General features: G+C 38.9%; 1 protein-coding gene across 1 annotated transcript; it reads left to right on the top strand.

The window, feature by feature from the left end:
- The first annotated feature begins 16,508 nt into the window (after positions 1 to 16,508).
- LOC124162306 (DNA topoisomerase 3-beta-1) lies at positions 16,509 to 48,070 on the top strand. The gene is made up of 15 exons (XM_046538794.1): positions 16,509 to 16,703; positions 16,797 to 16,939; positions 17,380 to 17,577; positions 22,438 to 22,605; positions 24,960 to 25,088; positions 27,902 to 28,020; positions 30,286 to 30,486; positions 34,068 to 34,272; positions 36,648 to 36,830; positions 38,061 to 38,270; positions 39,119 to 39,336; positions 40,447 to 40,671; positions 43,612 to 43,767; positions 44,693 to 44,795; positions 47,314 to 48,070. The coding sequence occupies exons 1-15, from the start codon at positions 16,613 to 16,615 to the stop codon at positions 47,530 to 47,532; spliced, it is 2,568 nt and encodes an 855-aa protein (XP_046394750.1). The 5' UTR covers positions 16,509 to 16,612; the 3' UTR covers positions 47,533 to 48,070.
- Positions 48,071 to 72,089: the final 24,019 nt, after the last annotated feature.

Below are 72,089 nucleotides of genomic sequence, written 5' to 3'. Positions count from 1 at the left end.
CTAGCCAAGGCTTTCATATTTTTCAATTCAAAATGCAGAGGAAACATTAATCATTAATCGTTACATGAGTTCAGCGAAGAGAGTAGCTCTCCTAAAAACTAGGGGGGGAGGAAAAATTCAACTTCTTGACCCCTCCACCCCACACTCACCGTCGCTAAAGATTCTTAACAGCCCAAAGTGCTCCTTAGAAAAGAGAGTTCGTAATGTGATGTTGGGGGACATCGAAAAATTAAATTCAATGAAATAACCTTATCAGCAAAGAGTACGAAGAATGGCACCAGCTAAAACATAGGGCACAAATGTTGGCAGTAAAAGAGTTTTGGAAGAGGGGGTGAGTCGTCTGCTTTTGGGGGCATTTAATAATCAATTACTATGTACAATTTGAGTTTTTCCCGGCGTATGCTCTGCAGGAATGCCAATTATTGGGATCGAATTATCAAAGAAGCAATACATATCAACCTAGAAGAAAAGAACATCAACAGAGACAAAGGCTTCCAGTTAAGTAATACGTGGAAGGGTTTCATCAACCACCATAAAACACACCCATCGAGAACCGACCAATCACGGCACACTTAAACGACTCTCAAGGGCATATATACCAGCAAGAACTTCAACTCGACATTCAACCCCTGAAGACGACGGCGGACTTAGTCATCGAAACGTTGGGACCTATGACCCAAATCTACACCCGGTGGGAAACCCGAGAACTATTCCTGCAATCAATTACTATTACCACTGGGAAAACCTGTTGGGCTGCGGGGGGGGGGGGGGTAAACCTAGCGGCAAGAGCAAAGCATGCACCCATGTTCTACATCTACGTATTACCCAGCAAGTTACTTACAGAGGTGTTTGGCAGGGAGTGAACCATCACCAACGGGAAGCAGAGGATTAAAATTTACTTCCACTAACATGCACTACGCGTACGTATTACGAACGTCATGTGCGCTACATATGCGACACATAAGCTACATGTTTGGATACCACGAAGGTTTTTTCCCGCCCCTCCTCAAGAGCCTATAACAGAACAAATTTTTATGCTGCAAAAACTGTAAGCATTAAACTAGAAAACCAAAGCTTGAAACATTTTTACTTTAGAGTGGTTTCCTTCATCAAATAAAATAAAAGGCATTGATTGCGATTCGTTACCCACCATTAGTGTATTCATAATATACAAATTATTTGGTTTTAGAAATCCCAGTTTAGACGAATGGCAATGGTCAATTTTAACCGCATTTGAAAAAGGCCAGATTGGCGCCCATGCGATGCCACTCCAGGTGACATCACAGGGACCTAGTTTCTATGCGAGCAGATAGGAGTTTTACATCGTCTGAGATCACCAATGCATGCATGAGACACAGAGCTCAGGGAAACATGTCTTAATAATCACCTATTAAAACTGCCTAAGGTCGGAAGGTTTTCTTCGTTTTATAGGGTATTAATAATCCTTATTTAAGCCAAGCGCTAACTGCTAGCAGGGTACTCTGCTACCTGCTATAGAGCGTTCCACATTTAGTTGACAGTACGGGCCTTATGGATAACAGTGTTGCCAAGCTTCCGCTCCGCCGGCAGGCATCCTAACAGTGTATGCAACCATACATAATATGGCGCCAAAACGGTTTAGTTCAAAAAGGAGTTAGGGATCGCACGAAAGAATGCTTAAATTAAGGAATTTTTTAGCGTATATTACAATACCTTTACTGCAGTATAAAAGGAAAAGTCTTTTGTTATTTCATGTACGTACTTATTCAATGCACAAACTGAATAATGAATAATCTGTAATGTAAAAAATAACAATAAATTGAAGGATAATAAAAATTATAGCCGCTCCTGAATGAGACAAAATTTCTATTCCTTCCATATTATGCAATATTTTTTGGCTCTAGCTAGTATTACATGAAAGGCGACGTTGTATAAGACATCATCAATCTTTAATTTTTCAAAAATTTCCCGTACTTGGTTTATTGTAAATTAAAGATCTCTTTTCAAGCTGACATCTTCAAAGCTAATTTCATTAATGTTCTCTTTCCTTCACCTTGTAGTAGGCAAGGATTCCAATTTCCTTGAGTAATAAGAGGCATTATCTACCACTATAATTGATCCATCGGGTAAGTTTGCAAGAAGTGAGTGCTCAAACCATCTCTCGTAACACTCGCCACCCACTTCTTCATGCTCATCCATTGAGTTCTTTTTGTACAGAAACACATGCGATGCTCCTTTTATGAACCCATTTTCCGTTCCTGCGTGTATAATTGCAAATCTTCCTCCTCGGGAAGTGGGGGCCAAGCCCAGTATTTAGTCCAGCAAGGAAAGCTTGACGCGGATTTTCTAATTGTTTGTTTCGCAAACTAATGTTCACTATTTGTCCAACATTAATCCAACTTTCGCCTGTAAATATACTCGTCCTGTGTTCGCGACGATATTTTTTTAGCTACCTTAGATATTTAATTGTGCCACCAACTAATAATATCATCCCTTTCGATAAGGATGATTCTTTTCCCCCTGCGTTCGTACACGAAGCCTATGTCCAAAAGAAGACGATATAGTGTTGTCCTTTTGTAATCTGGGAGAATACTATCCATATTCACCGGGTTTCAGATGGATTTTAAAGTAGGAGGAATAATTTTCACGAAGGATTCATGTACCTTCCTTCTAATTCCCGATCTCACCAAACCGTCGGAAATCACTGCCCTCGAATTTTTGCAAGGCCGTCTAATTTCTTTAGTTTTTGAAGGAGTTACCAATGGACCACGGGAGCTTTCCTTTCTCACTCTGTAAATAGTGAACTCCTAGCACCCAGTAGCCTTCGAAGCTTCTCGACAGGCCTCACTAATGCTGAGAGATTTCCTTATGTACGAGAAGACTTTAGAGCACCAATCGTCTTTCGCGGCTATATGAGCTTCTCACCTTTTCTCCTCTTCTTTGTATCGGACATATTGATTGGGCGTGTTACAGCAAAGATAAGTGTAAAACACACTTCACAATTCTCAAGGTCAATACACCACATAACACTCACTTGTTCACTCCAAAAAAATGCAATGACAAACTGAACGCCTTCGTAAATTCTTCCCTCAGCCCCTTCGGCCTGGGTCGCTTTTGGGGCAGGTTTTATGTTACCCTATGAAAGGAACTCAGAAAAAACCCAAGCCCCCTTTTGTAAATGCGTGCACTGGATGGGGTAGTGTTTGGTATAGATTATGAGATATTCTTTTTCTTGGTTTCCCCGATGGGACCTAAACACCCAAGGCGAAAGAGTCTTACTTCCAAGCCGCTTGCTTACTTTCGTGTATCAATGTATTCAGATAAAAACACTGCTGTTACGACGTATGAGTAGGTATTCCCTGTTTAGGATATCAAAGGAATACATAAATACATTTCATAGTATGCATTGACAAAAAACTCCTTTTCCGCCCGAGAATTTTCCCTCTGCGCGCAAGAAAAAGCAAGAAGCCCGCCCAGCGGCACCGTAATATTTTTTCTTAAGATAAAAACCTTGTAACTCGCTTCAGAATTGATGTAAGTTAATGATTTTTTCACCAAAAATAACCTTGTAGTGTTCTTCACATTTGGTACGCAGCATATAGGGTCCTTTGACGTAAGAAACGTAAGTTAGTAAGCGACTACTTTTTACCTTGCAAAAATCAAAATTTTCTTGTCCTAAAGTGTGTTACGTCGGCATAACAACATTAAAACTCAATATTTGTACAATTGGTGAAGATCTTCAAGCAGAAAATAGTGTGAAGAAATTTTTGCAAAAAAATTCAATTCAATACAGACAACGGTCAGGCAGAAATTGCGAGAAGAAGATAAAGTAAAAAAATACACGTTTCTGACGGAAATTTACGGAAATGTTTTTTATAGCTTTTGTTATAATTTTTATCGAAAAACTATTGGCGCCAATGAATGCAGCACCTTTTTCTACATTAGAATAAAATTTTTAATTAGTGCATAACGCAACTTTAATTTTCGTGCTGTTGTTGACAACACCGCGCTCCTGGCCTTATGGAGATTAACATGGGAAACGATTCTCCATAAGAGCCCATACTGTCAACTAAATGTGGAACGCTCTATAGCAGCCTGCATAGTATCGGCGCTTAAAGCCTCACTCCAAGGTCACCTCACACGGCGACGGTTGGAACCAGAATGACGTCAAACGGGGTTTTCCCAGCATTCATACTTAGCCGTAGCGTTTTCGCGCGCTTGAAAATTTTCACTTTTCATTTAATCACGAAAAATAGAAATCGTCTTTTAAAAATCTAAAAGTGTGAAATACGTACTCCAGGAGCAATAATCTTTCGATTTAGGCAATAAATAATTATGGTAAACCACCCCTTTAGGAATCCGATTAACCATCAAAATAAGAATGAAATAGAGTGTTGCGTGGCATAGATGAAGGGGGCATTCTACAAAAAGTAGAATCTACATAGAGCAGAAAATACAATTATAGAAGCAAGGAAATAGTCAAATGCTACAAATGGAGCATGTTTCCCTATGGGAGCGAGCCTTTGACGTTGACAGGTGGAGAGTAGTCAAGAGGGTAAGCATTATAAGAGTGGTGCTACCGAAGAATGATGAAGATAAAATGGATGGACCAAGTACGTAGTGAGCTAATAATAAGAATACTGAGAGAAAGGAGAAGATTTTAAAACCCCTAAGTATTAGTATTATTATTACAGTATTCTACCGATTAAGGTAGGATTCCATGGAGTACTAAAGATGTGATTTGGGAGCCACCCTTTCCTTCCAGCGCTGCCTTCTTCAATTCGCTGTAGGTAAGGCATAATCTCTTTCAATCTATCTAAAAATCCTATTCTTTTCCGTCCCCTCCCTCATTTCCCTAACATTCTACCCTCTAACACCATTTTCAACATCCCCTCACCGCTAAGTATTCGCTCATTCCATACATTCCGTCTCCTCCGTATCTCATCTAAAAGCTGCCTCTCCTCACCCACCATGTCCAGCACTTCGTCGATCCTTTGCCTCTCCGTCCATTTCACCTTCTCCATTCTTCTCCATACCCACATCTCGAATGCCTCCATATTAAACGGGGAAATTCAAATGGCCACATTATGAGACATATGACCAGATGAAGGCCTTCGCAGGAGGAAAGGAAGGCGGGAAGAAGGGCATGGTACGGCCCCGGATAAATTTACATGGCACAAGTTATTATGGGTGCTAACGATGATAAATACGTCTCTATAAAAGGGCCAGTAGATAGGAGAGCGGAATTGAGAGTTTATTTCAAACCAATCGTACGATTGATGGCTTATAACGATGATGATGGTGATGTAAAAATTATGGTTATCGCACATGTATGTATACATATATAAAAGGTATTGATGATTGTGGCACGTAGATAAAAATTTTTACGGTAAAAATTAATTTAAATAAAAACTCGGATAGATTGACGTTTCCGTGAAGGGGAAAAGGGGACAAGACCCGGTGACCCCGTGACCCCATGCAGGAACTTTTGTTCCAGCCTGACCCAAAATTAACGACACGGATTTATTGCAAGAAATCCGGATGCTCGCGTTTGTTACCTGTCACATATTTTACCTGAATCTGTGCATAATTTAAACCCACAATAATCTTATTTAAAGATTAGGTGATTTAAGGCAGTGGGATAGCCAGGAATCTCGCTCGGGGGGGTCAAAAATCAGGAGGAAAAGTTTTGAAAAACAGGGTAAAAGAAGAGGTTTTTAAAATAATTTTAACAATTTTTATAAACAAAAAACTTCATTTGTTAAAGAAATATTTCGAATTTTCGAAGATTTTTCAATATGCTGTTTTCTTTAATGACGGAAAGTAATTGCGTTTTTAATTTCGGGGGGGGGGCGGACCCCCGGACCTCCTCCGTGGCTACGCCACTGAATTAAGGGGTTCAAACGGCTACTAAGTATTTTCAAAGACAAGGTGGAATGCGTGGTCATCTTCGCGCCTAAATGTACCCCCTCTCCTTATGAACCTACCACGAGAAAAGTTTCCACACTATGGCACCGGTTGAACCTCAGGGTGAACATAATATACAAGAGTTTTTGGATTCCCTAATGAGAACATGTTTAAAATGGCAAATTCTGAAAGCAAGTGATGGGTCTGATTGGCTGACTAGAGCAATAGAGATTGTTTTCATGCCTTTTATTTCGGTTGAGAATTTAACTTTCATTGAATTTTATCCTCAAAAAGGAGGAAAAATAAATGGATTTGAATAAAAATCAAATTAAAAGTGTTTTATTTGCTTTTTTCATTTCCCAGGGTAATAATAAAGCTTCAATATTGACACCTGCTTTTGATACAGCGCAGCCACTTTGGGAGTCCTCTTACAACATATTTACTGTATCCGTTGAAAAGTAACGAAAAATCCTTGCGAGAAAACAGGGCAATTACGATCGATGTTGCATTTGGTCATAGAAAATATAAAATTATAAGAATAAGACAGGTACTTGGGCAGTGGCGTAGCCAGTAATTTCGTTTGGGGGGGGGTCCAAAACCAGGGGGTAAATTTTTTGAAAAACCGGGCACTAATTAATGGGTTTTAAACTAATTTTAACACTTTTATAATCGAAAGAACTTAATTTTTAAAAGAAACTTTATGTAAATTCCAGATTTTTCAATATTTTGTTTTCTTTTATGAAGGACAATAATTGTGTTTTTATATTTCGGGGGGTGGCCGGACCCCATCCTGGCTACGAAAATAAGGGTACTTGGAGGAAAGACTATAGAGAAGTGAAGGAATAGGCGTGTGACATAAATATAAGGCAGCAGTATTCCAGTCTTTAGATTGCAATCGATCGTGATTCTCAAGCAAGATTCGTCAAGTGTGTTGTGGAAAGATTTTAGGATGAAAAAGTAAAAAGAAGCTGATATTTCGCGCTCGCCCAGCCACATCTTGAATATGCAGAGAGCATATGGAGTCTGGCGCAGAAAGACAATCTGTGGACTTAATTAAATACATAGGAAAACTGCGCTATTCGTCAAAAACTTCTACGGGCGTACAGAAGGCGTAACACAGATGCTAAGCGAATTAGGCTGGGAGCCGCTGGAGACTTGGAGGCTGCGCGCTAAGCTTATATTGCTTCAGCAAGTGAGAATAGATAAGTTTCAGAGCGACATGGAGAACATCATATTAGAACCCCGCTATATTTCCGGGTCTGACAGAAACGATAAATTAACTCTTTCTAAGGCAGAGCTACTTTTGGGAGAATTCAAATTTCAAGATTTTTCATTATGAAAACTTGAAAATTTTTCAGTCAATCATAATTATCGTGGCAGCTGAATATTTCTTCATTACAATTAACTACACAAAATAATGCGTAGTTTAGATATTTCCTAAACAGAGCATATACTATAAACATTTTTGATGTTGCTTAGAAGCAACATTGAGTTATAATGGGTTAAGAGAAATATTTTGCTGAAAGGATAGGTATGGGAATTCGTTTATTCCGCGAGCAATAAAGGCCTTAATAAATGATAGGCTGAGGTTTTGATCGTTAGAGTTTTTATTTGTAAACGGCTGGTATCCTAATACTCCTATTGAGGCGGCTTGCGGGGTAGAATGTCGATGTAGTTATATTTCTTTATATGCGATAGGATGAGTAAGCGCGGGTGTTTGGTTGATAACGGCAGCGGTTAAATGGTGGAATTTCAGATGGGATTTCACCACGACTCGAAACTCAGAATTGGAGGGACGAGATTTCGAGAAACCGGGCGAACAGCTGTCGTTAAAAAAAAGCGACGGAAGCGAAAGATCGTATGTTATTCGAATTCGAACTGAATCCGAAATTCGCGAGAGAAACTTGCTTTTTAGTGATTTTTTAAGAGGTCGCATCACGCAGAGAACGCATTTCGTCTTTTAATGACTTAATTCTCCTTTTATACAAGCGATAACATCTTGACATTTAGTAGGTACATTGAGTTTCCCTTATTCAATGTTTGCCTGCACCGCAAATATAATATTAAATCGGAGGAAATACTGAAGACAAATTCTCGCATTTGAAATGCAGACAAATTTTGATATGGACCTAATTTTTTTAAGGTGCCGTGAAAATTTCAAGATGGTAAAATTTTAAGTTTCCAGCGAATAATACGCTACGAATAAAGGCAGTTTGTTTGCTTCCTCTTACTTAAAAAAATACCTCTGAAAAAAGTCTGAATGAGCGGTAACTCTAGCGTTCACCAACATGCAATGAAAGGCACCCATTCCTAAGGCAGACGCTGGTGACCTATGATGCACCTTCATACAGCGTAAATCGTACGATCATATTTTTCTTCCAGTGAAAAATAATGAATACGGCAATTCCGTTCATTAAACTACCTCTACCTTCGCCAAAAAGTATAATGCAGTACCTTTGCTCACAAACTTATTACCACTCACAGACATTTTCATGCAAATTCTTCGCTTTTAGTCGATAATTACTGCCATGAACGCGGGTGGTCTTGTTAAAGTAAAACAAGGATTTCGTTTTTATCTGTATTTCAAGCGATATGGATATTATACGTGCGGAAACGTTTTATTAGTTGATAGATCACGAGGGTCGCACATTAACTCTTCAGAAAAAGGTATCGATATTAAAACAAAAAAAGTAAAATTTTGCGTCGGTTTTTTGGTATTTTTTCAACAGCTCTTTAATTTTTCAGGGACTTTAAACCGTGAAAAAAGAATTATTTCGGAATATCATAAAAATAATCATTTTTGGGCGATGTTCTCCTCGTTAGATGCAAACCTTTGCGCGCCAAGCCATTTCTTCATGCTTTGACTCCTGATACTTTTCCCTTTTTGTCCGAACGATAAATCCAGCATACGCTTCAAAGGTAGCGGAAAAATGACTGTTTCACGCAATTTTCCGCCATGACTTCAGGGATGAAATTCCGATCCCTTTTTCCATCACTCGATCCCTTTCTCCGTCGCTGAAACCAACGGTGTTGTACCGTCTTAAGGCCGTTTTACACGGTACACGGAATTGCGTAACCTGACGTACGTGCGAAGGCGCAATCAAAATTGTATCGTGCAAAGCCGTGAATTGCTAGAACATATGCGAGAATGCGTGGATGCGAGACGGCAAATAGCCCCTGTTCTAATTTCGTTCATCCATTAGCGCAATTCCACGCCATTTTAGAAATAAATGCAGCTTTAACCTGCGCAATGCCGTGCTCCGTGTAAAACGGCCTTTACAGGCAATCAGAACGCACAGTCGCTTGCAGCGGTTATCACGCCACGCTTGCCTTTTAATTGAACGATTCTCAATGCCTCATTCACATTACGATTGTTCCAGCGATTGTCAGAACGACAGATGTGAATACGCAAAATGACTGAATAAACGATGGAAAAGGACGGCGAAACGAACATGTGATTCCGAAAATGATTGGTGGAGCGAACAATTATTGGCCCCTGAAAACCTATCAGTTGAGCTATCACTCTGACAATGAGGGACAAAAAAAGTCTTGTGATTCAGGCTTAAGCTCAACTTTGCAACTTTACGAAAAGCAGGAGAAGAACATAGTCCTCCGTCACAAAGGTTGACTTTTCGACGCCCTTACCGAGGAAGACGCGCATTGAAATGCGATAAATCGATCTCAATAGCTTAAAATATTCCAAGTGCAAAATATATGTGTCGCATAAAGTATGATTTCCATATTTGTATGTATGTATGTGTCGCATAAAGTATGATTTCCATATTTATATGTATGTATGAGTCGCATAAAGTATATTTCCATATAAGTATGATTTGGGTATTCCATACCACCACACACCCCGGTATTAGTGCACCTAAACCCCCCCCCCCCCCAGCCTTAATTTCTGGTTGCGCCCCTGGTTAGCAAAGCTGTTGAGTAATGCAGGGATAAGATATTACTGTGTTCAACGTGTATTTATCGAATGATTTTTCTTCCGCCCATATTCTTCCTTCCTAGGACAAATCCATGAAAAAAATGGAGCGAAGAGAGCTTCACGAGCTTTTCGTCTTTCTCTTGTCGCTTCCTTTTCCGGTCTCCCAGCGCCTACCCATCGTAAAGTGGAACTACGTGAACTATTGCCAGGACATGCATTCACACGGCTAGTTCGGCCAACTATCGTTAAGAAGATCGCTCCGAAAATCGTAATGTGAACGAGGCATTAGGGCAGGGAGGGAAGGGTAGAGAGAAACCCAGCGTCGGAATTAGCCTTCTTCCAACAAAAGGCTCCAAGGGGACCAATGATTAACGTCCCCTCCGACGGACGGAGAGTTACTCTTGAAGTGCCCTCCACGAGGCACTGAAGCAGGGATCCTCTGAAAAATATCTGCCACCGCCGGGATTTGAACCTTGACCATCTGAGTGGGAAGCCAGCACTCTAGCCACCACACCAATCCGATACCCTCTTAGTCCTAATTTTAACATGCGGTCCACGCGGGGATCGGGTTGGTGTGGTGGCTAGAGTGTTGGCTTCCCACCCGGTGGACCCGCGTTCAATTCCCGGCGGCAGAATTTTCAGAGACTGCCCGATCCCTGCTTAAATGTTGTGTGGAGGACATTTCAAGCGCAACACTCCGTCTGTCGGATGGGGCGTTAAGCCGTGGTCCCCTTGACGCCTTTCATTAAGAGCAGGCTGATGCCAACGCCGGGTTTTTCTCCACCCTTCCTTACCTACCCTTCCCTCATGGCGCAAAGACCTCAGCTGTCGGTCGCCTCCTCCAGATACCATACGGTCCACGCATATCGACAAATACGCAAATAATGTTTTTCTAGTTAACTCGCAATTTGGAAATTTTTTCCTTCTATTGTAAATTCAAGTCCAGTATTTCATGTTTTAGAAAATCACATAGATATTATTAATAAAAGTAGTAGTAGTAAGATAGTAAGGCGTACTTTGATCAAAAAAGCTGTCGCTTTCCACGCTGCCCATTGCATATTTCAGAACTTCTTTCACTGAGCAAATATATAACAATCATATTATAAGTAATATGCACTATAAAACTGCGTTTCTAAAAAATTCTTATGCGATATCTGAGAGGAAGTTTTGCCTGTTTTCTCATTCAAATCATTGTTGCGGCCTTTTCAGTCAGACAAAATAATCACCTTTCTGCTTCTTAAATACATATTTTTACCTCCTACTTGCAGGGTGGGAGAAAAAGGCAAATTTCAAGGTACTAATTGTATTTAGGCAACTCTTTCATTCTTAAAGATAGATGAAATTTCAGTTGCTATTATTGTAAAATGCTTAGGTATTTGTCGCCACCTAAACATGAAATCGTAACCTAAAAAAACTCCTGCTCATGCACTGCAAATATTATTTGTTTTAATATTTTAAAAGTCGGTCTTCTAGCGACCTTAGGACGAAAGGGAAAAGCTACATTTGCTCTCTTCCTTGAGCAATGCTGAACTCCAAACTGTACCAAGAGGATTCATCTCTCCCGCTCAACCAGTTCTATTATTTTCTCTACCTTGACTAATTACTCTCTAAAATATGATTAATCATTTTAATTTAATTTGCGGTATGTCTTGAGTCAACCTTTATTAACACTAGCCAATATCTCAATATTAAAAAGTTTGGCCTGAAAACATGTTAAGGTATTTTTTTCAATTTGAGACACAAGCAATTGTTGATAAAGGTCTGCATTACAAAGTCTTAAGGCCTGTTTACGCGATACATTAACACGTACGAGTTAATTTACGTTTGCGTGAATGAATTTTGTGGACCGGAACGGAGCATGTACGAATGCATGAACCAAATTAGAACAGGTTCTATTTTCTGTGCATGCATTCGCACAAGTTGGGTGGTCACACGGTGCATTTTGGCGTTCATTCTCGCGTTCATACATTTAGACATTAACACATACGTGTTAATGTACTGTGTAAACAGGCCTTTATAACTTGTAAATGATGGCAAACTTTTAAACGAATTGTTCGCCTCAAAATAATGACAAATGGGTGGGAATGTTACCTACTGAATGCTTCTCGTTTTTCTTCGAATTTGGACGAGGATTTTCCATTGCTGATATCATATTTTAGCCTCTTGGCGCAAAGAAAACTATCGAGTTGATCCGGCTTTTCAGTTGACTCACGGCCGGCATGGAACGCACAAGCAGTACGCGAGGACCAATCTCGGAAAATTAATACAGGGACGACTCGCCTGCTTTGTGAACCGACTTTTGAGAGTGACAGTGCATCCACATGCCTCCCGACAATCCATCTTAATAGATAAGTGGCGGGGGTTGTTCGGACACCTTCGGCGCTAAACTGAAGAGGATATTAAGGCATGCCCCGGGAATGTTTTCATCGCGGCCTAATTTCTATGCCCTTTAATGTGAGCGGGAAAATATCACTGTATGAAACTTCTCGGTAAACTAACTCTATAGTTGTATTGTTTAAGCAGGAGTACTAGGAAATACAGCTAAGTTCTACGATGATGTCCCCTGTGGCAGTCAGAAACATATCCCAAAAACATAGCCAAAAAACTTATTTATTCTTAACAAACAGAAACATTTATGTTCTATTATCTTGTATGATATGTGGATTGATGTGGTGGACGTTTTTAATATTATTCAAAGAACTATCTCTGTACTCTACATCATGTCTCATTTAAATCATATCTGTTCAAAATTATTTGGGTAACCTTTGCCTGTACTAGCTTAAGTAAGTGGAATATATCTAATTAGCATGGTATAAAACGTTTTTTTGTTTCTCTCCTTGAATTCTCCTCACAGCCACCTGACAATATTTTCGTTTTCTCAATCTTCTCCCTGGGATATAATTCACTAACGACTACGCGTAGTAAAAATAAATATTAACAAATGCGTGACGTAAAAACCATCAAATAGCCTATTTCGGATGTTACTTGAAAAAAATATATAACAGTCTAGTCTCACGAACAGGGGCGGTCTGGCGGCAAGTCGGCTGGTCAGCGATTGGCGAGGGCCCCGAGCTTCGGGTGCCCCCCATAACGCTCGCGTCTATCGAGAAGCGTGTGTGAAAGGAGTAATAAAAAAGACTCAGATTACTTGAAACAAAATATTTTGTAATTAGAAAATAGTAATTCGTCTTCAATAGTTGCTTTATTTGAAATATATTAATTGTAAGCGTGAGAGATCATATGAAAAATAAATAAAATAAAGTTGCTAGAATAGAAAATAGAACCCTATGCTGTTAAAAAGGGTTATTTTAGAGTTTTTTTTAGATTTCAGTGCAGTTTCAAGGAACTTTTTCACTAAATAGATCTTTGAACCATGATGCATAATTAAAATTCATTAGCTGTGAATTTCTCACCTTTCATTGTATTTTCCTTACGAAATTGCATTCTTTAAATTTTGTATGCTTTTTGAGAGTCAGAATAGCGTCGGAATCCATTTTCCAATATCGTAAACCTTTCCGGGCTAGGACCCCCGCGTCCCCCGGAAAGGAGGGTCATCATGAGGCCTAGCCGAGGGCCCCCAAAGACCCCAGACCACCCCTGCTCACGAATTTCAGATTTGTTATGATTTCTCGCGTGCGGACATGCGTCAAGCCTTCGAAAGCTTCAACCAAGAATCGCGACAAAAAATTTCCCTTTGATGAACTCACAGTTTAGCGAAAGCACTCAGCTGGTCCGACCACTCGGCTGGGACGTGGGCCAGGTTTGCTCCGCGGCAGCTCACCTCCCTCGCCTCGGGACGACACCGGCAGGGTGACGGACAGGCAAGAACCCCGCCGACGCCTCCGATGCCGCCGCCGATCCCGCCCGACTCGGCGGCCGAAGCGCCGGCGGCGGCCCAGCATAGCGCCGCGGCGAAGACGGCGAGGGCCGCGAGGCCCCGTGGGGCCATCGGAGGCGGGAGGCGGGGGTCCTCGGAGGGGCGTGGCTGGGGGGACCTTCCCCTCCTCTTCCTCCTCATGGTGAGGGCCGAGGGACCCAAGCGAACGGCTCCAGAAGGTCGAGGAAACTTGTCGCTATTCAATGCGCCGAGAAACCGTTAAAAGAAAACTTCAACACCTTTTTTCTTCTCCTTCTATATCTTCAAATATATCACACAAGCTGCTGGTGATCACACGAAGATTTGGTTTAAGAAAAAAAAAACTCTGGAATGGGTGCACCCCTGTGGCACTTCACACTGGCAACAAACACTTTTCTGATGAGAGGGCAGACGAGAGCGTGTTGGGAACGTGGAGTTATCAACACACGGAACGATATTTTACGTTTCCCCACACGAATTCTCAACGTAAACGATGCTTGGGTGATCAGGTGTTAGTCACAGCGGCACTGTGTGAAAACTCAGTGAGTTGTCAAAGGGGGTGGTGAGGAATGGAAATGAATCAAAATCAGAGTGGGTCACTGGGGAGGGGTGGTGAGAAAATTATATGAGTTTGTCTCGCTCTTCAATCTGTTTCCAATCTGTAAGAGAGCGAGGGAGTGTCTTTGTCGGGAGAGGATGAGTGTATGGCTCAAGTATGCGAACGTATGTTTGGTGGGCGGCGGAATGAAACCGAAAAACTTTTCCCGACCGCGCGCGCTCGCGGCCTAGAAATCAACGTTTTCCTGACGACGGCGGTGTGGCGAGTCGAGAGCTCGCAGGCCGCGCCGAATGCAGAAAGGGAGCTCCAGTAAAAGGCTTGAAGCACTTTCTCTTCTCTTGCCAACCAGATTAAGAAGAGGAGTTGTCGTTGGGGAGGGGCAGGAGGCGGGGGGAATGAAGGGGCGCGTTTCTTTTTTTTTCAATCAGCACGGAAGGAACGAACGCGCAAGCAGTGAGGTAATAACATCAACAATCGACACCAAAAATATGAGGGGAGCACTCCACTTAATAAAAAAATATAAATAAAACACGCAAACCACTCTGGTGTGCATATATCTCTTTCCCTTCCACCTCACTTGTAATTCGAAAATATTCACACGTGGAGGAATCGGTTGATGTAGGGTGGAATTCCACGCTGGATGGGGGAGCACACGATCATCAAGACGCGGATTTCGGAGAAAACAATAAAAATCCACGCCGTCACCTTGGTGACCGATTAACCGACAATCAAAACAGTGGGCGACCGGGGCGCGCACGCAATTAAAAAAAAGGAACGCGTGATCACCGCACGGGAGAACGTCAAAACAATCGGTCGCCGCCGTCGCCAAGGGAATTTTGGTGGCCGCGAAAGGAAAAAAAAGGGATGAACGGTGCGAAGAGGGAAATAGAGCAGGAGGGAGTTAGATAGGAGAGGGGAAAAAAACAGGTCTCCCTCTATCTCTCACCGTCGGGCGACCCCGGCGCAAGCTGACTCGCGACTGACTGACCCGAAGCTGCCTCCTCTACCGTCGGTCGTCTTTTCTCTCTCTCCCTCTCTCTCTATCTGTATTTCTCTCTCCCTCGTTCACTCCACTGCCTGTTGAGAGCAGGGAGGAGAGCGCGCGCGCGATCGGGGAGCTACCTGCCGGTCGACGCGGCGAAATGTGGATTTTAACTGGGTGTGTGTGAGTGAGTCTCTTGCGTGGAGTTAGAATCAGAGGGGGGGCTTAAGGGGGTTACGCGACGGGAGGGGGGAGTATAGTGGACCCGGTGGAGGAGAAAGCGCAAAGTTCTATGTATAAGAAGGGATTGAAGTAGGAGGAGGAGAATTTTTGATTCCGAAAGGAAGGATTGGGTTAGAAATGTAAGAATTGGGTTCTGGAATGATGGTTTTTATGAGCTAAGAAGAGGTAAGGAAAAGATTCGCCGATGAGGGGGAATGGGGTGGTGCGCTAGACCCATTGGAGCAGACGCCAACGGGAGAGCCATTTCGCCTGGCGTCTATGTTCTCCTCATTCCACGTCACCAGCATCTCCAGGGTGACGTCATAGATCGTTGCTCCAAAAAAATCACATCCCTACCTCCCAGTCGCGTCTTCGCTCGGTTGTCAATTGTGCACCATAGTTAAGAAAATTTAAAAATCCATACCATGGGCAAATGATGATCTGACTCATTTCAATTTCAGAGTGAAAATTTATATATAAAAGAAAAAAATAATGCCAAAGTAATGATAGTAAACTGATAGAGTTAAAAAATGGTATTGAAAAGACGAATTGGAATTTATTATAATTGGCGATTACTTCCCTGTATTAGACATTTCAATTAACAGAAGATGGCCCATACCTTCCCCTTCTGTTGAACAAGCAGTACAACCTTTCTCTGGGCCCTAATTTTTTCTTCGCGCATTCTTACGGCGATCTCAAGTTTTTTTTTCCGAGGACATGACTTCCCTTTGGTTTTACTTGAAGTGGGTCGCTTGACGAAAGATACATTTTCATAAGATTTTTACACCATCTGCTTCATGCATTTTTTCCTTGACTGTAACCAATTTTCAAGAATGATGTAGCCCTTTAAAAACAGGAGAAGCCCTCCGGTCATTTTAATAACTCACTTTGAATGTGTAAAGTAATTTTGAGAATCTCTAGAATTCGAGACTGGAAGATATCTTCGATCATTATCGTGCCCTCTTTTTAAAGGCATTCATAAATAACTCGGCGGGTAATTCGGAAGAAGTTTTTCAATTTTACCGATAGGTGGCAGGACGTAAGTACCAAAATAAGAAATAGCTGAATGTGCACATGCGTGGTAACCTGTTTATAGCACCTTTGAAAAGGTGCTATTATATTTTAATGGAATTTAACGCAGTTTCTTAACATTTTTGGAAAAATTCTTACAAGATGAAAGTGGCATTGATGGTGGCCGAAAAGCCGTCGTTAGCGGCTTCTTTAGCCAATATTTTGAGTAACAACAAATGCCATACACGTAAAGGTATTTAGGAGCTCTACTTCGTAGACGTTAAAACTATTATTCCTGCATTTATTTACATTTTTATTTAATTGAGTGTATTGATCTCTATTTAAGGTTTCAATCAATCATGCTCGATTCATGAGTGGAGTGGCACATTTAGAGGAGAGTCTGTGCAATTCAGAATGACATCAGTATGTGGGCACGTAATGAGTTTGGACTTCATAGGAAAGTACAACAATTGGGATAGAGTTGATCCAGTGAGTAGATCGTGTTTACGTTTCACTATATCATTATACCTTTACTCAAAAGGTGGTGCCGCCTATACATTCTCTATGTTCATGTTAGCATGGTCATGTTGTCAATTTTCATTCATTGGGTTGTCTTTGTATGTCTGCCTCTTGGCGTTATGTTTAACTTGTAGAAATATCCGTCAATTATAGTCAGCTTATTAGTTGTGCGTTACATTGAATGTATGATAATAATGGTCTTTTTACTTCCGATTAAATTATCCAGCTATCTCTGTAGCAATAGAAATTCATTTTATTTTAATTGATGATATCAAAGGATCAGGAATACCTAAGCTTGCTTTGTGTTAATATTCCTCATAAAATTACCTTACTCTTACTTTATTATTAAGTAAAATTACGCCTAAGACTCATGGAATGCATTTATTGAAGACAAAACTTTTTTCTTATAGGTTGAGTTATTTTCCTGTCCAACTGAGAAGAAAGAAGCAACTCCGAAATTAAAAATGCCTGCATTTTTAGCTCAAGAGGCAAAAGGTTGTGACTATCTGATTCTTTGGCTCGATTGTGATAAAGAAGGAGAAAACATCTGTTTTGAAGTTATGAATGCTGTCCAGGGAAGCATGCGGAGAGATGTTTACAATCTTGATGTAAGTATGATCACCATTTATCCTTTTCTATTTCTTTATAGTTGTAGAAACACCTAAGTATTCATAACTAAACTCTTCAGAAAATAAGTAAAGAAATAATGAAATAAAGAAAGTCATTTCACACAATTCAGGTTATATAATGATATTGGCAGGTCTGTATCAGCACATAAATTGAAAAAGTTTTGGCTCAGCATGCATTATGAAAGAAATATACAAAGGGCTGATGTACAGTATTAAATTCCTTTTTATTTTTGTTATTTTGACTGTGTATCATTTGACTGGTTCTAACTCACATTTGCTGGCTTTCTATGGAAACGAAACAGTTTAAAATGAGTTTTAAATTATTGCCTCTATTTACATGTGGTAAAGATGCATTTAGGTTCAAATCATTCTCAGTGAGACATTATGCAATTGAAAATGACTTCTCCCAACCAAGCCAGTTTCACTTCGTACTAGTTAGTTGCTATGCATGTCTTTATCTAAACTTCCCAGTGTCTTCAATAGTTGTGTCCTGCTCACTTTCTGCCAATATCGCTCAGAATGTAAGATTCGAAATTAAAAGAAGAGACCAGCATTGGTTGAAAGCATGTTTAAAGAGTAACGTGGTCGCCAGGCATGTATTTGGGAAGAAGGGCCTAAGCTCTCCTCACTCCTAAACTTTGTTCAGCTTTCCCAAGTATATTGTTGCAACCAACTTAAAACAATCTTTGGAAGCTGTAATCATTGGTATAAAAGCATTTTCTGTTCATGAATGTGTATTTTAAATAGCATATTCTTCTTGATAAATTCATTTTATCTAAGCATGAGAAGGGAATAATGCCAGAGGATGTTGTGGAAGTTCATTGGTAAGTACAATAACTTCCAAATAGTGTGTTTCAGCAATAAAATGTGAGGTTTCAGGCGAGATGGAGTGGAAACGGGACATAATGAAGAAGCAGGAGCAAGTTGTATATTCGTCATACTTCCTCACTGACTCCATCCTCGGTTTTTCCAAGCACCTGTGATTGTACACCCTTCCCTTCCTTTCTTCCCCTTCCTCCGCCTTCTCGTCTTACCACCCCCATCCTGCCAATTTAAGACGTTGTACACTTTCATATATTGTATCTGATGATGCTGTAAGTGAAACTGGTAGTACCAATAAATTTAAAATTGTGGAAATTGCCCCTGCTTCTTCATTATGTTTCAGTAATCTTGGGTGGTTTGATGTACACCTTTCCTCTCAGTTTTTTAATGTAATTTACCTTTGACATAACCATAGTTTTTCTCTTTCGCATTCATCGTTCTTGTCCTCACCTTGAATTGGGGTATAGTATGTGTGTCTTGTATGGGGAATGTCAAATGTAGTTAATGATAGCAAAGATATGGATATGGAGCGACGATTTAACTTTTTTGAAAATTAAGGATGTGTGAGTACTTGAAAATTTAAGTTGAGTAGTTGGTACTCGACTTGAGTGCTTCGAGTACCATTAGGAATGTCGAGTCAAGTAGTTTCGTTTACAGAGCTGTTGAGGGTAGTAGGTTCAGAAATCTGCCGACAGGGGGCAATATCATGAAAAGCATGTATAAATATCATTTGTGTTGTTGATAAATTATTCTATTGCTTAGGCCTTGGAATATCAACTTGCTTTAAACATTACTTTGGCTTAGCAGTCAATGTGGGCACCAAATACCTTCGGCGGTGGTGGCCAACACTCTTCTAATTCGGGGGCATTTTTGGAGTGGATCACAGTAGCGCTAACATTTTCTCATACGATAATTTTTTGCCTCACCCTACTTTCTTAAAAATTGTTGATTTCTTTGAAAAATCTATTTCAGTATGACATACGTCCATTGTTAATTGTTGTTTATTCCTTTGATGACATGTAGTTTCCATCTTGGACTTATAGAATAAAAGATTCTAAGGTTCATCAAATGAAGTGGAGATAAAGAATAGTTTAGTTCTTCACGGGATTCCCACCATGTGAGGTGTTTAGTCTAGAGTGAATCCCCTGGTGCATTGTGTGACAGGAAAGCACCAAGTCTTATATTAAAGAATGGTTTATTTTGCTCTACAAAACTAAGTTCCTCTGTCAGTTCGCTTCACCACTTAAACGGTCTTTTACTGCCAACGGGCGGGTATATCAGCCCTCGCTGGTTGAGCGAAAACTGCCAAGGGCCGATGTATCGGCCCAAATTATTTCACTTTTTTCCGTGATTGTGGCCTTTTCAACGGCTGTAATTTCTGTAAACCCCCATAATCTATCTATGGTTATAAGATATAAATATATCTTAATAATTGGGAAAAAATCTAGGCCTATTAAATAAAATTAAGTACATAGCTGAAAAATTTTTAAATGTGAAATGTTGCTAATTCCGGAAAATAGCCTTGGCAGTCTTCGTACATCCCGCCTGAAATGGGCTGGCTGTAAAAGGGTTAAATTCCATGGAGATTTGAGGTGCAAAATATCGCTACTATAAATTTTAATAAAAATTTCCCAGTTTCAGAAAATCTTGCATCTTTGGCAAGAAGGTACTTATCGGTAAGCTCTTCTCGGGATTCCCACTGAGTTAAAGTATCCATTATATTGAACATTTCAGGCTCCGACGATAGTCTGCAGCCCTGAGTCGGAGCTTGAGATGTTGGCTATTATTGATAATTAAACCAGTGGGAATCCCGAGAAAAGGATGCCCACATTATTCACCGAGAAATAATAATATACTATTTCAAAGTACTTGTTAATTCCAGAAACAAACGTGTGCATACCAAAAGACAGTTATCTTCAGTGTAGGTAGGCAGTAATACCATAATACTGTAACGTGAAGACGTCAAAAGCTACAGCCTGAACATGTAGAATAATTGGTTTTTTGGCATGAGAATTGGGAAGTATCTAATCTTACATGATTCATTTACGTAAATAATATTTATTGTGACTATGCAAATGACTTTACTCAGGGCTTTTTTTAGTAGTTAGGATACACATTCAAATTGAAGTGTGGATTTATATTACCAGAGTTTAATAGGGTGGTTTCCTATAATTTTTTTATTGCCTAAATCGAAAGATTATTACTCCTGGAGTACGTATTTCATGCTTTTAGATTTTTAAATGACGATATCTATTTTTCGCGATTAAATGAAAAGTGAAAATTTTCAAGCGCGCAAAAACGAGACGCGTAAGTATGAATGCCGGGAAATCTCTCTCCGTGTGGCGTATTTCTGGTTCCCGCTGCCGCCCTGTGAGGTGACCTTGAGGCGAGTTGAGCGCTGATACGACGCAGGCTGCTAGCGGGTAGCTGAGTACCCTGCTGGCTGGTAGCGCTTGGCTTAAATAAGATTATTAATACCTTATCAAATGAAGAAAACTTTCCGACCTTAGCCAGTTTTAATAAGTGATTATTAAGACATGTTTCCCTGAGCTCTGCGCCTCATGCATGCATTGGTAACCTCAGACGACGTATAACTCCTATCTTCTCGTATAGAAACTAGGTCCCTGTGACGTCACGTGGAGTGGCATCGCATGGGCGCCAATCTGGCCCTTTTCAAATGAGGATAAAAATGGACCATTGCCATTCGTCTAAACCGGTATTTCTAAAACGAAATAATTTGTATATTATGAATACAGTAATGGTGGGTAACGAATCGCAATCAATGCCTTTCGTTTTATTTGATGAAGGAAACTACCCTATTCATTTCAATTGTGCTTATTGAACTGTTTCAGACACGATAATATTCTTTCATCTCCTAATTCTGACACAATTGCCACCAACGGTCCGCGTCATCTTTTCCTTTTTACATCAGGATGAGCATTCAGAAGAGAAAATTTGCATGGGTTTTGGAAAAGTGAGAATATGTCGGTGCATGCATTATCATATTGCTAGATCCAGAATTTATCAAATTCGACTCGATACTCACGAGTAGTTTACAACTTGACTCGAGATCAAAAAGTACTACTCGCTCATACCTTTGGGAGTGATAGTACAAAATGAAGTCTCTTTGCTTTGCAAAATTTGATAAGAAGTCAGCCGAATAGGAATCGTTCATCATGGAGCAATTCATTGATCTTGGAAAACTTTATCAGTGACGCTATTATCAATTTTTTATTCAAGGTTTTGTGCAAAAAATTAAACCCATGACTGTGGCAATGAAGCCCATATATTTTTAGTTACTTTAAGAGTTGGAGGTAAATATGATTTCAGCACATGCTTTGTTCTTATCATGGACAATTCCATAAAAATGAGCAATTTTTACATTTGACTTTAGACCAAAAAAGTCATTCAATAAGCTCGTTTGGTTCTTGTTTTATTTGGTAAACACTTGATGATAGAAGTGTCATATTCTTTGCCATACTGTATCAATTTGTTTATAGGCAATGTCAATGTACATATTCCATATATCCATGGAATGTGTAAACAAAGTACATATTTCTCTCTTTAAGTTAGGATTTTTCAAATTTTTCATATTTCATTGTACCATTTGGAGTGTCATGTCCAATTTATTTTCCAATATGGTTTCATCTCTCCTGCTTTTACTATGAGAGGAAATGTCTTGTTTGAATCTTTGATTTTTATGTGAATACTCTGTTATGGAAGTCTATTCATGGTGCATCTATGTTTTGCTGTTTGAAGAGTTCTCGAGATTGCTACATGGTCGGGAAGTACAGGTGGAGAACTCTTCACTCAGTCTATTTGCCAGAAAAGCACTATATACATAAATCTTTCTTTGTTTTACCGACTCAAAATTTGAATCTGTGTCTATGCATTTTTTGAATGCGTGTATATGGAGGTAGAATACCATGACTACGTACAAATCAGATGTATGGGAAGAAGTTTAAGGGATACTCTTCTTTTTTTTTAATCTTGGGCTTTTATTTTTTTATATTTCAGACTGTGTATAGAGCCAAATTTTCAGCCATTACTGAGAAGGATATCAAAGCAGCAATGGCCAACCTTGTAAAGCCGAATGAAAATGAAGCTAAAAGTGTTGATGCTCGGCAAGAATTGGATCTTCGCATTGGTTGTGCATTCACCAGATTTCAAACGAGGTTCTTTCAGGTTTGTTGTTTAATCTTCTTATTGTCAATTTTGCTGTGGACACCTTATCTTGAATAGCATACTGAGCTTGGTAATGGAATACACTGCCTACTTCATTAAAAATCCTTTTAGCAGTATATATTAATCTTATATTATTTCATATGTGTATTGGGAATATACGTGTTAGAAGTTAATGCTGTAATTTTTTAAATCATGAATGGTCATAAGTACATTTATTGTGCCAAACATTAGTCTCATAGCACTCTTTTATTCCAAACATTAGGAGTGACCATTTGCAAGTTTATACTTATTCTTTCATCCATAGACGATTGACAAGTCAATTGAAAAACTAGTTTTGGAGATCTTTACATACTTTCTCCAACTTTAATTCTTCTGGTCACCAGACATTTTCACTTTATTCAATTGAAAGCTCATTTTTATTTTTCTAATATCCCCATAACCTTGCATTGCTGAGGTCAGCAGCCAAAGTATCCTTTCGTGCTAATAGAATTAACTCCTGATGGTGAAGTAAACTGGCATTAAAATGGAATACATGTCTAAGTCAGCCATTCATAATAAACTCTGCAACTACCATTATCCATTCAATCCATTTATAATCATGCTTAAACAGTTTAATCTTTACGATGATTTTTACTTCGATCTCTTTTAATTAAGGGTTTCAAATATCCGTTAGCGAAGTGAATGGTGTACGGTGGGATGACGTCAGAAGGTGTTTTAGGTCCTGTGACTTTTAGCAATATTCCAGAACTTTTAATAAGCATTTAATGATGTTTGTGGAGTACTAGGAGGGTTTTGGCTTATACTATATTTGGAGTCATAAGAAAATTGTCTATTCTATGAGACTTACTAGCATGATGAACAAATTTCATGCATGTTCCCCATTGTTAACTCCAAAATGACATTCATTAAATTAATTAAGCTTTTTGGTGTATGATTGGTGTAATTGGTTAGCATACCTGACTGGCAATCATGAGATCCAAGTTCGAATTTTGGCTAATCCAAACAGTTTTTCGTGGCGAACTTCATCCTCTATAGGTGTATATGGATGAAAAGAGATGAGGCTTATTGCTCATCCCTAGAAACCCAGTGAGAAATGGGTGGTGGAATCCACGTGGAACCCACGTGGAGATGTAACGTGGATACCATGTGTTTTTGGTCATGGAATCAACATGGAACCCACGTGGAAATTTGGTGGAAAAATAAAAACAAACCTTCTATATATGTGTCTACGAATTTTCATGTGCTCTCATGGCTGCCTTTCCACGAATTATATAAAAATAGAATGTGCGATACATTTTCACATAACTAGCGTGGTTTCAGGATGATAAATGACGCAATGTCACCAGAGAGTTAAGTTCCACAAATTAGAAATTCTGTTTAACATTTTATGCTAATCACCACAAATCCACTTGAAATCAACGTGGATTCCACGTGGGTCCAACCACTCAATATCCACCACCACCATATATCCACGAGTCAACGTGGATTCCACGTGGGTTCCACGTGGATTCCACCACCCATTTCTCACTGGGAATATAGCTGAATTAAAAAAAACAATCAACATTAATAGTATGTGTTATTTGGACTATGTACTAGGCTCGGTTAAATTTTGTCTTTAAAGGAGTATTTTTGTTCTTTGTCTTATTAATGTTAATCTTGTCTTGTAATTAGTCTCGTCTCGGCGGTCGAGACGAGAATTTCATTTCTCAGGATTGTCGGGACGAGACTTTCGGTGGAGGGCTTGAAAATTAAATTGAGCATATAATTTTGATACTTGGGCATGTTAAGGGGTCCATCAATGTTTCTTATTATTTTAATATAATAAAAAAGAAACATTCACTTGTAAATTAACAAAAAAGAAGAGATCATAGTCTCTTTTTATAGATTTTTTAAAATCTTTTTGCAATGTTTATTTATGGTAACTAAGGTTCATGGTTACCTGTCAATTTTGGTTAGTTAAATTATAAAATATGCTTAAGTTGTCAATTCTGATCTTATATTACAACTATTTTTAGTTTTGGAAATACATAAGATGTCTTAAAATAATCTTTTTATTTTCTTGTAAGTTAAATTATTTTCAATGTCTAAAATAGAAATAGTTTTATTTCTTTCGGGGAACTGGGAGTCTCGGCGGGTGTCAAGAAATCTCGAAGAGGCGAGACTTCTCGACTCTCGTCAAGACTCTTGACCCAGACGAGACTCGCAGCGCTGAGAGTCTTGTCCCGATAATGCCGAGAAATGAAATTCTCGTCTCGACCGTCGAGACTCTCGGGTGGTCAAGAGTCTTGCACAGCCCTACTCGTAATACTGTTATTGATACTTATGGATTCATTTTTATATTGCTATTTTCTTAGGGAAAGTATGGGGACTTGGATGCATCTTTGATTTCTTATGGCCCCTGTCAAACACCAACGTTGGGCTTTTGTGTGCAAAGGCATGATGAAATCCAAACTTTCACCCCAGAGGCTTATTGGATTATTCAGGTTTGTTTCCTCTTAACTTTAATTTCTACTCCCTTCATTTGTCTCCACTCAGGAATAAAAGTATTGACTAATTTTCGATAACCTTAAGAGTATGGAACCATTTCCCTATGGAGTTAACTTCTGCATTGTTTCTTGAATGGTTTGCTCAATGGCTTCCATTATTATGTATGTGAATTGTTGGCAACATTTTCAATCACATCTCTCGTGAAGTCTTCATATTGAATTGATTTTATAATTTTTTGCATGCATTTCAAATAATTATTGTAAAAAAATATATGATTCAGAAAACCCTGCTGATATTGTGAAAGAAATTTATGTTTTCTTCTTTAAAATAAAGGGTGCATGTTTACAGTTGAACATCAATTGCATAGGATTGAATTAAAAAAATGACTGATATTCCTGGAATTAAGTTCTTAAAAAATAGTCAATTTTTATAGAAGCATGCGAGTGCAGCATAGAAGGAAACAAAATATTTCAAGTTCTCAAGAACTTGATCTTAGAAATACGTCAAATGATGACCCTTGTTCTTGGCATGTTTAATTTAAAGCAACTAACAATAAGAATGTCTCATTCCTACATGATGGTGGATAACACAGTGTAATGTCCCATAGTGGTCAAATGCAGGGGTGGTCTGGCCAGATCAGCTAGTGGGCGATTGCTGAGGGACCCGAGCTAAGGGGGCCCCCACAACACTCGCGTCTATCGTGAAGTGTATCTCAATAAAAGGTGTTACAAAAAAACATTAACTAAGATTCCCAGAACCAAAGTTTTTTGTAATTATAAAGTCCTACGTTTTCATTAGTTGCTATATTAAGAACTTACTGAGTGAGAAAATATCATATAGTAAAATAATTAAAATAAAGGTGTCAGAAGATTAAATATAACCTAATGCTTATTTGAAAGGGCTATTCAAAAAGGTAATTTAGAGATTTTTTAAAATGCAATTATATGGAACAAATTCACTAAATAGTTAATAGAACCATAATCCATTATTACAGATTATAAGGTACGAAATAGTATTTTTTCATAACTTTTATCTAGTTTTAAGAGCCAGAATTACGTCAAAATCCATTTCCAACTATCCAGTTTCCTAAAATTTTCCGGGGAAGGGGCCAGGACGAGGAGGAGGGCCCCATAATGAGTCCCAGGCGAGGGCCCCCAATCACCCCAAACCGCCCCTAGTCAAATGGAGCCATGAAAGCATAAGAGCATGTCTATTCAACCTTGGATCTTAACCCTTTCACTGCTGTGAACGTACCTAGTACGTTCGCACGGCAGACTGCTGTGAGTGTACTTTTTCTTCCTCCCTGCCATGCACTTTTGCCGAAGCACTCCGAAAGGTTGCTAATCCGGAACCTTATCCTCGACGAGCTCACCCACACAGGACCTTCTCATCAACCCTACCGGTGGGGCGCCTCCCTCCCGAAAAGTGACCACTCTGACTACAATTTGAAAATCCATCAATCAATCCGATCATCAAAAAATGATTGTTTTCATCGCACACCTGCCAATCAAGCAATCAAGTACGTCTTTGAACGATGTTTCTGCGATGAAAAATAACGATTTTGTTAACTTTGCTAAAATGGCCATTTTCCCGTGGTCCTCAGCCACATTTTTAGCCAAGTTACCAAAATTGTTATTTTTCATCGAAGAAACACGGTTCAAAGACGTGCTGGATTGGCAGGAGTGCGATGCAAACAATCATTTTTTGATGATCGGATTGATTGGTTGATTTTCAAATTTGCAGTCAGAGCGGTCACTTTTCGGGAGGGAGGCACCCCGCTGGGAGGGTCGATAAGACGGTCCTGCAAGGATGAGCTCGTCGAGGATAGGGTCCTGGATTAGCGACCCTTTGGAGGGTGTACCACGTCCATTATTGAAGTACCTGCTCCGTGGGCCCACGAAACGCATTTTAACCTTTTCGCCGCATGTGAGGAGAAGGTTTTCGGAGATTGAACAGCAGGGAAAGGGTTAAACCTACTGCTCAGATTCAACTCGGAATAAGGATGGGGATATCCCTCATTGTTACCCTGAGCTTAAAAGCATTGCCATCACCCATTCCATCCTAGGTATCTTTCACCAGCTGGTCTATGACAAAAAGTAGGAAGATGTGTTTATTAATTTTATTGTGGAAGTTATTTTGAAGCTCGCCTGTGGGTGTTGGTTTTTTTTTACCTGGACTGTACATTCATTTCATTGTATACACATTGTCTTTTCTTGAACTCTAGAAGTTGTGCCTACATGTAATGCTCTCTATGCTACGAGATACCATCTTTATTCATCCTAGAAATTATGTAGATATTTATGGTGGGTGCATCGCAGCCATTATTATTGAGTATTATCTTACAGATATAGAAGTAGTGAACAAAATGGATGGATATCATAAGCAATTAGGAATGATTGTAAACCTTAAATATTGAATCATGCTGTAAATTCCCTGAAACGTTTAGTGCATAGTTGAGGTAATAGATAATATATGCCTTTTATATCAATCATGCCAAGCAAGATATTTAAATTCAATAGTTTATTTACTTCAGTTATATTTCTTTTTGGAAAGTGCCGGTACTTACATGTTTTGAAATATCAGGCATGATCATAAATTTCTAATTGAATGCTAGACACTTATGGCAAAATTCTCTACCAAGGTAGCATGAAAACATTATTCATTTTATATACATTAAGTCGTATTGAATTAAGTATTGTTATGCCCTTAAATTTGTAAATTTCAGTTTTAGTTCCGATTAAGCTATACCTTTTTATACTAGTAGCGTTATAATGTTGTTAATATAATCTTGGTTAATTTATGCCTTTAGGCAATCATTCGAACCAATGATGGTCGTGACATCACTCTTGATTGGGAGAGAGTTCGCAGCTTTGACAAAGAAGTTGCTGTCATGTTCCTGCAGTTAATTAAGGAGCACAAGAAAGCAATGTAAGTGCATGTAATGTCTACAACTAACATGGATTGCTTTTCCAGGAGTTAAATGGAACTTATGTTTTCAGAACATATATTATTACTTACACCAATATTTCACATTAACACTAGAGGGAATGAATTATATTCTTCACCAGGATGCACGTGTGATTTGTAAGGCAGCCATTTTTCTCTAGGTCACCGTTTCTATATTTCTCGTTGTGCCATCTCAATTCCTCAGGACTTTTTTAATGATTTCTGGTTATTTATGTTATGCATTATAATCAAATTATTTTGAGTGAATAAAAATTGAAATACCCGTATTTTTAAATTCAAATTAATGCACTTAGCACGTATTACAGTGTATGATAGTTCATGGATGCCACTTAAATCTAAATCTTATGCTTAACTGCATTTTAATGAATGTAATGTGAGGTATGATTTATTTATTTTATGCGCAGTCAAAATCAAAAGTATTGCAACCAATTGAATGACTTTCGCCGCAATTTGGAAATGGAGTTTTGGTATTTTCAATAGTATAGCTAGCAGGGAAATTTAAACAACATTCCCATCTTCTGCCATGCTGTTATTATGTAATATATAAATAAAAGGTGTGCGGGATATTTGCAATGTTTAATACCACATGAATTGTGCAGCTCATGCTAGACAATAAATACACCTCCAGAGCTTAAATTTACTTTCTCACGTAAATTGACCAAACCGTAGAAGTATATTTTCTTACAAATAATGTTTCAGCAGATGCAGATGAGAGTTAAGAAACGTATAAAATGTCTGCTGCAATATTACTGCAAATAATTTCAGTGCATGTGTGCATGTTAAAATTCAGTTTGATATCTGTAGTGACACGAGAAGACTGGTTGGTTCCTGTGCATGACTTGAGAAAAATCGCAACAAGACACCATTGCAATCAGTGAGTGAGTTGGCATAGCAGTGAATTTTCCACTGTCATTAAAGGAACGTAGTGGTTCAAACTTGTCTATGGGAAATTTTTTCAAAGGCAAAACATAGCAGTATGACATTTTTCATATCCACTTCAAAGTCTAAACTACACTGCTGTTGTTAAAAAATTTATGCAGCAAAAGCATAGAAATCGCTCTCCTCAGATGCTTCTTTACCTTAAGGTCAATTTACGTGAGAAAGTAAATTTAAGTTCTGGAGGTGTATTTATTATCTAGCGTGAGCTGCACAGTTCATGTGGTATTAACCATTGCACATATCCCACGTAAATTTCCTTTCAATGATGTAGTAATATTGCAGGAGATGGGAATGTTTAAATTTCCCTGCTACTTGTACTATTGACTATATTGAAACTCCAATTCTAAACTGTGTTGAAAGTGGTGTCGCTGCATTTGTTGCAATACTTTTCAATGCGGCTGTACATTACATTATAGATTGGGACGTACAGTAAAACCTCTATGTAGTGAACCGCTTTACATCATAAACCTCCATACTTCATACCACCCCTACGGTCCCGTCAGATTTACATGTAAATTTATAGGCAAACCTCTTTGTAGTGAACCTCTTTATCTCGTAAAACCTCCACTTATCATACCGAGGAGATACCCCCGAGATGGCCTAACTACCTCCGCAAATCGTACAGAGACAACTAGAGACCATTAATGCAGCTGCAACAACGTACATGGAATAACATTTCAGCGATAAATGTGTCACCCTTATTTTTTTCTTATACACCTTTAATATACTGTAATTTTCACGTTAATCATTAGTTGTGGCCATTTTGTTCCATATAAGAGCATACCTAACAGTAAATAAGAAAAAAGGTATCCAACTATCTCAATCACTTTAAGTGACTGTTGAATTAAGAGAGATCACATCGTTTTCTCTCTGATCATGGTAAAAATCATGGAATAGCGCTCACTTTCTGTAATTATTTAATAATAAATACATGTTCACTAATGCATGCATGTTTGTTTAAATACATAAATATAATGACCTTGATAATGACACTACGTGTCGAAACCGGGTCGGTATTTTGTAAATAACATTGTGTGGAAATTTACCATTTTATTTTATTCTCATGGACGTAAATGTAATGTTTTAAAAGACAGTAGTGCCTTTCATTTCTGAAGGATATGAAAAAATGGTGCCCATCACTGAAACCTCTCTATAGTGAACCTCCATACATCAAATTGCTCAAATTTTGGTCCCCTCCATTACGATGTAAAGAGGTTTTACTGTATCTGTATGTACCAGTACATGAAGTCTCAATTATTTGTATGTGTTTATTTTCCTTTTCACCAGAGTTGTTAATGTTGTAACCAAAGAGAAGGCAAAATCCAGGCCCATTGCCCTCAATACGGTGGAGCTGATGCGTGTGGCTTCTTCAGGATTGGGTCTGAGTCCTCATCACGCCATGCAGATTGCCGAACGCCTCTACACTCAGGGATACATCAGTTACCCTCGTACTGAGACCACTCAGTACCCTGAAAATTTTGATTTGCTGTAAGTACTGACTAGGTAACCCATGCGAAAATTTATTAATAACATGCTAAGTGAGAAAATATCATATAAAATATAAATAAAATAAAGGTGATAGAAGATTAAAGAGAACCTGATGCTCATTTGAAAGGGCTTTTCGAAATGGTCATTTAGAGATTTTTTTAGTTTATAGTGCAAATACTTATAACAGATTCTGTAAATAGTTAATAGAACTGTAATATATTATTACAGTTTATAAGCTGTGAAATAATATTTTTTCATTACTTTTATGTAGTTTTTAGGAGCCAGAATAGCGTCAAAATACATTTCCCGGCATGCAATTTCTTAAAATTTTCCGTGTGGAGGGGATTAAGGGGGAGCGGATAATGTCTCTCAGCCAAGAGCTCCCAAACACCTCAGAACAGCCAACATAGACAACTGCAATTGATAGCAGTGACTACTGCACGAGTGTAAACATTGACCACTGCAATGTTGCAATGTTTTCACTCGTGGTAACAAACTCCTCCCCATCTAACTTCCATTGTCGTTTATCAATGTATGCATAATAACACTGGTCACGAACATACATTTTAGTTGGTTTTCAATGGAATTCCAACAATTCGTTTAATTTCGTAAGTCTAGAAGGCAATATGTGCTCTTTCAAGCAAAATTGTTGTTTAAAAATGTTAATCGATGTCGACTTAAATTATTGCACTCCAAGAATAAAATGGACGAAACACACCGAAAAATGATGTAGTATTTTTAAAATGCGTAATCCACAGGAATCAATTTTGGCTTTCCTTCAATGGCAGTAACTAAAGTAAGCGATGAGGCGTAGAGCATAATGGATGAGAAAAACAGTAATTTCTTTTAGAAATAAGCAGATTGAAAATTATGCGTTGATAGCCACAGTTTTTGATGGTGTATAATAGTAATTGTTTATCATCACTAGAGGAAGGGTTTTTTAAGGTGAATTAAGCAAGATTGAAGAATTTACTCGACTTACATTGTAAAGCACCTGCAACAATTGGATACCCCTGCGAACACGCACCCCCCATATCGACTCTATCCAGTGGAACCCCCTACAGCGAAGTCATGGTTTTTCCGGTCCCAACAAATTCTTTGTGTAAAGGTTTTACTTTAATGCTAAGTTGAGCTGTCATGAGTTATTGTATTTTAGTTTTATGCTCTCTTATATGTTTAAGACTTGATGATAAAGCAACATATGAAGGCAGGAAAAAGTTTACTAGGTATTTACCTCCCATTTGTGAATTTTTAGAGTCCTTCCTTCACAACTGCAAAAAGGTTAATAGTTATGAATGTCACTGTTGGTGAATAGTTGCAGCCATTTCATGGTATATGCTCTCTTATGTATTATATTCCAAGTAAACCTGATAAATTTGCAATAAAATACTTGCTTTACATGACTGTAAGTCATTTTACATAAGTAACATGGAGAAATATTCTGAAGAGTAGCCAGAGGGTCTATTTGTTTGTCAAATTTTCCTTCAGGAATCGTAAATAGATTGATCGAGCTCAGTATAGGCAGTAATCAGAATCGAACCATTGACAATTAGTACACAACTATTCCCCTTGCCTAATCATAGTTGAGAAAAAAACAATATGTCTTGGTGCCCTTAAGGAAAAACAAAAAAAATTCCCTTAGTTCTAGCCTATTCATAAAAATGATGAAGGATCTTCAACATTTGGTTTCCAAAAAATATGTATATACTCTCTGCCCCATTGTTACCAAAAGTAATAAAGCAGTACGAGTAATTCTCATACATATTCACATATTTCTCATACTCATAATTCTCATATTCACACATTTCTCATACTCACAACATTTTCTGACTATGTGCCCATCCATCATGGACTTCCCTCCTCAATTCACAATAATGCCTACTCCCTTGCATTCGACCTAAAAATCCTATTCTTTTCTTTTGTCTCCTCATTTACTCAACATTCGATCCTCTAACACTGTTTTCAACATCCCCTCCCTGCTCAATACTTGCTTCATCCATACTTTTGGTCTCCTCCATATATCATCTAGAAGCTGCTTCTCTTCACCCACCATGTCCAGTACTTCGTAGATCCTCCTCTCCGTCCACTTCACCTTCTCCATTCTTCTCCATACCCGTATCTCAAACCCTTCCTGTATTCTCATGACCTGCTTCCTAAATGTCCATGATTCAGCTTTTTACTGGGTAAGTTGAAATCCTGAGAAGCATTTCTGTGCAATAAATTTTTACCACAGGCACTACATGTATTTAAGTCCAATATTAACCTTTTCCCTACTATACACGTATATATACTTGTGGACGTTTCCTGACCCGGGAGACGACGGCCGTATATTTATATGTGAGATTTTCCTAGCCAGGTGAACGAAAACCATATATATACATTTTCTAGCTCTCCCCCTTTTAGGACGGTCGTGGGTTTACGTCATCTTTGTCTCGGGACCCAACTCTGCGGGGTTTAGGATTTACCCTCAGAATCCGGGAGCAGGTACCCGGACCCCTCGTCTTTTATAACCCCTCTTAGCAGTAAGGGACAGCGGTCATACAATTGTTTATCCAGTCAGGTTTTGAAATAAATTTTTGTTCATTTCTCAAGAAAAATAAACTAAGAATTGAATTATTTGTTTTTTGAGCAGCATTTACAATTTTAAACAAAATTCTACGATAAATATTAACTTATATGTCAAGTTATGTATAAACATCAACATGGAAATTGTGTTTGCATTAAATGCATTAATATTGGCCTTAGAACTTCATTTAAAATTTGAAAATGCTCAGAAAAAAATGAGGAATTCAATTCAAAGTCTGCCATTGACGTGCAAGCAACAATTATCCATATGCTAAATACAAACAAGCAATACATAAGTTGACCGCATACAATGCCGCAGGTATAGTCGTAAACCCGGAAAGGAGGGAGCACAACTACTCTCAGAGTCCGAGATGCGAAGTCCAAGCATGGAGGGGTCGAAAAAGGTTAAGCGAGCCCATAGAGTAAGTATATTAATATCCTTACTCTATGGCGATACACTTCTTAACGAATGCCCTCCAAAAATGCTCCGTACCACGAGAAAGAAGAGTCTCTTGGGGCTCAGTACAGCAGTCATGCTAAGACGAAAACTCCACCGTCTCGCAAGAGTGTGATTCTTTCATGGTATGAGGATAAAATAAAATGGTTAACTTCCACACACTTTTTTATTAACAAACTACCGACCCGGTTTCGACTCGGTTGAGGCTCTAAAAATGGTAGGATGGTTAACTTAAAGCATTTGTGTTAAATTTTTCTGAATCTGCATGTAATGTGAATTATGTTAAAACATACATTGGAGTATTCTTCTTTTAGGTCAAACAAATGACCAACATTATAATTTAGCTGTACTTGAAGCACTTTCAAAATGTATTTCACCGAAAATGTAAAGTTTTATTCTCGGTGTTTTGTTTGGTTAATTAGTGTATTCAAAATGACCCTAAGTATAAATGTTTTGTAAGTAAACAACAATATATCAATCTGAAATTGAAATGTGATAGTTTTTACTCAATTTCAGACATTTTATGCCACCCTGTGAGTTAAGAACTTGTGTTTTTCAGAGGAACGTTGAAAATGCAGCAGAATAGTCCTGAATGGGGCACTGAGGTTCGCGAGATATTAGCCAATGGAATGAACAAGCCAAAGAAGGGCCAGGACGTAGGGGACCATCCTCCAATCACGCCAATGCGCCTTGCTTCCCGTGATGATCTGGATGGTGATACATGGCGATTGTATGATTACATATGCCGCCACTTCATTGCCACTGTAAGTTTATGTATTTTGAAAGCTACTTCAGCTTACAAGGAGACATCGCCAAAGTGATGTTCGGGATCTGGATGCGGATGTTATTTTCTGAAACTATATAGGTAGGGTAGAAAAAGTGTCACGGCTTTCTTCCACATAGGCCCGGGTTCAAGAGATATTCGCATGTAAAGATTTCGCGTAGTATGACACCCCTTGAGTAAACACCACCTCTCTTTGGCCGTGGCGGTGCGGTCTAGGGCGTTAGTCCTCTAACCTGTAGTCGGTGTCCCGGGTTAGAGTCCCAGTGTTGGCAATATTTTTTTCTCTCTTCTAATTTTTGAAATCACTGTTACATTTTATCCACATTCGTTTTATTTAGTTGCTTCGCAATTTTTTAAATTTAATATCAATTTATGGATTTTAAACAAAACTCCGAATTCTGAACTCGGAAAATACCGGTGTTTCAGAAATACATAGTTTTAATGACATTGAAAGTGGAGGAACATGCATCAAAAACCAGGGAACGATTCATGAATAGATGTACAATCAGTTAACTGATGCGAGTCAGAGTTGTGCATCGGTGCACATGATGAGCACATTACACGGAAATACATGTGTAAGTAATTATATATGTCCTCTAATTCGCATGGTAAGGGACAATTCGGAGTTTCGTTTAAAATCCATAAATTGATATTAAATTTAAAAAATCGCAAAGTAACTAAATAAAACGAATGTGGATAAAATGTAACAGTGATTTCAAAAACTTGAAGAGAGAAAAAATATTGCCAACACTGGGACTCGAACCCGGGACACCGACTACAGGTTAGAGGACTAAAAGCCTAGACCGTACCGCCACGGCCGTAGTTGAGAGGTGGTGTATACTCAAGGGATGTCATGCTGCACGAAATCTTTACATGCGAATATCTCTCGAACCCGGGCCTATGTGGAAGGAAACCATGACACTTTTACTATCTTACCTATATTGTTTCAGAAAATAACATCCACATCCAGATCCCGAACATCACTTTGGCGAAGTCTCCTTGTTGGTAAATTTGTACTTTGGTGTATCCTTTACAAGCTGGTGGATTTCACCTCCATTTGTAATTTGGTGAAAATTTTTATTCCATAAAGTTAATTCTGATGCTCATATATTTGTATTTGCATTGAGGCTAATTCTTTGTTTTCAAAGTTTCTTTACACTCGAATAATTATGGAACATCACTTTTTAAACTAATCACTGCACAGAAAATCTCATGCAGTAGTTGAAGGTGTTCTTCACTGAAATTAAGAACCAAAAGTTCATAAAACTGAAAAACAAGTGATCATTTGCAAACAAAGAGTTGTTTTTTGCTTGTATTTTATTTTTTTAATGTTATTACAATTTGTTTAAGATCCCTGTCTCTAACGGCTGAATTTGAGATAGGTGTTGTTAGAACTTAGCCATCAATGTACTTCTTCATTTAACCTAGTTTGAGAGATTTTTTAACTGAGCTCAGATGCCTGAGCAATGCAAAATGGAATACACTAATTTTACATGTTTTTTTTTACATAAAATGGAAATATAGTAGCGTTTATAAAAGTGTTTGTGAAGGTATTCATTTTATGTACATATTAACTGAAATGCCCTGACTGGTGGTTGCTAAGCACTCTGTGAGTTCCAAACCTGCAATTGGTTTAGCTTTTCCAAATGACGATGACGTTTTTGTCGCGAAATTTTACATTTTTTAGCTGCCTTAAGTGTTCATCAATATTTTTAGGTCTTATAGCTATCCAATGTGTGGGACAATGTGCCAAATCAATCAAAATACATGCCATATATGTGTTGTTTCTTTACACATTCCCCAGAAACACATCACATTCACTCACTTTAATCTTTCATAAGCTACGTCTTTAAACAGGGACTTCTAATAAAGTAAAAAATAGAGCTTGAGGAGGATTTTTTTGCATTTATACACATTGAAGCTTGTTTTTTACATCTTAGTTTGTATAAGAGGTTCTTGTTTAAGAGGGTATTTTCGACATAGCATATTTGGTCTTTGGGGATATTGAAAGACAATTTCCATTCATATCAATTTCTTTCCAGTATTCAACCTTAGTAGTATTTCTTATGATAGTATTATTTCATAAAAATTAAATTCTTTTATGACGATTTGATGCTCCGCATTGGCATTAAATATTGTATCCTGCTTTCAGAATCCCTTTTAGGTAATTGGGAATTTGCTTAAAAAGTCTGGCTTTCCAAAGATCAACTTTTGTACCTGTTTAAGTATTTCTTGCGGCATAACTTGTTTAGTTTTATCCTATTCGTTCCAATGTATGATCCATCTTTCATTGGATTGAATGGTCTCAGCTTATTATTAATTATAATCATTATTTTAAATGCTTTCTTCTTATAGCTATCACGAGATTGCAAGTATCTTAGTACCACAGCAACATTTTTCATTGGAGATGAGAAGTTTTCATGCAATGGACACACATTACTTGATCCAGGTTACACGGGAGTAATGCATTGGCAGGCCCTCAGCAAGAATGAAAGCTTACCTCCTTTTGAAGATGGTGAACAGGTCACTGTTCAGGAGGTAGGTGTTCACATGTTGATAATTTTTTTTCATGCAACTAAGCTAGTACTATTTAGCCTGTTTATGTCTCTGATAATTTTTTTAAAAAATTTTGGCATCTTGTAGTATCAAATTGAATACACCATTTGAATTATTGATTTTTTTCTGTTTTTTCATATGTTTTGCTTACGTACAAGGGCAGTTTTTATTCAACCTCTGATGGGTAATGAACAGAAGACGAAGTAATTAATTAAAAATTATTTTATTGCTAAAAATGAGCACACCACTTTTACCTTCACAATGGCTTTCTAACTTTTCCCAGTTCTTGTGAATTTAGTGTAAGCTACACCTAAACCTATTATAGAGGTTATTACTTACCTTACATGGGTGTGAGGAACAAATTTGTCAGGCTTGTTGATTTTTCCTGGAGTGACCAGATATTGAGATTCGAGTTATCAGGGTTCTAATGTTGATCATATGACTCTTCTAAAATGCTTAAAAGACTTAAAACTCACTCATTATAAAATTTCCCGGGCAAGATCCGCGGTTTGGGCCCCCCCAATATTTTTTGTAAGTCGGCATCCCTGCCCATCCCCGACTGCATTGTCAATCCTTCCCATGTTTGTCAGCCTGTGGTGGTTTTCTTCTACACCTAATGCTGCATTCCGTAAGTGCACAGTTGTACAGATGGTCTTGTGATATTTATCACTATGGAGGATGAAGAAAGAAGAAGAAAAGTGTTAAGTTATAAAAAATGGAAAATTTCAAAGTACAAAGAGGTTAAGATCAGCAAGGCCAATTTGCAAAAATTGCATGATTTCAAATGACAAAATAATCCCTTCCGTGTTCACTGTTTGAACTGCACGAAAGATAGACGAATTGGTAAGTTTGTTTTAGCATCTTTGGTGAAGAATTCTGTAGAAGTTGGCTGAGGTGACAGGTTCTGAAATGTTGAATGATAAGATGATCTTAGCTTAAAAGTCTGAGTGGTAAACCAACCTCACACAAAATTATTGTAGGCTGTTGCTCAAATTTGGACCAAATGATAGAAAAGCATTTATTGAACCTGTCGTGAGGTATAAGTGTTAATGGAAAATTGCCAGTACATATATTATTTATTGATGTATGCAGTGTTTATTTTTGTTTAAAATGTTTACTGAAATTCAGATTGTATGCTTTGCTTCCATGTTTTATTTTCTGAAATATTACGTACTGTATTTTTGTGTAACTTTTATTTAATTTATCGTGCAGGTCAAGCTGGTTGAATGCCATACATCACCCCCTGACTACCTCACTGAATCTGAACTGATTACACTTATGGAAAAACATGGCATTGGCACAGATGCTTCCATACCTGTTCACATACATAACATATGTTTGAGGAATTATGTCACTGTTGGTTCTGGAAGACGCCTCATACCAAATTCTTTAGGAATTGTGCTTGTTCATGGATACCAAAAAGTGAGTTTATTCGTATTCAATTCTTATTCATTCTCTAATTAATCTGTTAATAATTTCAATTTACATGTGTAACTTTCTTTTTCTCTCAAAATATTCTAATACTTTTTCAGAATCAAAATACAATTTCATAGGTATGAATGAAATAAGTACTTGCACACTCATTGCAAAATTTTGCGCGTTAACTTTTTATGCTTGGATTGTAATACGAAAGGGTGGATATGTATTATAGTATATGTAACTGCATATCAAGAGGAGGGGTATTCCTTAACCTGCTAAGTCTCTTTTTGTATCCAAATCATACATTCACACTTTGAATGTATGATTTGTATACAAAATAGCTCACAGATGGATTTACTCTGAGTGGTGGGCTGAGTTGCTTATGGTAGACCATTTCGTTTGGTGGTACCTAGTCTGGCAAGAGTGTTGCCAATTGGTGGGTATCACCATACTTCTGGTTGCACAACATAGGTAGTTAACCATATATAGGTTTGAAGATTTTCACGACATTCTTTGGATGATCTGTGAATTTTCTTAGGATTTTCACTGCATCTGCTGTCTACGGATGCGGCGAGAAACCAAATATGTAAAATGAAGAAATCAAAGATTACCATATGCTTATGATAAAATAACTAAGATTTTTCTTTACACTTTCATTTTGTTGGATGGTCAAAACAGCAAAATGAAGAAAATTTTAAAAAATCATTCCAATTCCCTAAAATTCAAAATAGAATTTTATGGGAAAGGTAGGGTGTAACCCACCAGGATATGATACCACAGATTTTGCTCCCATTAAACATTTTTATGATGTGTCATTTGTTTTACTATTGATTGGATGTGTTATTTTTCAGATTGATCCTCAATTAGTCTTGCCAACTATGAGGTCTGCTGTTGAAGAACAGCTCAACTTGATAGCCCATGGGAAAGCAGATTATGTTGCCGTCCTTCAACATACTGTTGAAATATTTAAGCTGAAGTTTTTGTATTTTGTGAAAAATATTGAGGGCATGGACCAGTTGTTTGAAGCCTCCTTCTCTCCTCTTGCGACTGCCAGTAAACTTCTTTCAAGGTAAATTTCCTGTCTCGTTCTTATTTACTTATTCAGTGATCCAAGATATTGCTGGTATCTTTGCTATTTTCCCAAGAGTCTGTGTCTTATTTTCAATGCTTTGCTTGCTCTCATAAATGACTATCTTGAAACCTTGGATACCATCAACTACGGACTCCAAATACGTTGAAGTTTTCTTTTCTTTTAAATTATAGAGTAAAATCCAAACTAAAGTGTGTCATAGTGAGGCAGAAATTATGTGTATATTTCTTCTGCAACTAAAGAATTAATATGTACATATGTAGCTAAAAGTAAATTTGTGTCTACTGACAGTAAATGTCAGACTTCCTCTTTTAATTACTATGTATTAAGCTTACATAATCTCTTACTGCATAATGAGATACATTTTGATTTGTATTTGGTTATTATGTAGCATCAGGGCGTGGGTTTACAACTGATATTTTATTGATACATGGTACCTCACCATCTGTGTTATTTTGTACCATCAACTCTGCCGTAAAGAAGTAATCATGCTTGTTAATCTTGAAGATAGAAGATTGATTGAGTAGATAATGTCATAAATGTCTTGCTCACAAGTAACATTTGGATTTTTGAATCAATTCTGATTATTTATTCAGTCTTACACACATACTGAAGCACCAAAGTAAGACTAATGAAATTGGGTATGACCAGCTGTGGAAGAATTGAAATACCATATTTTTCTGAATATAGTCCCCCCTTTTTTCCAAAAATGCCCTTGGTAAAAGTAAAGGGGGGACTTTTTTTTAATTTTTTTTACTGAAACTCAAGCCTTAAAATAGGGGGGGACTATATTCGGAATATTTTTAAATTAAGGGGGGAATATTTTTTAAATTTTTTTCCTGAAACTCAAGCCTCAAAATTAGGGGGGGGGGGGACTATATTCAGAGGGGGACTATATTCGGAGAAATACCATATGTATTTATATGAATTTGATTGTGATTTCTGGGGACTAGCCACTACCAAGGCTAGCAAAGAATGGTTTGGAACTGAAAGCATCTGGCTAGTCTGTAGTAATTTTCTTTTAAAAATATGTAATGCTCAAGATTAGACCATGGCATGATTTGATGTTCCTCTCTCTCTTGTTTTAAGGTGTGGGATGTGTCGTCGGTACATGAAGTTCATCCAGATGAAGCCAATGAGGTTGCTGTGCTCGCATTGCGATGAGACTTACAACTTACCGCAGAATGGGAACATTCGCCCCTACAAGGAGCTCAAGTGTCCCTTGGATGAATTTGAACTTTTATCCTGGTCAATGGGAACCAAGGGAAAGAGTTACCCCTTCTGCCCCTATTGCTACAATCACCCACCATTCAGGTAAAAATGAAAATACAGCAGAATCCTGATTATCTGGCTGCGATTTATACGGGTTGCAGCTTATCCGTGCATAATAGGGTAGTTTCCTTCATCAAAGAAAACAAAAGGCATTGATTGTGATTCGTTACCCACCATTAGTGTATTCATAATATACAAATTATTTGGTTTTAGAAATCCCAGTTCAGACAAATAGCAATGTTCAATTTTAACTGCATTTGAAAATGGCCAGATTGGTGACCATGCGATGCCACTCCACTTGATGTCACAGAGACCTAGTTTCTATAAGAGTAGATAGGACTTTTACATCGTCTGAAATTACCAATGCATGCATGAGGCACAGCACTCAGGGAAACATCTCTTAATAATCACCTATTAATACTGCCAAGGTCGGAAAGTTTCCTTCGTTTGATAAGGTATTAATAATCCTTATTTAAGCCAAGCGCTATCTGCTAGCAGGGTACTCTGCTACCTGCTAACAGCCAGCATCGCAGCGGCGCTCAATATCCTCACCCCAATGGCACCTCACACAGCGGAAGCGGGAACCAGAATGACATCACACAGGCTTTTCCCAGCATTCATACTTAGCCGTCATGTTGTCGCGCGCTTGAAAATTTTCACTTTTCGTTTAATCGCGAAAAATAGGTATCGTCATTCGAAAATCTAAGAGCGTGAAATGCGCACTCCGGGAGTAATAATCTTTCGATTCAGGCAATAAAAAAATAATTGGAAACCACCCTATTTTTACTCTCGCTCAATTTTTTCCGCAATCTTTAAAAATAAGATGAAATGGGACGCAAAATCATCAGAATTAATGCATAAACACACCGAGATTATTATTTCCGTTAGAATCCCCATCGTAAAACGGAATCGTTTGCGTGCTAGCTGCATCCATGGGAGCACCATATTCCTGCTCTCCAAGCCTCGCTGTGCGAGACGCGAGTACGTCGCGTGGTGCCTGACAGTGTAGTTTCCGACGTCGAGCAATGGTTTTGAAGCATTTGTGTTAACCACGTTTCCGTATCCGTGATCCCACATCCATGGATGTGTTTTTTTCGAAACCATGCCTTACATGGAGCATTAATAATACAAGTACAACCATGTTATCGCCATTAAAAAGATCGCGAAATGGCGAAGAAAGCTCTCAATGAGTCCAGGAAGCACTCTAAAGTAACAGAATCACTGCATAAATAATAATATATTGTTTGATTTCCGTAAATTGTGATCATTACAAGACATTTAAGTAAAAGTTTGGGTTATCCGTGTTTTCTGATTATTCGTGCCGTCTCTCCCCATCGTTAGCAAAATAATCGAGAGTGTGCTGTAGTGCATACAGGGATTTATAGTGTACTAGCATGGGTACCAATTGAGATTCTGTGGGGAATGAAAAAGAGATGGATCAGGTGAAAATAAACAAATCCCTTATCATTTACTGCTATATAGTTAATTATCAGAGAGTTTGGAGATCACAACTCAAATATCTTGTATGTATTGGTATGATTGGATGGAAAAACTTGTTATCAGAATTAAGAATGCCATTCTGAACTGTTTCCTAGTAGCAAAATTGGTTGCAGTAATATGTTGGAAGTAAATACAGTGGAACCTCGTTAAAGCGAGTACGGGCTATAGCGACACCCCCGCTATTACGAGAGATAGCCGATGCACCGTCAATTGACCCTATAATAAGCGTGTTAAAAAATTCGTTTTTACGAGACCCTTTCGGCGTTGGCTCTCGCCATAGCGAGGGTTTCACCGCCGGAAGACTTTATCAAGACTCCTTAACCTCTGGAACTGCTAGCGATCTGTTAGAAATGAAGTTAATGGAGTGCTCAGTCTCAAATTTATGTGGTAAATTGACGTTCGATAAATATAATGATTGACGAAACAATGCTTTGCATGATTTTTATTCAGTGCGGCGCTTATAAATTGTTTGAATAGTTAGTCGTTATTTGAGTAAGGAAATTTAGTGATGCAAAAAAACATCGCCTTTCGCCTGGATTTATGCTTACGTTTATCGAATAGATGTTTATCTGTCGCCGCACCACTCCTGTTCCTGTATATCTGTTCGCAACAGGTATATTGGCTATTATTTGCTCCACCTCCGGTAAAGCGACAATTCGCTATAGCGAGTATTTATTAGTGCACCGTGGGGTGTCGTTATATCGAGGTTGCACTGTACATGACACAAGATTACCTGGCCTTGTTTAGGTGGAATACCATTTTATCGGTGCTTTGTGTTATCCCATTAACACCCCTGGAGTGTGACTTGTGTATTTGGTTTTTTTTTTAATGTCTCATTCTTCTTACATCCTATTTTTATTTTCATAACTTTATTAGCTCATTTGAGTTATTCCTGTAACTTTAATATAAGGGGTTGAGAAGCCAAGGGGTTTAAGTGATTTTTATCTACACACAGTTTGGTATTGAAATCGATAGAAGTATACAAAAACTTCATGGCTAATGGATACCAGCAAGCACGGTCCTTTGCTGACATCGAGTGGCAAATCAAATACACTGCTAAATATCTAGTTGATCTCATTTGTTTTCATTACCTAATATCTGTGCCTAACTCTGTCTACAACAACAAATCACTTTTACCCGTTGGCTTCTCACGCCATCACGTGTAGTTCAGTTTGGCAAACTCAATTTTCACTTTCCTTGGAAAAATTGATTCTCCGTGTGGTACCTATAATTTTCTTTTTGGGTATGGGCCTGTTTGTCTTCTATCTTACCCATTAAATAAAAGCAGCTTTTTTGCTTTGTTTTACACCAGTAGTTTTCATATATGAGCTACCAAGCTGTGTGGTCTATTCAAATGAAAACTCTCTAATTTGGTTGGGAAAAATATTACAAACATGTAATGTGCTCAATGTATGTTTTTGATATTGATTCAGGAATTACCTTTAGAAAAAATTGAGATCAGTTTTCTATCCTTCTTTCCAGGGATATGAGGAAGGGACAAGGATGTAATTCTTGTACGCATCCCACGTGTCCTCATGGTCTCAACAGCAATGGAGTGTGTGCGTGTATTGAGTGTGAAAATGGTGTCCTAACATTGGATCCATCGTCTGCTCCCAAGTGGAAGCTCACTTGTAATAGGTGGGCCAATAATTTTTTTTTTTTTTTCAAATTAAAATTTGACTAGTTATTTGTAAGCTGGTAGGTATTTTTTTGGTACAGTGAAGCTCACAAGCACATAATGATTATGTATTTTAGGTTACTCATTGAGAAATTGCTTGCTTAAGGTATCTATCATTTATCCCAGTAAATGTAATGTCAAGTAAAAATTTGGGTATTGGTTTTTGGGAAGGTGAGAATCGCGGTACATATTTTGAAATGTTTGTACAGGCTTTTGAAATTGAAATTGATTACATTTAGGGTGTAACTTTTTTTTTTTAATATGGACGGATAAATCATCTGGAAAACATTATACATGTTTGCTTAAATATCCTCTACCTAGTGTGGGTAAAGTTAATAGTTGAAAATAAATGGGAAACTGATGATGAAATGGATAAGGTCTTAAAGTTCTGTGGGGATTTTTAATGGTTGTTCTTGAGGAAAAAGGAGTGACATAGGCCTGAGTATATTGTTGGGCACATGTGAATATGCCTAATTATGGAAATTTTACCCTCATTTTTCTCTATTCCATATATTTATTGTTAAGGATGTATCTATGATTGTAAATATTTCAAATTTTTATCAATTTTCTCATCATTCAAAATACCCTCTAGGGTGCCACTTATACAAAAGTCAAATTTACACTAAAAATCATCAATAATGGATTATCTTTTTCAGTTTTCCGATTGGGTTTTCTCATGCATGCGTACGACAGACATTTTGTTCAACTACAGTCAGTGATTCATCCCAGCTTTTTATTGAAATAGGTACCTTTGCCTCCTAAAATAGGGGAATACAGTTTGGCTTTCTCGTAATCTTCCGTTCATCAAGTCTTAAGTTTTGCTTGTATTTGGTGAGTTTTCCATACTATCCCTTTCTAATTTATTGATTTATTTATTCTTTTCAGGTGTGATGTTATCATTCACCTTTTTGAAGATGCTCAAAAAGTCACGGTTGATGAAGCAACTTGCGACTGTGGCTCCCAGATGATAAATGTAGAGTACAAGCAAGTGAGTATCAGTGCTTTGGTTATAATGGTGGAAATTCTGCCTCCTTTCAAATGTCAGTATTGTAATGGTTTGAACCGCGAGAGCCGCCCGCTCGCCTTCCGTTCGATCTCCACCGGACATGTCAACATAAATTCCCCAATCCCCAAAATAAAATAATGCCCCTACTTTGGCTCACCTTTTCAGGGCCCCAAATCAGGTCCCCCACTCGAACGCGCCCACGCGCACACTCACTTACAATGGGCTGAAGGCACTTGTGGCAATGGCAAATATGTAATAGCAAATTCCATAAAATCCTTTTTACAACTGATTTTAATGAATTAAATTGCATTGTTCCAAAAATTTACACATGAAAAAAAATACCCCAATCACAAATAACAACTCTTCGTCGATAATTCAACGGCGTCACCTCCGACATGAAATTTAACCACACGTCTTCTCCTTCAAAATACCAATAGCACTTCACAAATAATTATTACACAAAAACAATTATCTTTCCCAATGGCAAATTCACTAATTCGCATTGGTCAATGAACAAATATGATGGTGTTAAGTGAAACTCACAAGAGTTGCGTTTCATGGCAATTATGAAATCAAAATTAGTTAGTTCAAATGGCCACCCGTCTCAAATCAGGGCTCAACGATAAGCCAAGTAACTACCAAAGATTCATAATTATTGCTCAATCTTCTCAACGCGAGCACCCAAATCTTGCAGGGCCGTGACGGAAAGACTAGTCGTTCGCCCATCATTTACGGAGCGAAGGTAAACAGCGAATTCACTAGGGCTTTTAATGGAGAGTTCACTAGGAACACTTTCAGAGGGGGGGGCAATTTGGATTGCAAAGGAATTTTTTTTTTCCTTTTTAGGGCATCTGGAAATTCCAAGCTTACGTCCTTCCTTGATTTCCAAGCCACCCCTCGCCAGCCGTCCATGCGCGTGAAACTCCTTCCACCTGCCGAAGTTTGGGCTGCGACTGCCTGTCACTGCACTAACACAATTCAACTCGATAAGTGAGAGAGCGCGAGAGAGAGAGAGCGAGATCTGGTGTCTCCGCTTTTATCTCTTCTCCTCTACCCATGATCACCTCTGAATCATCCACTAACGCCCTCTTTCAAACAATTTATAGGCGGGTTTTTGAATGCTTTCCGGGAGAGAACCACTGCGTCGCCTCTCCCGGAAATCCCACTTAACACTTTTTCACTTTTGTAACACCCTTAACAAATAAAAATTAACACTAGGAACAAATCTTTTGTGTCACTTTTCGCTGCATTTCACAAATATAATACATTTACAACATAAAATTAACACTACACACAAATCTTTTGTGCCGCTTTTCACTCCCCGATGCCCAAAATGCGAGTGTGCGCGCGGACGTATCACAGCGGCGATAAATGAATTTACGTGTCGGGCCGACTCCAATCCGTACCGTTACAGTATTATTTGCCCCCCACCATTAGGTCATAGAATCAGGCTAGTGTGGCAGCTAGGTTTCCATTCCATGGACCCAGGCTCAAATACAGGTGGTGATGGAGCTTCTCTTAGTTTTCCCAATCCTGGCTTATGCATCGTGTTGTTGTGTTATCCATGAGCTCTAAATTTTTTCTTAGAAATCTATTGATTTTTATTTATTATATTCAATCTTATATGGATTTATCATACTGCAACTACTGGTACTTATATTATTTCATCTACTGTAGCTTCCAGTTAATTGGGACTTGTGCACTTTGCCCCAATGAAGCGGCTGCCCCATTTAGGCGAACTCTCTTGTATATGGGCATAAAAAAACTTTGAAATAGTAGAAAGAAGACTAAAGAATGTTTATAATGCAACTTAAGTTTATTAAGCTATTAGTTTGATTAATAAATCATCGAGTTTAGTTAATTTATTATCATTTTAAAGAATTATAACAAAATAGTTAAAAATATTTTTCACAGCCTCGGGCGATGCTGAATGAATGTCTTTTACTTAGTCCTTTTATAGAAAAGTCCTATCCTCTTGCGGATAGTATTACAACAAGAGCTTTCAAAATAGGGCAAGAATAGGAACATTTGTGAAAAATAAGAGTTAATCAAAGATGGAAAATATAAAAAAATAGTACGTATTCTGAAAACAAAAAATTTTAATTTAATAATAATAATAATAAATAATAGTAAAGTAGTCGCAAGTATGGAATCTATGTCGCCGACTCATGACCCAATAAAGCGACATGCTGTCCCAATTAAGCAGAGAATACTCTGGGATATTCCTCTATTGGGTTCTGTTCTTCAAGATCTGCCCCAATTAAGCGGCTGCCCCAAGTAACCGGTGGACCCATTAAAAGGAATCTCCTGTACTTTGGAATCTGGCAATGACATGATATATTTGCTAAGGACCTATACTAGCTCGAGCTCAAACCTTACCTATCAAATCATCCATACTCTATTGTTGACACTATGAGGATTTATTATCATGATTATCTAGCTAAAGATTTCACACTTAAAAAGAGACACTGAAATTCATGATCATTTCCTTCCCATTCAGGAAAAAAGCAAGCTACCTGGTGAGGCCACGGACATGACGGGCTGCGTCTTCTGCTCTGTGGAGCTCTCTCCACTCATCGAGAAGCATCGGGCGGTGGCGACAGTTCGTCCCAGGGGTGGTGCTTCAAGAGGCCGTGGAGGAAGGGGAAGGGGCAGGGGTGGCCGAGGGAAACCCAAGCCCAAGGACAAAATGGCCCAGCTGGCGGCATACTTTGTATGATCCCAGAGGACGACTTGGGAACGCTCCGAAATGGCTAATTTTTGGGGCGTGTTGTACGTGCGTGGGTGCATAGTGCATTAGTGCAAGTGTAAGAAACTTATGTGTATACAGTTTGCTGTGTAACAAGAGCCAATACAAACTTGTCCCCTGGATTTCAGGATTCATTTGTTTCTTTGCAGTATTGGAGTTTGTGGCATTTCTTTGACCCAATGTGCTTTAAATTCAATTAATTCATCTAATGAATATTTTGATGATTCTTTTTCCTTCGATGACGACCTTCTAATCCCAGTAAGCAAAATGAAGTATTGTCTTGGTATTATCAAGTTATTGATTAGAAAAGTGTGAGCAATTACTTGGCAGCTGATGAATTATCTGATTCTGGAAGATAGTTAACTGTTAACCTCGATTAATTTTGTGAGATGGTTTATTATTGTTGATTAATGAGTTTAACTTTTGTATTCCAGTATTCAGTTTTAGTGAATGAACTACTTTTTGTATGCTGTGATGCAATAATTAAATTGGCTCTTTTCCGAGCAAACATTCTGACTTTCTCTCATTCCTTTTGATTCCCACAATTTTTGGAGAAACTTGAATCTTAGGATCATTTTTCTTGTTTGGGTGAAGGGTTCATGTGAGCTATACCCTTCAATATCACCTAAAATGTTAGTTTAACATACTGAGTGAAGGGAGGGAGAATCTGACCTACTTATACCTTGATACTCACTTCTGATCTTCACTTGCTTCCTTGATCAAGATGCTTTAGATGCTTTGTAATGCAAAGCAATCTAGGAATCAAGTCAGGATCAGAGCCTGGTCATGTAATCACAGCCTGATCATTAGTAAACTTCACTGATTTAAACATCATTCCTCCACTTAAACTCATGCTTCCAGCTCATTTAGTACTTTCCTCACCACCTCCTTCATGTACACTTGAAAAAGCAATGGTAGGTAATTGTGGACAGATGTGCCTCATGCCCTGGTTATATTCTACGTTCTTCTCCACATGGGTCCTCATTATAGCTATTGAATCATGGTTTGACTTTCTGGAAACATTTGAATGTCACCCAAATATTGTTTGCCTTCATCTCCATTCATCTGTTTATAATTCTCAGTAACACTTTTTCCAAGTGCGATATTTAGCTCATACATAGTCGTATAATCTCCACATTCTACAGCTTTCTTATTTTTTTGTTGTGAAATTAGAACTGCCTTCATGGAATCCTTGGGCCATGGCCCTTCCTCATATATTCTGTGTACAAGTTTGAAAAATCTTTCCTATTCGAGAATCCAGGTAAGCAATACGCCAACTATTGGCCAAATTCAGAATTAGAGCTCTGAGGATACCAAGCGATTCCCTAAGGAAACCACATTTACAAATACTTGGCATTTCTGGGAATTTACTGATTTTTCTTATTATATTTTTGGTATTAAGCAATCATAACATCGTAAGTAATATATTTTATGCAGTCATATCCTTGTAAAATGCCTTTTAGTTGCCGTTCATTGTTACAATTTATCATTTACTGGGACGGATGTTTGTTTGCTTGATGCACTTGGGGTAACCGACGTATTGCACTTTTACTTTTCTAGCCTGCTAAGAATAATGTTTTTTATTGGAGTCACGCATTTATGGTCATTAGGAATCCTTTGAGCAATCTCCGTGTGTTGGTGGAGGATATTTCAGCTAAAATTTACTAATTTCTTAATCTTAACGGCTGTTTGTCGTTGTCACTAGGAATAGAAATACCTCCTCAAAGGCAAGAAAAATATTCCTCAAAATTTTCCACTTTAATTTTCTCAGTGGCTCGACGATTCATGCTATTACACCTATGTTATTGTCACAACAATATCCTCGATGAGTTGGTGATGTTAGCAAACTACGTCACTGCCTTCAGCACCGCCATCGGTCATTTGAGTCTCGAATTGCCCATCGTTGAATTCTTGATTAACTAATATGGGATATTGTCCACCCCTACAGCTTTCCTTGCTTTCATATGGTGAAGGGCTCTCTCAATTTCTGCATCTAGGATCCGCCATTCAAGATTATCTCCTCCACTATATTTTCCTCCTTTATGTTCAATCTCTCTGGCCTGTTCCCACTGTTGTAGAGGCACTCCACGTATTCCTGCCATCTACTCAGAGAATTGTCTCACTCGGTTAGCATCCTTCCATCTCATCATCATCATCGGTCAACAATCCTAGGATTGGTTTGACGCAGCTCTCCATTTCTTTTTCCTATCCGCTAACCTTTGATAGCTATATATTTATTCTCTTTTACATCCTTTATAACCTGTCCTATATAACTCATTCGGGGCCGTCCCTTGCCCTTTTTCCCTTCCACTTGTCCTTCAACGATTGTCTTCATCAGACCATCGTGCCTCAAAATGTGGCCAACTAAGTTGTCCCTTCTTCTGCTTAATGTTTTAAGGAGGCATCTCTTTTCTCCCACTCTTCTTAGCACTTCCTCGTTACCAACCCTGGCAATCCATTTTATCTTCATCATTCTTGGGTAGCACCACATTTTGAATGCTTCCATTCTTGACTTCTCTGCTGCTGTCAACGTCCAAGCCTCGCTTCCATAGAGAAACATGCTCCATATGTAGCATCTGATGAATTGTTTCCTTTCTTCTATGCTGTAATTTTCAGCTGTAAGAAGATTCTTGTTTTTGTAGAAAGCCCTCTTTGCCTGCGCTATTCTACTGAGAATTTACTCACACAGTCTTTCCCACCAAGCCACTCATGCCTTCTTGTTTCTTCTGGTGGGTAGCACCTCAATTTCTATCACAACAATCCTATCGCTTACCTGCTCTCAAGGGCTTACCCAGGATCATAACTAGGGGGGTGGGGGGACATGCCATGGTCTGGGGCAGGTCAAGCCAAGTTATGGCATTTTAGCATGGAAAAGGTGAATTAAACCAACATTTTAAGAAAATTGAAATAGCGCATTATTAGTTTATGAGATTATTTCTTTGAAAAAATAGTTTTATTTTAGTTACATATCTTATACTAATACATACATATCATTTTTCGTGAGTGAAAAGAAAATTTGTTGAATTCTTTCAGTGCAGTGCAGAATTCAGTGCTGATTTTGCTTAAAGATTTTGTAGTTTTTGCTCTAGGGGGGGGACAGCTGCCCCCCCTGCTCTTTGCTGGGTACGCCCATGCCTGCTCTATAATTCATAATTTACTGCAATTTACCGTTCTTAGAGATGATATTCAAGAAGCCATTGTCTGAAGGAAAGTTACCACTAGACTGGAAAATTGCAAGTTTTGCACCAATATTCTAAAAGAAAAACAGAAAGGCACTTCAGATTACTAATCTCTTTTTCCCATTTATGCCTATAAAATACTTGTTTTCCCTTCAGTTTATCAGTGTACCTTGGTGTAAGACCTTCCATTGGAATTAGAAAATAAACTTCAGAGGCTCTTGATTCCTTGTGTTAGATTGGTTGTTGACCTTCTGAAAGATGATCATATTTCCCATCACCTCAACAATTAGTAATGGCTGTCATCTCTGTAATCATCTCTTGTGAAGCACATTCTCACCCATCCCCCATCATATCCACTATTTGTCACGGCTTAATTTACTCTTCTTGGAGGAAATATTTACTTGTTTCTTTTCTTTCCTCTCTTAAGACTGAATGTCCAGCATATCTCTTTTCTAAGTTCAAACCAAATCAGCCTCTGATTCTAGAGCCCGCCATAACATTCCAGCCGGCGAGAGTTGCCCGATGGAAGTTCAAAAGGAGGGGCGGAGAACCCTGTGCCAACATGGTTTGCAACCAATCGCTGCCCCCTAAATGCACCTTACACCCTTGCCTAGTCATACAACGTTGTCACATGCACATGAAGCACTGAAACAAGCCTGAGCCACCAAAACAAGCCCTTTCTGCAAATCGCCAAAACAAAGGATTCTTCCATTGCATCCTTCACGCTCGTCGTTCCTTCTGGTTGCTTTCTTCACGGAATCCTTTTGTTTACATGTGATGTGGGCGTTTCCCTTTCTTACCTGGCAACCTTGCCCCCTACCCCTTCTAGCTGTGAATGGACAACTCTCGGCGGCCGGACTGTAGTATTGACCCGTCCTATATCCTATACATGGGGCAAATACCTATCTTTTTTAAATTTTGGTTGTAAACTCTGGAATTCCTTTTCATTATCATTTAAAAATTCCTCATCACTGTTCATTTTCAAAGAAAAACTATTTATGTAATTGTTAGCTCAGTGAGCATTTACATCAATAGATTAAATTTATTTTTATGGTATTTTATTTCAAATTATCTGGGTAATTTTTAACCGATTGTTCTCTTCCTACTGATTATTACTGTATGTTGACGTTATGTACTTAGTGTAATTTTAGTTGGGAGTAGTATTTTTGCTTCCTAATGCCAAGATAATTGTGCCGAGTAAATTCTTATTTTAACTGTTTGAGTAGAAATTGATATATATTATTATTTTCTCTAATGGGGAAATCTAGAGCATTAGTAAACTTCATTCATTCATTCACATTATAATACCAATTTTACATTGCATTATGTAATCGATTTGGGAGTCGGATCTATAGAGTTTTTATGCCCTTAGGTAGACTGATTAGTGGATACACATAGCACTAAGGTTTAAATTAGGATACACTCCTTGCGTGTTTTCAAAAGATCATCAACCCTTGGTGGTAAAGGGTTCATTGAAGCGACATTTCTCCATTGAAGGGAGAGTTGATCAATTACAAGTGCTTGAGGTAGCTTTGATTAGTGTATTCAAAAACATGTCTGTTTTTGTTCAGGTTTTGAAAACTACCTTAAAAATTAACTATGTACCTATTAACTATGTACCTACAATAGGGTGGTATCCTATTATTTTTTTTTGCCTAAATCGAAAGATTATCACTCATGGAGTAAGCTTTTCACGCTTTTAGATTTTTAAATGACGATATCTATTTTTTGCCATTAAAAGAAAAGTGAAAATTTTCAAGCGCGCGAAAATGCAACGGCTAAGTATGAATGCTGGCAAAAGCCCATGTGACGTCATTCTGGTTCCAGCTGCCGCCGTGTGAGGCTATGAGCGCCGATACGATGCAGGCTGCTAGCAGGTAGCATAGTACCCTGATAGCAGGTAGCGCTTGGCTGAAATAAGGATTATTAATACCCTATCAAGCGAAGGAAACTTTCCTACAATAGGCAATTTCAATAGGTGATTATTAAGATTTGTTTCCCTGAGCTCTGTGCCACATGCATTCATTGGTAATCTCAGACGATGTAAAACTCCTGACTACTCATATAGAAACTGGGCCCTTGTGACTTCACGTGGAGTGGAATCGCATGGGCACCAATGTGGCCTTTTTCAAATGAGGTTAAAACTGACCATTGCCATTCGTCTAAACCGGTATTTCTAAATCAAATAATTAGTATATTATGAATACACTAATTTTGGGTAAGGAATCGCAATCAATGCCTTTCGTTTTCTTTGATGAGGGAAACTACCCTATTGTTAACATAATTGTGTTTATATAAATGAACTATGTTCATAAACTGTCCATGAATCTCTGCTATCAAGGCTGTAGTAAGTGGGAGGGCTTGGGAGTTCAAATTCAGGAAAGGTTGAGGAGATAAATTCGTAGGTATTCCCATTGCAAATGAACCCTATCTCCCCTGAAAAATCCCCTAAAAATTTGTCCTGGCTATAACCTTGACTGCAATTCCATTGCATGTTCAGATGCAGTCACACTAGGCTGTATAGCAGCCGTTACTAACCAGCTGCTGGTAAATGTCGCCATCAGCTAGCGGCAGGGGCGCAGCTAGGAATTAAGGCTCGGGGGGGTTTCAGGCGCAACTATTACTGGGGCGCTTGGGGTATTGCATACCCGCCAGGGTTAGTGGGAGGAGCAGAGGCCTTCCGCCGGAAAAAATTTAGATAAATGGTTCACAATAATGATTTTTACGGCCTTCTGAGGTATATATTATTAATCCTCACACTATTCTATAAGCAATATTAATCCAATTAAGTAAGATAGATTTAACTTAAAAAATGTTATGAGCTCTGGGGGGAGTTTTATCCCCCAAAACCTCTGCGCCACTGGCTAGCGGATCTGTAGGGTTCACATTATAAGTAAATAGGTTCACATTACAGTAATTAGTCATAGTTGCTGTTGATGACTTGAAAACATTGTTTGTATGCATGCAAAATATTATCTATTGGTGTGAGTCATGACGTTTTCAGACGTGTGTTAATGTAGGAGTTGGAGAGTTGTGTGAACAGATGTTGAATTGGAAGAAAAGGTGATGGCAGGTTCGATTCTGGATATTAAGAAGAAACTATCCTTAAAAAGACTTCACTCTGCTTGTAAGTGATTCCATTCAGGGTCGTTTTAAGGCCATCGTAGGCCCTGGGCACTTTCAAAGTCGTAGGACCTCCCCGACTTCATTTTTAATATTTTTCAAGATTGCTGATGAATTTCTTTTGTTCTCACGGATGCTTGCTGACAAGAAAACTGTGGCTGAAATGCTTACAGCACAAATGTAGAATAGGATGGTGACAAGTTTTCCAAATGTAAATATGTATTGCTTTCTGGATCTATCTTTCAATTTTTGGAACAAGTGCTGATGGGGAACGCTCCTTTTCTAAACTCAAATTGATAAAAATGTATCTTCCGTCAATGATCGGACAAACACGACTATCCTCCCTGGCATTACTTTCAATTGAAAAGGATTTGATGAGGGAAATGACATTTGAGGACGTTACATGTGACTTTGCTAAGACAAAGAGCCAAAAAGTTAACATACTGTAATTTACAGATCTACAGCATTGCAGGCTGACTTGCTCAGGTGCTCATCGCACACGGTTATATATAGTTACTTTAATACAAACATTAATAAATTTTACTGGCATTCTGAACTTGTTTTCACTTTATGTTCTGGCTTTTTTAGGCCCTTGAAAAGTCCGTAGGCCTATTGTGCCTAGTTGATAAAGCGGCCCTGATTCCACTGTGTTTTGAATGAAAGACCATTTACACCAACTGATTTTCATGGCTGGATATGTTGTTATGGGTGCATGAAGTTAAGGATATTGGTATGCAATGCCTTATCCTGAATAAAGCATCCAGCTTTGGCCATAGCCATATCAATTTCACCTTGTTAATTACCATATTAATTTTATCTTGTGGCTGCTTTTGTGAAAGTTCTTGTAGAAATTTTCTCTTATATTACGACTACTCACACCTTCTACCACTTGCTGTTAAAAGCTGTATTGCTGCAAGTGGAAACTTGGTTGACAGTTTCTTGAAGAAATGGATATTTTCTCCTCTAGCTGCATTACTAATTTTTTAAACAATTTCTCTTTTTGTAATTCCATCACGAATTTAATGTAGTTTGTAACATTTCATTTTCATATTTTCTTGTTTTGTCTTTGTATTATGGTTGGACTAAAACAATTTTTGTGTTAAAAATAGCTACATATATGTGTTTTCTATTTTATGTTTTAGATCATTTTAAAGTCATAATTCAGCACTAGATTTCAATATAATATTTTGCTCACGGAATACCTATGCATTCATGCATGTTTTGTGCTAACTGCTGTTAACACCAAAATTGTTCAGTGTACCCTAGAATACATAGGTATATGTATATATTTAAAATATTATTCATATTTTCTACCTGTGATATTCTTTGGACTAAGCCCTGCTTTTTCTATACTCATCCTTTCCTACCTTTCTGCCATAGTCCTTTTATCAATTTCCTTCATGATGTACAATTCTCCAGTACTGAAAGACATTGCCTCCCTTCTTTATGTTGAGGGTCTATACAATTATTTTTGGTTCCATTCAGCTTTTCATTGATGATGGGAATCTTAAGTCACATTTCATTAACTTGCTGAACTCATGTAACCAATAGGAAGAACACAGCCATGACAAACATGTTGAGACGTAGGCAGTGCTGTCTTGTTAGCTTTTTCTTTTCCTCACACCCTGTCTCACTTATGGATACCACACATATTAACAGTGTAGATATATTTTCGTATGAAGATTTCACAGCTTTTTTTATCAATGTTGGTGGTTGTTTTCAAGAAATGCTGTGTAGGTAACATTTTCTTACTCAACGTTTCACTCCTCCTACTGGGAGCGTTTTCAAGAGAATGGGAGGGAAACCGCTCTCGTCCCGAGCTTATATACGTTTCGTTAACCCATTGTTGACCCGATTTTGAATTTTCACGGAAGGCGATAGCCGTTGTTCATTAGACTGGGCTAGGAACCCTCTCCATATGCGGCTAAGGTCATATCCATCCTCCCTATTGAAGTTGTTTGGCCTTTTCACTATCTCGATCGATTCACACATAAGAGGCGGATGATATTCTTCCGTCTTCGTCAATACCCGTTCAGCGTTAAACATTATTTTATGCCCAGAGCTGGTGGCGTAATGTTCAGCGGCTGCAGATGCGTTCTCTTGAAAACGCTCCCAGTAGGAGGAGTGAAACGTCAAGCAAGAAAATGTTACCTACACAACATTTCCCGAAAACAGCCACCAACAGTGTACATATATATTTCTCTTTCCTTATGCCTGCATTGCCGGCACATATTTTGAAGGTGGCTGTGCCTTATGGTTCTTTATTAACATCTTAGACCACTATGGTCATTGGTAAAATATGATTACAGTTTTTATACATTGGTTATGTATGAATAGAACTTTTTCAGTCTAGTGTGCCATTTTCCTCCTAATGGAATGTTTGATGTATGCAAGCTTTAATGCACCTTTTATTGGAACCTTTTATGACATTCATTAGACTAACAGTAGATTTAAGCCAGAGTCAGGATTGATTTCATATTCTGTAGATTTTTTCAGGTACATAGTTGCTTGTGGCTTATTTAGATCTTGTTCACTTCAAGTGAGCTACAGATAGCACTAACAAGTGGGATTTATTCTAATTCTTACACTGATATCTACTAGGCATTGGTACTCTTTTTGAGAGAAATTAAATTATCTTCAATAAGTGCAACCAAAGTGGTAAATTAATGGTAACCAGATGCCAAGAGGTGGAAAAGAGGACATCACACTAAAAAAAAGGAGGATTGATGGAGAACAAGAGCGACGCTTGAAAGATAAGGACAATTTCATAATTAAGAACAATAAAAATTTATTAGCACTACAATTCTGTATTTTTTTCTTTGGATCTAATTTTTTCAAGCAATTTTTGCATTTTCAACATAACTCTTTTTATAAATTTTTACTAATTGTAAGACAATGATTTATTTGCTTCTCTCAGCAGCCCACTGAGATGAAATTAGAGAAAATACCCTTTATGCATTTGTACTGTGTCCTGGTATGCTGAAGAAATTTTGAGACATTTATTTAAACATTTAAAACGGAGTACATGTCCGGACTAATCCAGATATCTGTTCACCTCAGTGGCGGCTGGTGGTTATATAATTAAGGTGTGCATTAAAGAAGATAAATAATGATTAGAGATACGTGAAAATCGCAATTTCATTTTTATTTTATCGCACTTTCAATATCAGTTTATCGCATTTTGTAGCGTCTATTTTTTATTTTCATAATGAGGTAGATGACAATAAAATGTAGTATAACACAGATATATGACAAATTACAGAACATTTTGAATAATTATGCTGTAGAACAATAATAAATTAAGGAATAAGACATATTGTGGCGGAGGTGTAGCTTGCCCGCGCCCACTTGTAGTTCGCGGCCACGTAGAGTCCCAGCCAACCAGCAGCTGGCCAGTCGCTCACAAGCTTAAAGCGGTGAGTGTCGGCGGAGCATTTAAACTGCGCTCGGCACAAAATGTACGAATTTTGCCGTCGAAAAGGCAAATTTTCGTAAAAATATCATACAAGTCCAGTCATCGCATCTTTGTCGCATTTATTTGCGCACATCGCATCTATGTCTCATTTATCGCATTTGCGATTTTTACGCATCTCTAAAGGCCATTTTACACGGTGCACGTACTTGCACAATCTGACGTGTGAACGAAGGCGCAGTCAAAATTGCGTCTAGTAAAGCGGTGTATTGCTAGAACACATGCGAGAATGCGTGGACGTGAAATGGCAAAATAGCCCCTGTTCTAATTTCGTTCATGCATTCGCGCAATTCCACGCCGTTTCCTCCTAAAGACGTATTCAAAACTGTAGCACAGTGGACCATTAACATAAACACAGTGTTATGAAAAATGACTGACTCACTATCGCTTAGTGCAGGTACGTGGGTATTGGAACTACTCCACTTGCTGACGTTGACAGTGAACAAATGAAAAAATAGTAAAATGCACACCTGTCATTCAGTCAAGCATCGTCCGTTGAATTGCCGAATAAAAATTATAGGGTGCCATTTAAAAAAGACATACCGCTGTTTATATCTTTGTAAATAACAAAGCTACAAGGAGGCAATCATACTGATTAATGTCTCCCTGACAGCTAATGGACATTTGCTTGACAAATTTTTGAATTTGCATCTGGGCAAAAAGTTATTTCGGGTGGTCAAGATAAATGGGACACCCTGTATATCGACGGAATAAGGGGGGAGGGGGACCACGGTGGTACGCGCTCTTCCCATAGGCTTAAATAATAGACAACATATTTTATACGGTTATCATTACGTTCGATTTGTTTTGTGTATTACGGAGCGTCAATCGTTTAAATTTATATTAATAACTTTCATATGAAAATAAAGAGAAATTTTCGTGTAGTAATTATTGTATGTTGTTTTTGATCTCAATTATGAGAATACTGTTTGCCTATCAAACCCTTGTGCCCCCCCCCCCCCCCCCAACAAAAAAATTCTGGATCCGCCCCCTGGTTCTAACCTCAAATATCCTACTATACCTCCATATGTGAGTGAAAGAAATAAGCTACCTGACTCTAGTGAGGCCTCACTTGGAATATGCTGCTAGAGTGTCCCTGACGAGGTAGGACTAATAGCTGAAATCAATCGAGTACAGCGCAGGGCGGCCAGATTTGTGATGGGTTGTAACGACAAAAAGTACAGCGTTTCCAGTACCTATGTTAAACGAGTTAGGATGGGAATCTTTACAGGAGCGTAGAACGAAGTATAGGCTTAACTTACTTAGGAAATTCGAAGAAGATATTTTCTCAGACGAAGTGAATCACATCCTTTGTTTACCATCGTACTATAGTAGACGTGATCATGAGAATGAAATAAAAGAAATAGACTGCAAAACAGAGATATTTAAAGAGTCATTCTTCCCTCGTAAAATTAAGGATAGCGACGATATCTAAATTGATAGGATTAATGGCGTCGCTCGCTAGGATCACTCATTGCATGTTTTTTCATAGTTCTAACCTTGCATGTATTTGATCTAGGAATTACTAACCATTAGCAATTTTTTTATGAATAAGCATGTATATTTTGCTAGTATGCGTAATATTTCAATGACCGTGCGGTGTGCATGTGCGGTCCTCTTGCATGCTGCATGTTGGTGATTTGTCACCCCCTGCCAACCACCCTTGAGGTGGTTCGCAGGGTATTATGTAGATGTAGAGTCTCGGCGTGGGTGATGATAAAGTTTTTGGAGAAGGCGACCAACAGGTGAGCTCATTTTCATGGTGAGTTCCATCCTTGATGCATATAACCATGGTCCTGCATATAACTTTGCACCTTTGCGCGTGACTGCATACAAAGTCACTTGTTTTATTCAGTGCTTTAAAAACCGTCCGTCGTGGTAAGGCGACTAGACGGGTTTATTCTCCGACAGTGGTTTAGTAAGCACGATCTCCATCTCAGAACTGTGCCACAACGACATGTTCGGTTAGACCTGTCTTAGATTCGCCCAGCAAAAAATAAGGTCTGGTGGTGTGGTTGGGAGATACCTGACCGGTAATCTGGGGTATCGATATATTATCCGGGTTCGATTCCTGTTAAAGTCAATTGATTTTTTCATGGCAAATTTCATCCTTGGTGTATTTGAGCTCATTTTTATTTTCAAAAACTCAATATACTTAAAAAACAGCATCAAAACTCATCCGATGTGTTAGTTATTGGTACATTCACCCTATGTAAAAATTTCAATAGTCTGTGTCGACTAAATTATGCGAAAATATTCTTTCTTGCTTATATGGACTTCACTGAAAATACCGGGGCATGTACCATCTGATGGGCCTCGTGAACCGATCGTGAGTGGTCAATGATCATTACAATTCCTGGGTGGCTGAATCTGTACTGTTAGACGGAACACGTCCGCCAGTGGCGTAGCCAGGAATTTTGTTCGGGGGGTCCAAAATCATGGAAGAAAATGTTTGAAAAACAGTGTACAAAGTACTGGTTTTTAAACTAATTTTAATACTTTTAATAATCGAAAAAACTTCATTTATGAAAGAAATATTTTTAAAATTCACGATTTTTCAATATTTCGTTTTCTTTTATGAAGGAAAATAATTGTATTTTTATATTTCCGGAGGGGTACGGACCCCCCCCCCCCCCCCCGGAATCCCCTCCCTCCGAACTACCAACTAGGAGCACGTACGAGATTCGCAGTTGGAACTCTTTCATTGTTATGTTGTGCTTACTATCGCGCTAGTGATCCGAATTACGTTTCTTTTATGACGAGAGACGTCCAAATCGTTTTCCAGTCGACCGAACTTCCAACAGGGCCGGAGATCTGGAGACCGGAGTCTGGCAGGTCGACGAAAGAGATCGCTCATGCCGATAACGAAGATTCGTAGGGTGACCATCATTCGATCTCTCATGACGATTCACTTCGTCTCGATCGCGTCTGGTGGTAGTATTCGTTGAATATACCCATGATTTTAACGGCAATATTCCGTTCAAAACCAAACTGCTCCTATACAACAGCTGCATCAAGCCTCTCCTGTCTTATGCATCCCGGCCTGCCTCCACGCTGCAGCGACGCACCTAAAACGAATTCAATCTGACGAAAACGTCATCGTAAGAATAATAGGGAGGTTTCCTATTATTTTTTATTGCCTAAATCGAAAGATTGTTACTCCTGGAGTACGCATTTCACGCTCTTAGATTTTTGAATGACGATATCTATCATCATCATTAGTCAACAATCCAAAGATTGGTTTGACGCAGCTCTCCATTTCTCTCTCCTATCCGCTAATCTCTTCATAGCTACATATTTCTTCTCTTTTACATCCTTTATAACTTGTCCTATATAACTCATTCGGGGCCGTCCCTTGCCCTTTTTCCCTTCCACTAGTTCTTCAACGATTGTCTTCATCAGACCATCGTGCCTCAAAATGTGGCCAACTAAGTTGTCCCGTATTCTGCTTAAGGTTTTTAGGAGGTTTCTCTTTTCTCCCACTCTTTTTAGCACTTCCTCGTCACTCACACGGTCAATCCATTTTATCTTCATCATTCTTCGGTAGCACTACATTTCGAATGCTTCCACTCTTGACTTCTCTGCTGCTGTCAACGTCCAAGCCTCGCTTCCATAGAGAAACATACTCCATATGTAGCATCTGATGAATTGTTTCCTTACTTCTATGCTGGTATTTTCAGCTGTAAGAAGATTCTTCTTTTTGTAGAAAGCCCTCTTTGCCTGCGCTATTCCACTGTGTATTTCTTTCTTGCTCCGTCCATCGCTGGTAATTCGGCTTCCCAGGTAAGAAAACTCGTTCACCTCTTCAAGCTTATGCTTTCCAAGGTTGATGTTTATTTTAGCCTCCTCTCTTTTGCTGCAAACTAATATCTTAGTCTTCTTTTTGTTGATTTTCAGCTGATATCTGGCCATTGTCCTTTTCATCTTTGTCAACGCCTTCTTTAAATCCTTCTCTGTCTCGGCAATGACTGCTATATCGTCAGCAAATCGAAGCATGCTAATTTTTTCTCCGTGGATATTGACACCCGAAGCTTTCTCCTTGATTTCATTGGTGGCTTTCTCTATGTAAACATTAAAAATTAAGGGGGAAAGCGCACAACCTTGTCTCACCCCTTTTCTTATTCTCGCTTCTGCACCGTTTGGTCCACATTTGATCACAACTACTTGGTTTTTATACAAACTATGAATAATTCTACGATCATTGTAGAGTACGCCGATTTCTTTCAGAATTCTAAGCATTGAATTCCATTCCACGTTATCAAATGCCTTCTCTAAATCGACAAATGCTATGAAAGTCGGTTTGTTTTTCTCCAATCTCTTCTCTATGAGCATCCAAAGTGCCAAAATTGCTTCCCTTGTGCCCCTGCTTTTCCTAAATCCGAATTGGTCCTCATCAAGGAATATCTATATTTATCGAGGAACAATATCTATATTTCGTGAATAAACGAAAAGTAAAAATTTTCAAGCGCGCGAAAACGCGACGGCTAATTAGGAATGATGGGAAAAGCCCGTGTGACGTCATTCTGGTTTCCGCTGCCGCAAAGTGAGGTGACCTTGAGGCGAGGCTTTGAGCGCTGATACGACGCAGGCTGCAAGCAAGTAGCAGAGTACCCTGCTAGCAGGTAGCGCTTAGCTTAAATAAGGATTATTAATACCTTATCAAACGAAGAAAACTTTCCGACCTTAGCCAGTTTTAATAGGTGATTATTAAGACATGTTTCCCTGAGCTCTGTGCTTAATCCATGCATTGGTAATCTCAGACGATAAAAAACTCCTATCTACTCGTATAGAAACTAGGTCCCTGTGACGTCACGTCGATTGGCATCACATGGGCGCCAATCTGGCTTCTGGATTATTACTCATGGAGTACGCTTTTCACGCTTTTAGATTTTTAAATGACGATATCTATTTTTCGCCATTAAATGAAAAGTGAAAATTTTCAAGCGCGTGAAAACGCAACGGCTAAGTATGAATGATGGCAAAAGCCCATCATTCATACTTAGCCGTTGATAAAAGCCCCAGCTATAAAAGCACCAGTGACGTCATTCTGGTTCCAGCTGCCGCCGTGTGAGGCTACCTAGGTGTGAGGCTATGAGCGCCGATACGATGCAGGCTGCTAGCAGGTAGCATAGTACCCTGATAGCAGGTAGCGCTTGGCTGAAATAAGGATTATTAATACCCTATCAAGCGAAGGAAACTTTCCGAACTTAAGTAATTTTAATGGGTGTTTATTAAGAGATATTTCCCTGAGGTACGTGACTCATGCATGCATTGGTAATCTCAGACGATGTAAAACTCCTATCCTCTCATGTAGAAACTAGGTCCCTGTGACGTCACGTGGAGTGGAATCGCATGGGCGCCAATCTCGCCTTTTTCAAATGAAGATAAAATAGACCATTCCCATTCGTCTAAACTGGGATTTCTAAAACCAAATAATTTGCATATTATGAATACACTAATGGTGGGCAACGAATCGCAATCAGTGCATTTCGTTTTCTTTGATGAAGGAAACTACCCTATTGCTGGGGCACCTTGGTTCGTCACAAACAGAAATATCAGGAAATATATGAAGATAACTCCTCTTCTCTCCATTCTCAAATCATACCTTCCCCGGTTTGAAAAATCTTTCGCAGCGACGCCGAACGAACTTTTGAAAACCCTTTGGGAGTACCTATACCCCATCAGAAAACGCAAAATACTAAGTCCCCAAAACTGCCCTTATTCCTTCCCATATTCCCTCCCCCACTTAAGCAAGCCGTAGAAACTATGCCATGATAACAACGAGAATTTTAAACGCCTGAAACTACAAATAGCCAAGAAACTCTCAATAGACAGCCATAACAGCTGGGAACTTGAGAACAAATAAAAGCCGCGAAATTTCAGCGTAGCGTAGCGTGGCAATATTCCGTTTGAAAAAATTATAACGCAATTCAAACCCCATTTAATTATTATTCTAAGTGAAGTCATCAGTTGCCATAAATCCTAAGTTGATCTATGCATTCTCAATTGCTCAATCATTCTAAGGCTAGCGCACACCATCTTAGTCTCTAGCGGCTCCTAGCATAATAAATTATTTCATTTTAACACTGATGCGTGTCTCCCAAATACATGTGTGAACGCTGTGAACGTAATCAGAAAATTTGCAAACGTGTTAAGAGAGTAAAGGAATACATAACGTGAGACCGAATTTGCAGTGCTTCATTTTAATGCTGTCTTTTTGTTTTCTTTTTTCTCTGATATATGATTTTAACCAAGAAAACTACAGCAAATAGCTTGTTTTGAAATGCTACTTGTGTTTTAAAACGCGTGGTGCATTATTTTTTAATTATACTAGTGAGGTACGTTTTTATTTTACAATAAAAATTTTTAAGGTGTTATTTATATTTTTTGCAAAGTTCAATTTTTTCCTTAATCTAAATCTAACCGCAAAACATAATCAGCACACTTCTACACCGGTCAGATAAAAACATGGAGGTAAAACGAATGAAAGAGCGTAAGAAAAAGGCGAAAGGTCAATTGACCGCTGGCGGTCATTATAGGTATGCGGCTCACACGGTCATTCTGGTGTTGATATCTGTTTTAGACTTTCTGTGTAACAACAGTAGTTTTTAACGAATGGCGCAGCTTTCCTATGCATTTTATTAAGTTCTCGGATTAAGATTTTGCGCCGGATAAATGGTGTATTTAATTGATTCCTTGTGTTTGTCGAAGCACTTTGTATGACAATTGGGTAGTTTCCTTCATCAAAGAAAACGAAAGGCATTGATTGCGATTCGTTGCCCACCATTAGTGTATGCATAAAATACAAATTATTTGGTTTTAGAAATCCCAGTTTAGGCGAATGGCAATGGTCAATTTTAACCTCATTTGAAAAAGACCAGATTGGTGCCCATGCGATGCCACTCCACGTGGCGTCACAGGGACCTAAATAGTCTCCATACGAGTAGATAGGAGTTTTGCATCGTCTGAGATTACCAATGCATGCATGAGGCACAGAGGTCAGGGAAACATGCCTTAATAATCACCTATTAAAACTGCCTAAGGTCGGAAAGTTTTCTTCGTTTGATAGGGTATTAATAAACCTTATTTAAGCCGAGCGCTACCAGCTAGCAGCCTGCATCGTATCAGCGCTCAAAGCCTCGCCCTAAGGTCACCTCACACGGCGACAGCTGGAACCAGAAATACGTCACACGGACTTTACCCAGCATTCCTACTTAGCCGTCGCGTTTTCGCACGTTTGAAAATTTTCACTTTTCGTTTAATCGCGAAAAATAGAAATCGTCATTCAAAAATCTAAGACCGTGAAATGCGTACTCCAGGAGTAATAATCTTTAAATTTAGGCAATAAAAAATAATAGGAAACAACCCTATTGCGTGTACCTTCCTCTTTCAATTCATTTATAAATTTCTTTCCTTCTCTTTCAATGCATTTAGAATGCATTGAAAGAGAAGGAAGGTTTTTGAAAGAGAAGGAAGGCTTGCTTACCCCACATTCTTCCCTGTAACACGATTTTTAGCATCCTTTGCCCACTTTTTACTCGCTCCATCCAAACCGTGAAATTTCATCTAGAGGTTTTTCTCTTTTCCCAAGTGCTAGACATTGGATAAATGGTGTATTTAATTCATTCCCTGTGTTTGTCGAAGCACTTTTTATGACAATTTTGGGTGACATCCTCTTCATTCGACGTCACCAGATGTCGATGCCACTGGACGCTAGGCTAACCGTGGGGGGTGGGGCTGGAGTCATAAGCGACCACGTGCCCCAAGTACATTTTGGACCCCTGCGTTGTTTGGACTGCCACGCCCATATGAGGCCCCCTGGTCCGTCAAATGACAGCCATTAAGCCTTTTATATCCTCCCCCTTGGATAAGTAGCCCTTGTAATCAAGGTATGTCTGTCGCAGTCAGGGCTGCCGACTTAGAAAAAATATTGGGGGTCCCAAACCAGGGATCTTGCCCCTGGAAATTCTATAAGTATTGAGTTTTTAGTTTTTTAAGCATTTTAGAAGAGCCATATGATCAACATTAGAATCCTGATAACTTTAATCTCGATATCTGGACTCTCCGGGGAAAATCAACAAGCCTAACGCATTTTTTTCTCACACCCATAAGGAATTTTTGAGGGGGCTCGGGTCCCCTCAGGCCCCATGGAGTCGGCGCCACTGGTCGCAGTTATCATAGTTGAAGGTATTCTGTCGGTATAAGGTAAGTTTATGTGCAGAGAAATATCCCGCACGTCTCTTTTACCCATAATCACCCTCTTTAATTCCCTGCAAGGCTTATTCTCTTTCAATGGATTTAGAAATCTTATTTTGCACCCCTTGCTTACCCCACATTCATCCCTGTAACACGATTTTTAGCATCCTTGGCCCACTTTTTACTCGCTCCATCCAATCCGAGAAATCTCATCTATAGTTTTTTCTCCTTTCCCAAGATGTTTTAGTTTTATTTATCTTCAAATCCCCGGAAACGGCGCACTTAACTCATGCAGCGCCTTTACAGCGGGGGAGTCTAACGAACAATGAGGTACAACGGTTACAAACAGCCATATCCTGTATTGGGTCAGCTTACCTTGGCGGGACTCGAAACTTCAATCTGGCTGGCGAGGACTTTACTTCGACTCTGAGTCAGGAAGAAGTAGGGTACCAACAGTGTTCTCAGGCGGTCACCCATCCTAATATTACGTGCTACGTGAATTTTTATTGCGTTTGTGTGCCTCTCTCAGTTAATTTGAAAATATTCAGTCCGCTTAGGATGTGCAGTGTGCACAGTCGAATACAAAGGTATTGCGGCGAATCAGCGCAGGCTAGAAATTGTATTCACGCATATTTACAGTCTATAAGGGAGGAAAACTCGAACAAAATTCAAATCATCCGCAATACTGTAAGAAGGTCGTGATCTAAAATTATTAGTCGAGGGATGAGTCGAGGGAGGGTCGCTTGGGAGATTGAATAGCACAATCCTAGTCACGTGATGGTCTGATTGGCAGACTACGACGACAGCGTTTGTTTTCATGCTGTTTATTTCGATTCTCAAATTTATTTTCGTTGAATTGAATGGTCTCAAAGAAGGAAGAGTACCAGTAGCTTAAAAATAATTATTTATTTGCATTTATCCTGATAAATTTTGTCAATTTTCCATGGCAATGCTGAGGTAGGAGTTTCAGTATTGGCGCCTCCTTTTGGCCTGCATGGCCACCTTGATCGTTCTTGCATATATCTACTCTTAAAGTTCGAGTACGTGGACTCAATCCATTGTATCCATTTCGCATCAAATGTCACGATACAACTCGACTGCGTGCCTCAGCTGCAAGGCACAACATTTTCAGCCGGCTAATAGAGGAACCAGGGCATGGATTTCAGTCTCCTCAATAGTGTGGGGTAAGGGGTTGGGTTAAGAGGGCTGGAAGGTTTTGGTTTTTCGGAAGGGGGAAGAGGGGCTATCAGCGGCGGTTGGGGGCAAATTGGGCATCATTAAGCGGTTGGAAATCATATCTCGGCAACTCCCCTCCCCACGTTAAGGGAGGACATTTGGCTGTGGATAGGGGCGGCGGGGAAGGAAACCACTCATTTGGAAAGGAAACTATACCGTCATTTCGTTCTTGCTGCGCCATACACACCCTTCATCTTCCTCCACCAAAGTCAATTTTACGTGACTATTTTTTTCCTCCTGAACTGTCTCCTCCATTGCCCGTCCATTGTTGGACCCTCGGCGCGTGCAGCTTGCCTGTATCGCGTGCATATTACCGTGCGTCCTAAGATAGTGTCGATTAGTGATTAATTTCTACAATTTTAGATACCGAAACTCATACCAACAAATTTAATCCACACGATTATCAAATATAACACCCCCCTAAAACTTCTGATAAAAAAAAAACTGTTTGTTGAAGTTATAATGAGGGATCATGTTTTTCGAAGAATAAAAAGAAACGATCAAAGTTTTTGGCACGACCCTATGTTCCCTGAGAGGTGCCTGAATGCGCATTCCGACCAAAATTAAGCACTGGTCTTGAACCGACTCCCTTAATCAACTTAGTCGAAGTATTTTCGCTTCCCAAAAAGGTAAAATTATCCTTCCTTCTCTCTACTGATCGTATCTTCTTTTTTCGCGGCGATTTTTTCGTTCAAAACATAAGTTTTCATCTCGAAAATTTCGGGTTATTAAGGGTAAAACTTAAGCATTTTTTGGATGAATTCTTATTATTATTTACTTCTTTTTTAAACGAAGCGACCCGGGTTTCGATGAATAATCTTTATCATAAGGCGTAAATTATTTTCTATACGTCCATTTGATAGTCAGCACCCGCCGTTAGCTCCCGGTCTATAAAGGTTCCTTTTTTCTCATCAGATTTTCCTAGGTTTACGTTACTGACCCGTAGGGTTCATTATTTTCCTCGTTAATTTTCAACCTCGACAGATTCCTCTTACATTCCAACCAGTGGCGCAGCGAGAGGGGGTTTTAGGGGATAAAACCCCCCAGAGCTCAGATAAATTTTTAAGTTTAATCCATTTTACTTAATTGGATTAATATTACTTATAGAACAATGTAAATATTAATAAAATATCCCTCAGAGGGACGTAAAACTCACCATTTTGAACCATTTATCTTGAAAATTTTCTGAAGGAATGTCCCCACACCTCCCGCTTACCCTGGTGGGTATTCCACACCCTCAGACACCCCAGTGTTTTGCGCCTAAAACCGCCCCTCGCCTTAATTCCTAGCTGCGCCCCTGATTCCAACCACATCAAGGCAATGCTCTGCTTAATCCACTCTGATTCTTACGTTTGATTTGCCTTTCCCTGATCTAGAAAACCTCATAACCTTGGTTTTCTTCTTGCCTATCTTCATGTGATTTATCCCTACCGTCTATCATTACCACCTTTAATTGGTGGGAACTTTTGTAGTGCATCGTAGAATAAATTATAGGAGTAGTTGGGTAAATTTACAATTTCAGTTTTGATTCCCAAGGGAAATACTATTGCTAGTGATTTTCTTTTTCTAATCGCTGGAATTATCTCCTTGTAAAAATATGCTAAAGCGAATGTAAATAACTCGATATACATAATGGTTGATCCAGATTTTTTTCTGGGGGGAACAAGGATCTTCTCATATTTTAAATTAAAAACAAGATATGTACAAGAATTACCGTACGAAATGTTCTCTTTATTTTAATGTGATAGTTATTGATATGAAAGTTATTAACATGAAATTTAATGACTGAGGCTCCGTAATACACAAAACAAAACGAATGTATTGATAACCGTAATAAAAATTTTGCCAATATTTCAAGGGTTTGGGGGTCATGTTCCCCCTTGTCCCCCCCACTAAATTCACCTATGGTAAAGAGTATCGCAATGGGAGGTAAAATATGACGATATTTGAAGGAGGCGACCAAATGGCTAAGATCACTTTCGGCTGGTAGGAAAGAGGGATGGAGAGAAACCTAGTGTTGGCATTATTCTGCTCTTATGAAAAGGCATCAAAGGAACCACGGCTTAACCTCCCATCCGACCGTTGAACTTGAAGTGCACTCCACAAATCATTCTAGCATACAAGCTGGAAGTCTCTGAAAAATCTCCACCTCCGCCGTAATTTGAACCCGGTTCCACAGTTTTGAAAGATGGTCTCCACATTAACCCGATCTGCCTCGTTATTTGATATGGAATTAGTCGACCTCAAGGAAAAGTTCGAAATGTTAAGACTAAAGGTCATTGGTAGCGAGATTAGCCTCGGAGATGTGTGGTTAAAGTCTATTATTCACTCGAAAATTTTTCGGTATGTCCTTCATTTCAATCTGTTATTTCTCCGTTATTTCATATTAATTTTAAAAACTTTTTTCATTGCTTGAATACCCTCTTTTTTCCTCTGCTTGCAAAACTTTTTTATTCCTGTGATCAGATTTTTTGGAGCGAAAATTATATTCGTTGTGAAGATGGTGCGAAGGCTTCCACGGTAATGAATGGCAGCATCTTTTTGAGTTTCGTTGTTTATAAAAGTCTCGACTTGAAGACGCTTGCTGAAACGTACGTGAAACTGTTGTAAACAACAAACACGGTTGTAAACCCCAGGAGATGCTGCCATTTATAACGTTGTGGTACTCCTGGCTCACCATTACATCCATAAACCTATTTTTTTTGGACTGATGGCAATAGTCTAATAACGAGCATTACAGTTTAATATAAGCTCTCCCTTTGTACTAATATCCCTGGGGGCGGAAACCGCATAGAAGGGCGTATCCTGCCCGTGCGGTCTCAGCACTCCACCCACAATCACGCCCCGAACCGCAACCAACCACCCCCTTACACGTTGCCCTTCTCCACCTGCCCCCCAAAATGCACCCATGACCCAGCGGGTCCTGACCCTTTGAACCCAGGACGATGAAATCCTGGTTGGCCCACGATGCAGTGATTATTAGCCATCTCACTCCACGAATAACTCCAGTCCCCCTCAATTTCATCCTCACAGTACCTCATTATGGCTTGAGTGAAAGTGGTTGGAGGGTTGGAAGTTTTTTTTGAAGAGTAGGAGGCTCGCGTGGAGGTTTATAACCACAGCGCCAGTTGTCCGGAGCGTGCTTTATCCCATTGTCGTCAAGGCGACCACACCGAACAGCGCCCCCTTCCGACGCATGCGGAGGGAGAAAATGGTGGTATTCCTATCCTCCTCCCCTCTACCTCTCCCTTGTTTAATTCCTTCTTCCTTTCCAATACCTCGACCATTTTTTTCCCTGCTTTAGTCCTCCCCCCAAAGCAGCAAGCGGTAGGAATGCTCACAAGCATCGGCAAGCTCCCAGTAGGATAATTGGATGAGCCACCCCTCCCTCTCCTTAGAAACGATTGTTCGGTTCCCATTGTTCTCTCTGCGAGAGGGAGAGTGCGCGCGGGTGCCATGTTGCATGGTGAGACGTGATTCGATTCTCCCCTTCCCTTTCGACTCGGTCCCATTTCACTCTCTCTCCCATTTTACTTTCTTTTCCCGCCGTGAGTGACAGAGCCAAAGGAGACCAAATGACAGTGATCGCCGTTCGCCGGTCGTGTGTTCAAGGAGGGAGGATCAGTCTGGATCGTGAATGGCGAATAGGGGAGGGATAATTTGAGGTTCGAAATATGACCTTTAAAAATATATGGAGAGAGGGGAATGAAATCGGAGAGTATATTGGGGATAATACCTACTTTCGATGGTGGTATTCTGAGGGTTGGGTTTTTGTGGTGAGTCATTTTTAAGCAGGATCAGGGATGCCGACTTACAAAAAATATTGGGGGGGGGGGCAAACAGGGGATATAGCCCCGGGAAATTTTATAAATAGTGAGTTTTAAGTTTTTTAAGCATTTTAGAAGAGTCATAGGATCAACATTAGAACCCTGATAACTCGAATCTCGATATCTGGACACTCCATGGAAAATCGACAAGCCTGACACATTTTTTCCTCACACCCATAAGGAATTTTTGAGGGGGCTCGGGCTCCCACAGGCCCCATGGAGTCGGCGCCACTGAGCAGGATTGTAGCCTCCTTGATGCGCCGTATAATGACCTTAATATCCTCATCGCGATCACTTCGAGATGAAAACTATGAGCCTACCGTTTGTCTGCTTATATTTCCTTTAATTGCAAATACGAGGGCAATTGGGAAAGTAACCTCCGAGTAATAATAAAAAAACAAACCAGCAATGAGGAGAAAAAAATATTCACATATCAAAGGAACAAATCTCCTATATTTTTCAACATAGTCTTCCCCGTTCAAGCACTTGTTTTACCATTTTAACAATTTCCCAATTCCTTCTGCATTAAAAGCGGCCGCCTGCGATTGAAACCAATGAGTCACCGCGTGTTTAACTTTAATCAGACGAATTTATGGGCACTCATGTGCCTGTCTTAATATTCGAGAAGATGTCTGGGTACTGAAATACCTAAATGGGCAGTAGAGTGCCTTCTGACTACTCTAATGCCTATCTTTTCACTCGAGTACATATCTGCCCTAGTAGCACCAAAAGGGTTATATCTGTACATTTTTAAGATTTCGAAATACATCGGTACACAGAATTGCGAATCTGTATATTATACATATTTTATACATGTATGATGATCCATGGTTCTTGACGTATGCCGGAATCTTTAAAATATACAAATAATATCCTTACGGCGTAACCAGGGATCATCAGAAATTTATAAGATATTTATAATATACAGATTTACGACGAGTTATACGAATTTAATCTATATAAAATCCATATTATGGCAGCAGATATAATGCGTATTATATCTAGATATTATCTGCGTGGTAGAGGATATTTGCATGTATTTTATAGAGATATAATATGTATACAGTGTATACTATGATACGTATTAAATATAGACGAGCGTGATGCGCCCGCTCCCAGCGGGCTTCCCCCGCTCTTTGCAATGCAGGTTCACAGAGGGATAGGCGCGTTCCAATTTTAAGATGTAGAAAAAAAGGCAGGGTCTTATGTACAAATTTAATTGGATGTTCATGTACAAATTGAGGTCAGAGGACCTCTTTAAACACATCATTGGAAATAATTACACTATCCTCTGTTAAACGCACATGATGACTCATGCTTACGTATCAACAAGAGACTTGAATGTGGAGTCATCCGCATTTTAATAAAAGCTATTTAAAGAATGCGAGATATTGTTGCAAATTAACAAATGTATCAGTTTGTGCGCCGTTAACGTCAGCAATATCTACCGGTTTTTTTAATTATTTAAAAACCAATTTTAGGAAACAATGGCAA

This window comes from Ischnura elegans, chromosome 7, assembly GCF_921293095.1.
Source record: "Ischnura elegans chromosome 7, ioIscEleg1.1, whole genome shotgun sequence".
NCBI classification, from domain to species: domain Eukaryota; kingdom Metazoa; phylum Arthropoda; class Insecta; order Odonata; family Coenagrionidae; genus Ischnura; species Ischnura elegans.
Note: the sequence above shows the minus strand (reverse complement) of the source record. Positions and strands in the feature narration are given on the sequence as shown.

Excerpts from the sequence above, each read along its gene's own strand:
- LOC124162306 (XM_046538794.1), top strand. The coding sequence starts at position 16,613 with ATGAAAGTGGCATTGATGGTGGCCGAAAAGCCGTCGTTAGCGGCTTCT. Across the intron at positions 16,704-16,796 it reads CAAATGCCATACACGTAAAG|GTTTCAATCAATCATGCTCG; the intron begins GTATTTAGGAGC and ends TCTCTATTTAAG. Across the intron at positions 17,578-22,437 it reads GAGATGTTTACAATCTTGAT|ACTGTGTATAGAGCCAAATT; the intron begins GTAAGTATGATC and ends TTTATATTTCAG.